The sequence below is a fragment of the Carassius auratus genome, chromosome 28, assembly GCF_003368295.1.
Source record: "Carassius auratus strain Wakin chromosome 28, ASM336829v1, whole genome shotgun sequence".
Lineage (NCBI taxonomy): Eukaryota > Metazoa > Chordata > Actinopteri > Cypriniformes > Cyprinidae > Carassius > Carassius auratus.
The window spans coordinates 17,773,207-17,845,295 of record NC_039270.1 but is presented as its reverse complement, the minus strand read 5'-3'; the positions used below and the strand labels follow the sequence as shown (position 1 = coordinate 17,845,295).

The following is a 72,089-nucleotide window of genomic DNA, read 5'->3' as shown; positions in this document are numbered from 1 at the left end:
TATGAAAACTAGTACAAGTATATAAATAAAAAGAGACTTACTCATGTTTATGATCTCTGTTGAATAAAGTGCTTCATTCTTTTTCTGAGGAAATCCATTTCTCAAATCCTCAACCACATCACATCTTTTTGGGGTGATTTATGTCTTATTCCTCTCATCACGAAGCAAACAGTAAAATAAAAGAACTCGAAGAACAGTCTCGCTGCTTTTTCTTCTGTGTGGGCGTATTCAAGCCGCGCGCTTCAGTTTGAATCTGAATAGCGCAGTCAGCGCGGGGTAGTGGTCACATTAGATATAATGAAGGGAGACGTGAAAAACGGACATCGCGTTGTTTTCATATGGATTACTTTATCACAGAATATCTGTTTTCGGCAGCACTTGTTTAGTTTAAAAGTAGACATGTCAAGCTTTCATGTCTCTTTGTTGAGTATTCACTGAGTTACAGTTCATTTGAATGACGTGTTTGTAAATGAAGATCAGCGCAGACAAAGGCTGCAGACATCTTTATTTAATAAGTGCACAAAGTTTTGTTGTTATTATGTCTGTATCCAAAGAAAAGTAGACCCTTTACAGATTTGATTGATGTATTGCTCTTATCTGTACGATTAAAACTAAAAGTGTAATTTAAGTTCTTTTCGGGGGTTATCTGGAGAAAATGACTCATAGCGCGTATCCGCGTTAATCAACTCCAGAGGGTCAAGTCAAGTCAAGAATTAAGTCAGACATTCGACTAACATAATTACTCATGTTAACACAGAGAAAATGTGTAATCAACACCTTGCAGATATAACCAAATGCATCTTATATCAGGGAAATAATATATCCACAATATTTATACACCAGCTGAAATGTTTTGAAATGACTTGAACCCTACCTATTCAAAAAAATCCAGTATCTGCCTGTGTCAGTTTGAGTCTTGGTAAAGTTTTAAATCCCTGCTCCTCTGTCGATCACGGATTATGGAAAGTGAAACATAAATCTATAGGGGTAGTTGGATTTATGCACGCACTTTAAAATATTAATTTGAAGCTTCTTTCTTTTCAGATTCTTACAGCTTCATCATAATAGGCTGTATATTGACTTATTGGGAGCTCTATGTGAAATCAGACATTTGAGCTCCCCCATATAGTCAAAATGGCATGATCAATAACACCCCAATATTCGAATGTGAGAGTGGTAGTTGAATCAGGCTCCTTGAATCAAAGCATCAATTCGTCGACTATTCGGATCACCCCCAGGGAGGCTGTCTGCTTAATATTTTCTAACAATTTCTTTTTCAACTTATCCAACTAACCCTAAACCTATCTTAGTGGTCTACTCTGAGAGTTAGTAGACATGTAGTTGCAAACTAATGAGAATTGGTTGACATGTAGTTGCAAAGATACTTATAGTTAGTAGAATGTCTAAAGAAGAGGGTGGTCATGATTCTGAAGTTCTAAAAGAGCTCAGAACCGCAAATGTCCTCACGCTCTGTGTGACGAAGGTCACTGTGAGTTTTCTGGGTCAAGTGATGTCCACACTTGTGGTTCAGTAGCATCACCTCTGGCTGTGTCTGGTTGACATGAGGGATGCAGATAAGTCGGTACCTCAAGGTCCCTGTGTCCCAGACTGGCCTCTTCGGTGGCACAGTCGACAACATGGCCCAGCAGTTCTCCGCTGCACAGGAGCAGACTGAGGCACACATCCTGGCCCGATGGGTAGCTGCTGCCTTCACCGGCTGCAACACCCCAGCCTGCTCATTGCCGAGGGCGGCCCATTGCGTCCACCCCCACTCCCGTGCCACAATCGCAGCAGCCTCGAGCAAATAAACTGTTTTTTGGGAGGTGGTGAATGCACCTCTCCCTCCTCAGGAGGAGGGCCGGGTGGAGAATCTGGTTTCCAAAAATCTCATCAAGCATCTCTGATGCTCCTCGTAACAGCCCCTCCTTGTCAGATTCCTCTGAGGAAGGATCTACTGACTCAGAGATGAGGCGCCTTATGGCACCCACGTCTAGACCTCTAAAAATTGCATGTCTGGTACCTGGATGAGGCGCGGAGGTTCTAGGTGACATACCCCAGGAGGTGGCTGACACCGTCACTTGGGCACCAGCACTTGTCTACAAGACATACTTGCACTTTGAAATGGAACCTATTCATCAAATGGTGAAGGCCACCAAGAAGACCTCTGGAAATGCCAGATCAGAGTCAGAGTCAGTCCTTTTTGCAGCAAGGATTGAAGTGAAGGCTGTCTCCCTCCATCCTAAAAGCCTATGTGGCTGCGATTTCTGCCAACCACGACCCCATTGAAGGGAAGTCAGTGGGAGAGTATGACCTGGTCATCAGGTTCCTTTAGGAGGGAGAGAAGGTTAAATCCTCCACGGCCCCCCTCTATAGAGCACTTATTTCTGTCAATGAAAAGTCTGCTCCTGCTTGTAACTGGCCTCCATCAAGAGGGTGAGGGGACTTGCACGGATTTTTGGTCGATGATTCGTGCCAAGAGTTTGGGCTGGCTGACTCCCAGGTAATCCTGAGGCCCTGGTCCAGCTATGTGCCCAAGGTTGCCATTATTCCTTTCCTTTCATGGAACAGGAGGTGAGCCTGCAAGTGCTGCCCTCGGAGAAGGCAGACCCAGCCCTAGCTTTGCTTGTCCTGTCCGAGCGTTACCTGCTCAGCTCCTCAGCTAAAACCTGAATATGCGCTGCAATTTCTGCATACTTATACTCACACTGTGTGTCAATCATCACATGCCAATGTGCATTGGCTTGTTTGAGATCGCAATTCTGACGTGACGTCTATGTTCCCTCCTTCAGGGAACCAGTGTTACATATGTAACCAAGACGATTCAGTGCTTAAAAATATTTCTCTGAATTTCTAGTTGTAACAAGCTGTTTTCAAATTAGTGACAGAGGTTTGGCCACTATTTTTAATGGCATTAAAAGATACTCAGCATGTGGTGTAAGAATAAATTTGTGAAATAATAAGTTTGTGTTTTGGACACTGCAGATATGTAGCAATAACACTGTTGTTTCTGTAATATTGGTTAATGAAACCATTATAAACCCTTAAGAAAATGAACATTAAAATGTCATGTTTAAAACTGTAAACGTGTAAAGGCTCATAGCACATTCTCATGTCTTACCTATTTCAAGTGGTAGGCTCTTGAATGTTTGAATAAACATTGGTAAGTCACGTTTGCATCCTACTATTGCATCAGCACCAAATTCATAATTTTTGAGAAATGTTATGTTTTTTGATCCCCAAACATCAGGTAGTGTCTCTACTACTGTCTTTTGTTTAAAGTTGACATGTGCCAGTTCCTCTTCATCATATCCAATGTAAAACTCTTCTTCCACATCAGAGCAAGCAGCATATAGAAAAGCTTCATGTTCAACTGAAATAAATTCAACATCATTAAACAAATACAATAAGTTTAATTTTTGAGGTTGACAATTCAATTACTTTCTTGCTGATGTCAATCAAAAGAGATTTCCCATAGCATAAAAATTGCAATTGTAAATATTGTCACAGATTTTTAGGGCTGAACTACTAAGATAACATGATGTTTATGACAAGTTAGAGAACATTTATCAATTTTACTTGCATTGTTTATTTATTTATTTTTATTTATTTATTATTTAAATATTGAAACTGGTATGTAAACTGGTGAAATTTCACTGGTAGGCCAGTGAACAACAACAGTAGCCAAAATTATATAAGACTAGTCTTATAAACTATATTTGAGTTACAACTCTTAAAACCCAGCATCTGTGATTTCATTAGATTAGTATCTATTTGAATGACATCTTTGTTTACATGAAAAATTGGCCATTACAGAAAGTCTGCAGTGTTTCAGTGCCTCTAATATTTCATACATTTCTTATAATGACTCAATAAATATTGTCTTACAATTCAAATAATATTATGTATCATTTAAAACTCCTAAATCACCTATTTTTTATTATAACTTTTTTTTTTTGCTGATTTTTATTATATTGAACAAATATTCCCATTATGTCTCTAATGTTAATGTTTGCTAAATGTTTTGCAAAAATCACTACTTGAAAGTCAATAATAACAAAGCATTTAAAAAAAAAAAAAATCAATTCTTCTGATAACCTTACACAATAATCTTATAATGGAAACATTTAATGAAACATTTAACTATATGCACAAAAGCAGCTTTTGAAATGGCTAGGTGTTAAAAGGGATTACTTATAAGTTTGCTATTTTATCATTATCATTTATGAAAATAGTTCCATAAGCAAATTAAAACCTTCAACTTACATTGAGCTCTAGTTGAGAGAACAGCGCTTAGGGTGAGAATGGTTATGTACAACTCCATCTTGATAGATTATAGTTGAACAGTCATTAGGGAAAAATTTAACCGAGGTGATAAAACTGGTGGTGTTGTAAAGTTTTTGCATCATCCACTCAGAGTTGGACACACACAATGACATTGCTGTATCTAAGAAGAATAAAAATGGTTTTCCTCTTTCATATGACATGCAGCTGGCTAATCTTATCTAACATAGATAGGATACCTTGAGTCTGCATGTGCAAACATAAAACTGCAGTAACAAACTATGGATTAGACCCCCCCCTAAAAAAAAAATGTTATTTAAAGTGTAACCTGTTGCATAAAAGGTTTAGACTAGGTTTTTTTTTCTTTAAGACATTATTTGTTAATTTATTTAGCTACGGTTTTGACATCATTGATAATGTTTCTGATCAAATGTGCTATCCAGTCAGCAATTACTTGTCCATGGGCTTTTTTGATTACAGTAAGTTTAAGTGCTGGCGATGCAGTGTTGCCAGATACTGCTATTAAAACAATCAAATAAAAATAAAATTACATTATTTCAAATCTTTTGAATATCGAATATTTCCAACCCTGAATATCTCTGGGCTGGCGGCGTCTGATAGGGGGCCACGGGGTTTATCATCGACCCGAGTTTGAAGTCCCTGGGTCTCGGCCTCGGCGAGATATGGCCGGTCAAATCTTCAACCTTAGGGGGGCGCTATCCCCGGCCCCCGGGGGGCCATCAGCCCGCGGGTGGCGGCGTCTGATAGGGGGCCTCAGGGTCTACCGCGGTCCCGAGTTTGAAGTCCCTGGGTCTCGGCCTCGGCGAGATACGGCCGTTCAAATTTCCACCTTCGGTGGGTGCTATCTCCGGCCCCCTGGGGTGCACCGGCTCTGGGGTGGCGGCGTCCGAGAGGGGCCGACGGGCCCTATCAACGACCCGAGTTTCAAGTCCCTAGGCCCCGGCGTTCCCGAGCGGGCCCCGGTCGAACATCCAACCACCCCCTCTCCGGCGGCCTTGCCCAGGATGGTGCACCTTTCCCGGGTAGAGCTCCGATTTCGCCAGCGACCCCGGAGGTCGGCCCGATAGAGGATGCCGTTTTTACCCGCCATCGGGGTGATGACAAAAGCGCTTCGAAGGCTGAGCTCCAGGGGCTTTTTCGAGCGACCCAGGCCCAGCGTGGCCTCCCCGTCCTGGGCATGAGAGTGAGTTGGCGCTACAGGCAGAGACATCCGTCCAGGTGGCGATCCCAGGAAAATTATTACTTTGGCTTCCCACCAAGGAAGGGCTGCAGTTAGGAAACTTTAACGGAAAGTGAAGTGGGTCTAGCAGTATTGCGATGGATGCAAAAACTAGCAAAAAATTTAAGCTGTACAATACAATTGCAGTGCAAAACTCCAGAGGTAGAAAATATAATTAAAAAAATTAGCAAAAAAGATGGAAGGCAAAATAGAGATTTACAGTATTACATGTGCGGTAAAGCGTTAAAAAGAGAAAAAAGGACACTTGCCAAACATGGTAAGAGTTAAAAGATATCAAATTGGTATTAACGATTTCGAACAAGTGGAAGAAATCCGATTGATGATACCAATAAGTGAAGATGAGGACCGAGATAGTGTTATTACCATTGCTCATCGAAACACCCTTATTCCAGAATAATACGAGCTACAAATAGGCAGAATAAGACTGCTTATTAGAGACAGTTTAATCAAAAGAATTGAAGGAGGCCTAGTAATACTAAATAGAAATAAACAAATAATAACTGGCTCTGGGTCAATTTTCAATAAATTAGGTAAACAGGCATTACAGGATATTGAAAGTATGAGAGCCCAGCTCGGACCGCAACACGCAGCGACAGTGAGAATAACCTCTGGCCGTCCGCAGTGGAATTATGTAGCACATACAGTAATGACTGATTACAGAGATGAATTCTGTAGTGCAGAACGCTCCTGGTTAGAGGCCAGGATAATAACAACGGCAGTAATAAAAGAAACACTATACAGACAAGAAAATTAAATACATATGACTTTAATGGGAACAGGACAATTTAAACACCCAGTTAATTCGGTATTAGAAGGCATACTATCGGGAATCACAGATATGTCACAGGAAGGTCAATTGACCTTAAATTTATTAATGACCAACATAAATCAGCATGAACTTGAAAAAAATCTTGAGAAAAGGGAGGACAACAACCAGCCAGGATCCTCTCAGCCGTCGGGAATTTTCCTGCAGGGGACAGAAAAAAACAACAGCGTGGGGCAGAGTCTGAAGACGAATCCGAGGTGTCGGAGCTGTATATGACTCAGACAGGTCAGATTCTTCACTATATTTTGAAGATAGTGAAAGTAGAGAAACAGAAAATACAGATGGAATAACAAAGAGTTACAAACCAAATAGAGAATGATTGGCCAGAAGTTCAGGTAAAAGGGATTTTATTCAAAAATCCTACCAGTGAGAAAATTAGTAGAACATTAACACGACATTGGGACCAGAATATTGTTAATGATAGAAGTCTGACTTATGGACAGATGAGATCAGCAAGCCGCTCCCCATCTGCCCAGAGAGTCGCTCGGACAGAAGGATGGTCTAACGGGAAAACAAACATTATTTCAAGAAGAATACAAATATAATAGAAAAACAGTTAAAGAACTGGAAAAAGTAGGTCATTCACTAAAATCAGAAATTAAAAATCTGGAAAAAGAAATAAAAATATAAAAACATACGGAAGTAGTAGGACTGGAGGACAGAATTAAGTAGGGTTATGATGGTCAGGTCACAAAGTAAAGAAAAACAGTCAGGATTCGGCCAGCGACTCCTGGATTTACAACTTTTTACAGACAATTGAAGTTGTAACTCCACAAGAAACTGAAGAAAACAGAATAGTGTACATGCGAAATTGCTGGAATTACAATTAACAGAAGCAGTTAGAAAACAGGTAGGAAATAAGAAGTCGCATGAAGACCAGAGTGCATATACAGAACAGAGAATGAAAGCGGCTGAGAATGGGCAGCTGAGCCAAGATGCCGCTACGAGACTAGTGCAGGTCACTCCATATCCTCGGAGGGCAGTGGCGTAGCCACGGGTGTGCCAGGGTGTGCCTGTGCCACCCACAGTGGCAGCTTGCACACCTAAAATTAGATGCAGAATTAAGACTTTTTATAGTCTTAATAAAATATGTTTACTTAACTTGGGCTATTGTTGTTTAATTAGAAAATATATATATTTTTAAATCAACCCTTTCACACGTTAATTACAAATATTTTAACTGACCTCTTGTTTTCATGGCGACGCGTCATGATTGTCACGTGACACACCGCAGCCACAGCACAGCCAACAGATGTATCGGTATTCTTATATTAAAATATATACACAAACTTGTTTAAAAACCTTTATAAATTATCTTGATCTATAACGAGATGAGCGCTGCAGTTCAGAGTCCTGTCAGCCGGATTTAACGTACAGCACTTGAATTCCCCAGTTTCTCTCGAAATACACGAAAGTAAGTGGCTGTTGAACTGGACGAAGAATAGATTAAACTTTATTGTTCTGCTATGTCTGTCTGATATATGAATAAAACACATCTGCAAATTACATTTGATTAGATAGTTTTTGCTGCTTACATAGACATCAGTGTGTATTTTACAAAGTACCAATGCATTGTTTTACTAGTGATGATGTATATTTAAATGTATGAAACTTAAAATAAACATTATGTGGTTGAAAAAACTGCAAATTAATTGTGGTATATGACAAGCGCTGAGCGCGTCCGTCTCTGGCTCAGTGCCAGCCAATGCGGGAAAGCTGTTTGAATCTGGCAGTTCTGTGACGCCACTGAACATTCTAACTCATACTCTCAGGGGCACAGAAATAAGAATACTATGGTGCAATAATGATCAAAATGTTAAAATGTAATTTACATTTCAAATTATTTTTGTTAAAATATATCTGCCGACATTTGGACTGCCAACCTATCAGCAAACAGCAGCTGACTGTGACCCCAGCAGTCTATGATATAAACAGATAATTTTTGATTGCACATTGCTAGCTAGCAATATGTCGCAGAGCTCCTTTCTTAATTTTTTTTTTTAGCAAAAAACCTTGGCTTGATGGACAAGGCCTTAACGTTACACCTGATGAGGATGTTTCTCCCTCCCCGGGCCCAACATCAACAGACAGTGTTGCCAGATTGGAAATGTCCAAGTATCGTACCAGAAGTTAAAAATTATCGTATTTGGAAGAAAATTATTACATTTAACAATTAACTACATTTTGACACGACCTGCAAATTACCACTAGGAGTATGATTGGACGGAAGCAGTGCGACAAAAATACTATCCCATAATTTTGCACAGTAATCTGACAATAAATGTGGCACACCCAGATTTTCATATGCACACCCAGAGTTTCTTCTCTGGCTACGCTACTGTTGGAGGGTTTGGATAAGTCGAGGAATTTGACAGGTATAGACGATAAAATTAAAGAATGGACAAAAACCCTCATTAATGCCCAGAAAAGAGCATATAACTGTCATGATTCTGCCCTCGTGTCCTTGATTTTTCCTAGTCTTGAGGCAGGATCATGACAGACCCGTGTTTTGTGTACAAGCACATGGCCTTGCCTTTGGGCCATGTGCTTGTGTTGTCTCGTTCCCTTGCCCCGCCCCCCTTGTTAACCTAGTCGTGTCTTGATTGTCCCATCTGTGCCACCTGTCGTGTCTTGATTGTTCCCCCTATTTAGCTTTCCTAGTGTGCTCTGTCTTGCGTCGGTTCATTGAGATTTGTTCCCTAAGGATTGTGATTGTGATTGTGATTGTGATTGTGATTGTGATTGTGACTGTGACTGTGATGTGTTCCTCACCTGTGATTGAGATATTGTATCCTGTATAACCGTGAGTGTTATTTGTAGTTAGTGTTCTCCTGTGTTGAGTCTTTGTTTATCTTGATTAATCAGTCCTGTTTAGTTATTGTTGTATCTGCCTTAGTCCTGTTTTCCCCCTCGTGGGTTTTGTTTTCCCCTTTTTGTAAATAAACCTGTTTGTGTTGTAAATCCTGTCTGCACCTGAGTTCCTCCTTGCCAAGACCTTGACAGAATGAACCGACCACCAAGGAACTCAGCAGGCAGGAGGGCCTCTGAGCTTCAGCGTCAGGCGGAGTTCCGGAGGCTGTGCTGGACGTCATCCCCCGCCAACAGGAAGGGGGTCACCCTCCCATACTCGCCTGAGGGGGAATGGGTCCTCCGTAATTATGCCCGGCTGTGGGAAAGCATCTCCCAGGAGGAGCCACAGAGGTCCCCTCCACCTACCCAGCTGCCAACGATCCCTGAGGGTCGTGTCCTGGCCGTGGCAACCCTAGGGGATCAGGCAAGCCCCTCCCAGAGTCCTGAGGTGCCCTCCACAGCCAGCAGTCTCCCCATGAAACGAGGGAGACGGTTTTCATGGGAGTCAACTTCTGAGTCTTCGGCGTCCGGGACTGCCCTGCCCGAGACCAAACTCCCCCAACCCGCCTCTGACCCAGCTGTGGCCTCTGCACCGCGCCCAAGGAGGAAGAGGAGGAAGAGGGGGCCTGCCGGTCCTGTGACCCTGTCTCCTCCCGTGCCAGCAGCGGAGAGCGCTGGCGTGCCCGTGCCAGCAGCGGAGAGCGCTGGCGTGCCCGTGCCAGCAGCGGTGGGTGTGCCCGTGCCAGCAGCGGTGGGCGTGCCCGTGCCAGCAGCGGAGAGCGCTGGCGTGCCTGAGCCAGCAGCGGTGAGCGTGCCCGAGCCAGCAGCGGAGAGAGCTGGCGTGCCCGTGCCAGCAGCGGTGAGAGCTGGCGTGCCCGTGCCAGCAGCGGTGAGAGCTGGCGTGCCCGTGCCAGCAGCGGTGAGAGCTGGCGTGCCAGCAGCGGTGAGCGCTGGCGTGCCAGCAGCGGTGAGCGCTGGCGTGCCCGAGCCAGCAGCGGTGAGCGTGTCCGAGCCAGCAGCGGAGAGCGCTGGCGTGCCCGAGCCAGCAGCGGTGAGCGCTGGCGTGCCCGAGCCAGCAAAGAAGAGGGCAGTATGCAAGTCGGCAGTCGTGAGTGCGCAGGAGAGTGCCGCGGCCGACTCTGCAGCAAAGACTTTAGTACAGTGTGTCTCATCTCGTAAGGAGATGCCAATTGTCTTAGCGGCTAAAGCCTTTTCAGATTATTTGTCTAGTCTTGTCCGTATCCTAGAAGTCCCCGTCAGTCCTGTCTTGTCCTCAGACCCTGTCCCCAGAAATCCCGAGTGTCCTGATGTCGTCTCCCCGTGTCCCGTAGATGTCGTCTCCCCGTGTCCCGTGAGTGTTGCCCCGTGTCCTGCTGATGTAGTCATGTATCCTGTTGATGATGTCCCGTGTCCAGTAGATGTTGTCGTCCCGTGTCCAGTAGATGTCGTCTCCCCGCGTCCCGTAAGTGTTGCCCCGCGTCCCTTGTCTGCTCCTATCATGTCCCCTGTCAGTTGTCCCGAGACCCCTCCCCGCCCCTCACCACCCAGACCTGCCCGTACCCCCCGTCGTCAGCCTTCGTCCTGTCCTCCTAAGATTCCTGCACCACCCACCCACCCTGGTCTGTCCCCCATGAACTTTGTGGTCCCGCCTCCTCCCTTCCCTGTTTGTTTTTTTTGATTTGTCACCCTAACCCTGCCGTCGTGTATTCATGTCTGCCTTTGTTATTATTTGTCATGTCTTGTTGGTTTGTGTCGGTGTCCCAGTCCGTCATGTCAGTCATGTCTCGTGTTTGATGTTCCCTTGAGGAGCGTCTGGAAGCCGCTCCTTAAGGGAGGGGTTCTGTCATGATTCTGCCCTCGTGTCCTTGATTTTTCCTAGTCTTGAGGCAGGATCATGACAGACCCGTGTTTTGTGTACAAGCACATGGCCTTGCCTTTGGGCCATGTGCTTGTGTTGTCTCGTTCCCTTGCCCCGCCCCCCTTGTTAACCTAGTCGTGTCTTGATTGTCCCATCTGTGCCACCTGTCGTGTCTTGATTGTTCCCCCTATTTAGCTTTCCTAGTGTGCTCTGTCTTGCGTCGGTTGATTGAGATTTGTTCCCTAAGGATTGTGATTGTGATGTGTGTTCCTCACCTGTGATTGAGATATTGTATCCTGTATAACCGTGAGTGTTATTTGTAGTTAGTGTTCTCCTGTGTTGAGTCTTTGTTTATCTTGATTAATCAGTCCTGTTTAGTTATTGTTGTATCTGCCTTAGTCCTGTTTTCCCCCTCGTGGGTTTTGTTTTCCCCTTTTTGTAAATAAACCTGTTTGTGTTGTAAATCCTGTCTGCACCTGAGTTCCTCCTTGCCAAGACCCTGACAATAACCTTATTAGAAATTTGGCTTTCTATAGAACAGGAGATCCCTAATGCTGACAAAGTTCCGTTGCTGAGGCATGTAGGCATAATTTAGTTACTCTGCTGAATAATGCGACTAGAGAAAAATAGAAGAAAACTAGCGGAGTATGATCTTGGTACAAAACATGTTAAAACCATGAGAAAATTTACTCCGCAAAATAAACAAGCTCAAGGGCTACAGTTTAAAAATAATTTTAATACCAATAAATTCCAAAGGCCAGAAAGATGAAAATAAATAAATAAAATACATAAATATGAAGCGGGATATTACGGTGAAACAAGGAAGGTTAGCCAGTTCACTGGAAATAGACAGACGTCTCAGACAGAAAAAAAAGGAAACCTGGATGCACAGGGAGGGAGAAAACTTCCACAAAAGTGAAAAATGGGAAAATATGACCCCCGCAGAACGAACTAAAATAATTGAAGACCTTAATAACAAAAATCAAAACGGAAAAAAGATTAGGAGGACATAAGGTAAATAAAAAATGGAAAAACGTTCTAAATTAAACGACGAGGAAAACATGCAAAACTAAGAAGAAGGAGCGAGTCAACTCTGATACAGAATGAAGGTTAGCTGGCCAGTTGAAACAGAGACAGGTTAGCTGGCCAGTTGAAACAGAGACTGTGTGACCCAAAAGTTAAACAAGAAAATGAAAATGTATATATTAATATTCATGGAACAAAGTATTTGATTGACACATGCATGAATGTCTGTCTCAACTGAGCCTTTAGAGAAAATTGGACGATACAGATACAAACAAATGACGGACAAGTTAAAATGGAAAAAACAGGCGAACGATATGGAATTATTATGATTAGAGGTTCTGAAAATGTATTAGCAGCAAAAGATCTGAAAAAGGTTTTAAGATTAAAGCCGGTTAATTATGAGCAAGAATTAAGAAGAATCTGAAATGAAATTAAAGGTTCACAATGGGCTAAGGACCAGTTAATGTCACAGCTACGTAAAACTTCATAAGTACAGAGCAAAAATGACTGCGGCAAAGTAGATGATAGGTTTGCATGTTATCGAGGGTGGAATTCATAAACCACAAAGGCAATACCCAAATAATAAAAATGGAATGGCAGAACTAACTTTAACTATAAAAGAGCTTGAAGAACAGGGAGTTATAAATCGAGGTAAAGGAGCTATTACTAACTCGCCGATCTAATTAGTTGTGAAACCGAACAGGACGTATATATTTCTTATAAACTTTGAGGATTTGAATCATTTAACAAGCCCGGATAAACGTTATGTATTTAACGCGAAAGATACAGTTGAACAAAATACGAGATGGACAAATTGATTTTGCTAGTGGATAGTCGATTCCTCTAGCCGAAGAAAGTCAGGAAAAGACTGCTTTTACTGTAAACAACAAAAGTTATGTTTACCGACGTTTGTTGTTGGGTTATTAAAACTCGCCTATAACTTTTCAACTGGTAAGGTGTGAAATGTTGAAAGATTTAGACGTTGAACTTTATATAGACAACATATTAATCTTGTCAAATGGAGACATTGTAACAGAATTGTTGAAACGACCCTCTGTTGCATGAAATATTACTTAAATAGACTGTAATTTACTTTTGTGTAATGTTCTTTTGTGAAAAGATGTGCAACAACTAGGGGTGCAAACAAAAAAGTTTTGTTCCTATCATGCATCTTGAATGTTAAAGGGGGGGGGGGTGAAATGCTCATTTTCACTCTATCTCCTGTTAATCTTGAGTACCTATTGAGTAGTACGGCATCCTTCATATCTCCAAAAAGTCTTTAGTTTTATTGTATTTATAAGAGAAAGATAGTCTGTACTGTTTTTTTTTTCAGAAAAATACGAGCAGCTGGAGGCGTGACATGTGGGCGGAGCTAAAGAATCACGAGCGCGCGTAAGCTTTTGCGTTGAGCAGCAACAACGACTACAGCAGGACGTCTCTATGTGGTATGTATTGAAATTGTATATATTTGCTTAGCAGTTTTGGAAAATGACTAAGTTCCACTTTATGTTGTCTTTTTTTTCTTTAAAGGTGTACATGTGGGAAGTGCAGTTTGATGCCAACATCGCATGTTGTTTACTTGATGTGCTTACGCGCCGATAGTTAAGTTAACAACACAGAGATATTTGAAGTAGTTTTACTCACCACCTGCGGTTCCAAAACACGATCGTTACCCTTGTTCGTTGGGACTGCATCATCCTTAAGAAATAAACGATATGCAAATCCGGCGTCAAACTGGGCCTTGTTGGTAAAACAAAAAACTATGTCGGTGCTCTGTAAAAATAAACTCCATCCACTGGTCCATTAATATGTTTTTTTTTGTTTTTTTTTTTGGTAATCTGTGCAGGGTTGTCTTGCCCTGGCAACCAAAAACAAACTTCTTTGATGACATTTCGCTCTCTCGCTCTAGTCAGTGAATGTCTCTGCTCTGCTCTATGGACGCGCGCATGCTCTTCCCTTCCCTATGTGCCCTTATAAGGAAATTCCTCTCCATCTAATGTCACACAGACCCATACTCGAAAAAAAACTTTCTGAAACTTGTGACAAAGTATGCATGAAATAGCATTTCACCCCCCCTTTAAATATGAACATTTGTGGAGTCAATTATTAATAATAGTGTGCTAGTGTGACGAGTGGGGCGGGGCCGAGAGACGCAGGAACAGGAGCAGTGGGTCCAATGCCACCACCCGGCGTCGCTGGATCTGGCCATCCGACTGGCGGAGGATCAGCTGGCGGCGTGTTCCAGGGTTGGCGAGCCCCTACCATCTTTCCCTCTCTCTTCCCCTGCCCCGAAACCCGTCCCTCTCCCTAGGTCCCATTGGGCTGGGCCACCGAGGGCCGCTCCCCGCTGGAGGTCGGGGACGGAGCCAGCAGCTGGGGCGCGAGGCCCGACCCGGGGAATGGGATCGCCACACCGAAAGGGATCTGAGGAGCCTCCTGCTGCTTCCCCATGCCAATTGCCTGACCCACTTTCGGCCACTTGGGAGGCAGGGAGGCCTGGGCTGGTCTGCTGGCATTGCGGGGATCTGGGCCATTTCGTGGATTGGTGCCTGGTAATGGAGGTGGGGACATTGGTCCGGATCCTGGACGACCTGCAGGCTGCCCTCGATCAGGTCGGGTTGTACCACATACCCGTGAGTATTAAGGGGGTACCTATCAGGCCTTGGTGGATTCAGGTTGTAACCAGACCTCCATCAATCAAAACCTGATACAAACTGGGGCATTGGATATGGGCCGCATGGTTTAGGTGAGGTGTGTGCACAAGGCTGCCATACAATTTAGGGGCCAAAAGCATAATGTGGAGGTGGCCGTTAGTCCGCGCCTCCGGCATCCGCTAATTTTGGGAACTAATTGGCCAGCGCTTGAGCAGTTATTGGGGTGTTTAACAGTGGATGCCTCGTGTGAAGAGAGACGGCTGGAGGGGGGTGCAAGTGTGCAGGTGTAATAATCTGTGCCAGGACCTAGCGGGGCGGTCTCAGGAGAACCGAGCGGCCTGGCGAGGCTAAACCTTTCCAGCTGTGATGACTTTCCCCTGGAACAGTCCCTGGATGAGACCCTCAAACATGCTTTCAAGCAGGTCCGTGCCATCGATGGGCAGGTTCTCCACCCTGACTAAGCACTCTCCCATTCGTATTTTGCCATTATTAAGGACCGGTTGTATTGAGTGACCCGCGACGCTCAGACTAAGGAAGATACAACCCAATTGTTAGTACCTCGGAGTACCACATTGTAATCCAATGGCAGGGCACTTCTCATTGGGAATATCAGTTGGTAAACCCACCAGCCACCCCAAAAGTGCCATTGCGCCCTATTCCTCTAGTGCAGGGCCCCTTTGAACGAATTGGTATGGACCTCATTGGGCCATTAGAGCGATCGGCACGGGGACATCGCTTTGCGTAAGTCATAGTCGATTACGCAATCCGATATCCTGAGGCGGTGGTGCTCCGCAACATCTCGCCAAAGAGTGTGGCGGACGCCCTGTTTTGTTTAATCTCCCATGTGGGAATCCCAAAAGAGATTCTCAAGGACCACGGCACCGCATTTGTGTCACGCAAGTTAAGCGAACTGTACGAATTGTTGAGCATTAAAGCAGTATGTACCAACGTCTATCACAAACGGACAGACTGGTCGAACGGATAAATCGAACATTGAAAACCATGATTCGTAAGGTCGTACAAGAAGATGCAAAAAATTGGGACAGATGGCTAGAAACCCTCTTATTCCCCCAAGCCTCCACGGGGCTTTCCCCCTTCGAGCTTCTTTATGGACGCCAGCCCTGGGGGGTGCTCGACATCCTTAAGGAAACTTGGGAGGACGGACGTTCGGATAGTAAGAACGAAATTCAATATGTCCTGGACCTGCGATCAAAACTCCATACACTGGGGTGGCCCTCTATGGAAAATTTGCTCAAGGCCCAGGACAAGCAAAGTCAGCTATATAACCAGGGGGCTTAGTTACGAGAATTTGCACCGGGAGATAAAGTGCTCGTGTTACTCCCAACCTCTAGCTCCAAATTATTAGCAAAGTGGCAAGGACCCTTTGAAGTCACACGGCGGATAGGAAAACTCAATTATGAAGTAGTATGAACAGATAGAGGAGACTCACAGCAAATCTACTACCTTAACCTCTTTAAAAAAATGGAGCGCAGAGGGGTCGGTGTTACTAGCGACGGCAGTGAGTGAGGAGGAGGATCTTCTGGGAGGGGATCACCTCTCGCCCTCACAGCTCACTGATATTGGGCGGTTACAGGTAGAGTTTGCAGACGTGTTTTCGCCCCTTCCTAGTCATATTGATCTGATTCAGCACCATATTGAGACAAAGACGAGCGTGGTGGTTCGCAGCCGGCCATATGGATTACCTGAACACAAAAAAAGGTGGTTCAGACTGAATCAGAGGCAATGCTGGGGATGGGAGTAATCGAGGTGTCCCACAGTGATTGGGCAAGCCCGATAGTTTTGGTGCCCAAAACGGACGGCTCGGTGTGGTTTTGTGTGGATTATCGCCGGGTGAACGCAGTATCAAAATTTGATGCTTATCCAATGCTGCGGATTGACGAGTTGCTCAATCGGTTAGGCATGGCTCGCTTTTACTCAACATTGGACTTAACAAAGGGATATTGGCAGATCCCCTTATCTCCCACTTCCAAAGAAAAAAACAGCCTTCACCACGCTGTTTGGATTACACCAATTTGTGATGCTTCCTTTTGTAATTGCATGCACTTTTAAGAATGTTTACATGAGGTAAAAATAAACCAATTTATTTACATTGTGCTGGATTTATTTGCTACTAAAGATAGGCCTATGCCATAATTTTAAAAAAAATTTAGCAAAACAGATTGACAGAAAATGTCCTGGTAATTTTCTGCCAGTACATTATCTAGTTTTTTTTTTTTTTAAGAGTATGGATTATCTTTGCTAATTTTGTTAAAGGAATTCTACTACTGGAACCTGCTGTTTATACATCTTGTAGAATAAATTAATGTTTAGAAATTCTTGATCTTATGTTTTAGAAAACAGAATAGGAGCAATTTTCTGGAAACATAAGCATTTTTCCATACTGGGCTTTATTGCCTTAACATATTACTGGGTCTGGTTTGAAATGTTAGATTAAGTCCGACACCGACCAATGAAATCAGTGAAAAATAACTGTTTTGTCTGGCATTCAAACAAGCAGTCAGCAGTTATCTAATACCCAAAACCTCTTAACAGCAAACCTTGTTCCAAAACGGTTTTGGTTTTAACAGTCTTTATCTGTCAGAAAGTTGACTGTGAAGAGGCAGACAAGTGCAGAATCAGGTGAAGAAGTAATGATGATAAAAAAATGACCAGCAAAAATCCATCAAGTGTTATTATTATACCACAAGCAGTAGCAAAGGAAAATTACTGCTTCACAACATGAGCATTAGCAGTGACGATAAAGGGGTCAAATGATCCGATTTAAAATGTTCCATTCTCTTTGGAGTGTTACAAGCTCTTGGTTCAAAAAGAAGATCTTTAAAAACACAAAAACTTAAGTATCAAATCCAAAGAGATATTCTTTATAAAAGTTAAGACTTGTCCACACCACCCTAAAGCAACTCATTCTAACACGCCCCACATTAGAGCTGTGGATCTTAACATCTCAGCATTCTAGACATAGGCTCATTTAGCCAATAAATAGACCAACACACTAATAAAAACGAGTCTTTTTTAACAAATTAAATTGAGATAAATTTTAAATTAAGATGGGTATTTGGCAATAACGAAATTAAGATAAAGGCTCCGGATTTGCCTCGCCACTAGCAGCTGACATTTAATAAAAGAATAATTACAACATTAGCGTATATATACTCTGTCCATATTATGCATTTAAGACGTATTTAGTTTTCATTTAAACAGCGATTAGGCTAAGCCTACATGTTTTTGGAAAATGATTGAATCCACTGTAGATGGCTTCAGCGTGTTCCTGCACTCACTGATGGTGCGTCATCATTATTCACTCATTATTCTCATTATAAACATGGTCAAAACTTTTCCACACCTCAGACTTTGCTTTAGTTGCTGGTGCAACCAAAACGTAATCGAGAGAGGCAAGCCTCCGTTACACCTACTCAGCATTCATTTTCACATATTTCTCGCGCTAATCGAAACACATCACATGACCGCTCGTTTACCTTGCAAACCGGAGCGCAAGCCTGAGCCCGACCCGAGACCACGAAAGATGATATAAATTAAGGCCGAACCCGTCTGGTCCCATCGGGTTCGGGCAAAGATCTTAAGCTCTACCTCACATCTCTACGTCACTGTAGGGGAAGATTAGCATAACACCAACCAAATGTTTGCAATCAAGTCAATGATATCGCTGTAGATGAAGTGACCCCAACTAAGCAAGCCAGAGGCGACAGCGGCAAGGAACCGAAACTCCATCGGTGACAGAATGGAGAAAAAAACCTTGGGAGAAACCAGGCTCAGTTGGGGTCAGTTCTCCTCTGACCAGACGAAACCAGTAGTTCAATTCCAGGCTGCAGCAAAGTCAGATTGTGCAGAAGAATCATCTGTTTCCTGTGGTCTTGTCCTGGTGGTCCTCTGAGACAAGGTCTTTACAGGGATCTGTATCTGGGGCACTAGTTGTCCTGGTCTCCGCTGTCTTTCTGAGCAGTAGAGGTCCTTTCTAGGTGCTGATCCACCATCTGGTTCAATTCAATTCAAGTTTATTTGTATAGCGCTTTTTACAAAACAAATCGTTACAAAGCAACTTTACAGAAAATTATGTTTCTACAATATTTAGTAGTAGCTAGTAGTTTGTGCACATTTGACAGGATTTTAGAAAAAATTAAAATAATAATAATAATAATAATACAAGACGTAGTCAGCTAGACGATGAACTATCAATATTATTAAATTATTATATGATTCAGTCACACATTTAGCAATAATTGTTAGTTCTGTTTGTTGATTCAGGGTCAGCATCATCTGAGGTCCTCTGAGGGTCAGCATCATCTCTTCTCAGGTGTTCTGGATCCAGACTGGAGCTTGTGTAAATCCTAGTTACCACGGGATGTAAATCCCGTGGCGAAATATAGAAACAAAATACAGACATCATTAGCATAGCTGCTGATCCAACAAAGTAAAATTAGTTTAACCCAAGCTAATGAATAAAAAAAGCACCTTTGATCAGATGCAACTACACTCACAATTTAAAAGATACATTATTCGAATGCTTGGCGAAAGAGATGTGTTTTTAATCTAGATTTAAACAGAGAGAGTGTGTCTGAACCCCGAACATTATCAATGTGAGAAAGCTCTACCTCCTTTAGAGGACTTTGCTATCCTAGGAACGACCAAAAGTCCAGCGTTTTGTGACCTTAGGGTGCGTGATGGGTTGTAACGTGGTAGAAGGCTAGTTAGGTACGCTGGAGCTAAACCATTTAGGGCCTTATAGGTAAGTAATGATAATTTGTAACTGATACGGAACTTAATAGGTAGCCAGTGCAGAGACTGTAAAATTGGGGTAATATGATCATATTTTCTTGACCTGGTAAGGACTCTAGCTGCTGCATTTTGGACTACCTGTAGCTTGTTTATTGACGAAGCAGGACAACCACCTAGAAGAGCATTACAATAGTCCAGTCTAGAGGTCATGAATGCATGAACTAACTTTTCTGCATCAGAAACAGATAACATGTTTCGTAGCTTGGCAATGTTTCTAAGATGGAAGAATGCAGTTTTTGTAACATTGGAAATATGATTTTCAAAAGACAAATTGGTCTGGATACGTACTGGATCCGGGTGACTGCAGTGACCCTCTGATCTGGACACAGACTGGATCTGGTGGCTACGGTGACCTCAGAACAAGAGAGAAACAGACAAATATTAGCGTAGATGCCATTCTTCTAATGATGTAGCAAGTACATAGGGTGTTATGTGAAGTGTTTCCGGTTCCGGTTTACCTAATTAATGCAGCCTAAAATCCTTTAACAGATTTGGATATTAAAAGCATATTAGTATGTTATGTGTATGCCAGGTTAAAGGGATGGGTCTTTAATCTAGATTTAAACTGCAAGAGTGTGTCTGCCTCCCGAACAATGTTAGGTAGGTTATTCCAGAGTTTAGGCGCCAAATAGGAAAAGGATCTGCCGCCCGCAGTTTTGAGAACGTAGTGGACGTAGTATAATGTAAAAGGAGTTAATTCAAATACTGAGGTGCTAAACCAATCAGGGCTTTATAAGTAATAAGCAATATTTTAAAATCTATACGATGTTTGATAGGGAGCCAGTGCAGTGTGGACAGGACCGGGCTAATATGGGCATACTTCCTGGTTCTAGTAAGAACTCTTGCTGCTGCATTTTGGACTAGCTGTAGTTTGTTTACTAAGCGTGCAGAACAACCACCCAATAAAGCATTACAATAGTCTAACCTTGAAGTCATAAATGCATGGATTAACATTTCTGCATTTGACATTGAGAGCATAGGCCGTAATTTAGATATATTTTTGAGATGGAAAAATGCAGTTTTACAAATACTAGAAACGTGGCTTTCTAAGGAAAGATTGCGATCAAGTAGCACACCTAGGTTCCTAACTGATGACGAAGAATTGACAGAGCAACCATCAAGTCTTAGACAGTGTTCTAGGTTATTACAAGCAGAGTTTTAAGGCCCTATAATTAACACCTCTGTTTTTTCTGAATTTAGCAGTAAGAAATTACTCGTCATCCAATTTTTTATATTGACTATGCATTCCATTAGTTTTTCAAATTGGTGTGTTTCACCGGGCTGCGAGGAAATATAGAGCTGAGTATCATCAGCATAACAGTGAAAGCTAACACCATGTTTCCTGGTGATATCTCCCAAGGGTAACATATAAAGCGTGAAGAGTAGCGGCCCTAGTACTGAGCCTTGAGGTACTCCATACTGCACTTGTGATAGATATGATACATCTTCATTCACTGCTACGAACTGATGGCGGTCATATACGTACAATTTAAACCATGCTAATGCACTTCCACTGATGCCAACAAAGTGTTCAAGTCTATGCAAAAGAATGCTGTGGTAAATTGTGTCAAACGCAGCAATAAGATCCAATAAAACTAATAGAGAGATACACCCACGATCAGATGATAAGAGCAGATCATTTGTAACTCTGAGTAGAGCACTCTCAGTACTATGATACGGTCTAAATCCTGACTGGACATCCTAACATATACCATTTTTCTCTAAGAAGGAATATAATTGTGAGGATACCACCTTTTCTAGTATCTTGGACAGAAAAGGGAGATTCAAGATTGGTCTATAATTAACAAGTTCTTTGGGGTCAAGTTGTGGGTTTTTTATGAGAGGCTTAATAACAGCCAGTTTGAAGGTTTTGGGGACATATCCTAATGACAATGAGGAATTAATAATAGTCAGATAAGGACCTATGACTTCTGGAAGCACCTCTTTTAGGAGCTTAGATGGTATAGTGTCTAACATACATGTTGTTGGTTTAGATGGTTTAACAAGTTTATACAATTCTTCCTCTCCTATAGTAGAGAATGAGTGGAACTGTTCCTCAGGGGGTCTATAGTGCACTGTCTGATGTGATACTGTAGCTGACGGCTGAATGGTTGCAATTTTATCTCTAATAGTATCGATTTTAGAAGTAAAGTAGTTCATAAAGTCATTACTGTTGTGGTGTTGGGAAATGTCAACACTTGTTGAGGCTTTATTCTTCATTAATTTAGCCACTGTATTTAATAAATACCTGGGGTTATGTTTGTTTTCTTCTAAAAGAGAAGAAAAATAATCAGATCTAGCAGTTTTTAATGCTTTTCTGTAGGATATGCTACTTTCCCGCCAAGCAATACGAAATACCTCTAGTTTTGTTTTCCTCCAGCTGCGCTCCATTTTTCGGGCTGCTCTCTTTAGGGTGCGAGTATGCTCATTATACCATGGTGTCAAACTGTTGTTTTCCTTGACCTTCCTTAAGCGTAAAGGAGCAACTGTATTTAAAGTGCTAGAAAAGTCCATAGTTTCTGTTACATCATCAAGTTGTTCTGAGGTTTTGGACATGCTAAGGAATTTGGATACATCAGGAAGATAACTTAAAAAGCTGTCTTTTGTGGTAGAAGTGATGGTTCTTCCATACTTGTAACAAGAAGTAGAATTTACAATTTTGGCTATATGAAGTTTGCACAGAACTAAATAATGATCTGAGATATCATCACTTGGCTGAATAATTTCAACACTATCAACATCAATTCCATGTGACAGTATTAAATCTAGAGTATGATTTCGACAATGAGTAGGTCCTGAAACATGTTGTCTAACACCAAGAGATCAGAATGTCTATAAATGCAGATCCCAATGCATCTTTTTCATTATCGACATGGATATTAAAATCACCAACTATTAAAACTTTATGTGCAGCCAGAACTAACTCGGATGTAAAATCACCAAACTCTTTAATAAAGTCTGTATGGTGCCCTGGTGTCCTGTATACAGTAGCCAGTACAAACATAACAGGGGTTTTATCATTAACATTTGTTTCTCTGTATAATGTTATATGTAGCACCATTACTTCAAACGAGTTATACTTGAAGCCTGCCCTCTGAGAAATCCTGAAAACGTTGTTATAAATTGAAGCAACACCTCCCCCTTTGCCTTTTTGTAGACGCGGTTCATGTTTATAACAGTAATCTTGGGGGGTGGACTCATTTAAAATAATGTAATCATCAGGTTTTAGCCAAGTTTCTGTCAAACAGAGCACATCTATATTATGATCAGTTATCATATTATTTACAAAAAGTGTTTTCGTAGAAATGGATCTGATATTCAATAAGCCAAGCTTTATCATTTGTTTATCCATATTGCATTTGTTTTTTATTTGTTGAACCTCAATTAAATTGTTAGCCTTAACTTGGTTTGGACGGTTTTTTGTATTTTTTGTATTTTCTAATTCGGGGAACAGACACAGTCTTCATAGTAATCTATTATAATCATCATACAAGGCAGAAATATTTATAAGCAATGCAAAAGAATGTGCACGCTAGGAATTAAAGTCACTATAGTAAACATGGTAAATATGACTGCTTGAAGAAATCAGACGTCAGCTTCTTATTCTCTATCAAAATCATGTATTCATCATATTTTAGCTGTCATAAGTATCGTCTCATTTAGTTTTTGTTCAGGAGCTTTTATAAAAATATAGAAATTATCGTTCTTTCCAAATGTGATAGGTTACTGTGACTTCAAATAAACAGACACAGACTTGACTGAAGAGCAGACTATCTTCATAATGCTTTATTTCTGTGTGACTAATTTTCAATCCTGATGCTTCGTCATGACTAGAGCTTATCGTAACATTTCATAATTATAAAATATACAACCACCAAAAATGACAAAAATGCATGAATATATAGGAAAGAAAATAAAACTATACAAAGGTAGGGTTGCTCTCCTGAAGCCATGCGCACACACACACAGGTTGCTACAAAGACTCCTGAGAGCACCAGATCTGAACATGTTTTATTCGTATGACTGAGTAGAGAAGATAATTGGATGAAACTCTTCACAGGACTAGCAGTGATAGGGCTTCTAGCTAGTGTGAACACTCTCGTGTCTTTTCAGGTATCCTAAAATACTGAATCTCTTGTCACAGTGTGAACACTGGTAAGGTTTTTCTCTGATGTGAACGATCTGGTGCCGTTTCAGTGCATAAAGGTTAAAATAAGTCTTTCCGCACTCAGAGCAAGTATGATCCTTCACACCGCTGTGTCTTTTCTGGTGTGTTTTTAAACAATTCAGATGTCTAAAGCTCTTTGCACACAAATAACACACGTAAGGCCTCTCCTCTGAATGTGTTTTCATGTGCTCCCTCAGGTTATCTGGCCTAAAAAACCTTTTACTGCACTGGTCACAGTTATAGATCCGGTCTCTAGAATGATGGAGCAGATGTACTTTGAAAACACTTAACTTCCTGTAACTCTTCCCGCACTGTTCACAGGTGTGCAGGTTTTGTCCCGTGTGGATCTTTATGTGATCATTTAGTAGCTGTTTTCGTGTAAAACTCTGCCCGCAGTGATCACACGAGTGCGGTTTCTCTCCAGTGTGGATTCTCATGTGTTGATTGAGGCGGTGTTTTTGTCTGAATCTCTTTCCACACTGACTGCATGTGTGCGGTTTATCTTCACCCTCTCCAGCGTGGATTCTCATGTGTTGATCGACGAGGTGTTTTTGTGTGAATCTCTTTCCACATTGACTGCATGCGTGCGGTTTTTCTTCAGTGGTTTCACTCTCTCCAGCGTGGATTCTCATGTGTATATTGAGGCTTTCTTTATGTCTGAACTTCCTCCCGCAGTGATCACACATGTACGGCATCTCTCCGGTGTGGATTTTCATGTGTCGATCGAGGTGGTGTTTGTGTCTGAATCTCTTTCCACATTGACTGCATGTGTGTGGTTTATCTTCAGTGGTTTCACTCTCTCCAGCGTGGATTCTCATGTGTGCATTGAGGCTTCCTTTATGTCTGAACTTCTTCCCGCACTGATCACATGTGAACGGCATCTCTCCGGTGTGGATTTTCATGTGTTCATTTAGGTTTCCTTTACTTCTGAACTTCTTCCCACACTGATCACATGAGTATGGCTTCTCTCCAGTGTGGATTTTCTTGTGTCTGGCAAGGTTTGCTTTTTGACTGAAAGTCTTCTCGCAGAGATCACATGCGTACGGCTTCATTCCACTTTCACATTTTATGTGAAGATTAAGACTTTCTTTGGATGTGAAAATCTCTTTACACTGAGGGCAAATGAAACATATTTCGGGTCTCTTTTGCCACGAGGTTTCATCAGTTTCGATGTCATGATGTTTCTTCCCCACTTCAATCACTTCTTCTATCTCATTGATCGCTTCCATCAGGTCTAAATGAAAACAACAATAATTTAAATTTTTCATTAAATCATTCAAAATTCAAAAAAAAAAAAAATATATATATATATATATAAAGGGACAATGGGAACACTGACACATTAGCAATAAGTATGATCAATTTGATGGATTCATTTGAACGCTGTATGTTGATCATTGGATTATTATTTTTAATAACATTACAAAACCGATTCCAAAAAAGTTGGGACACTGTACAAATTGTGAGTAAAAAAGGAATGGAATAATTTACAAATTCCAAAAGCTAATATTTAATTCACAATAGAATATAGATAACATATCAAATGTTGAAAGTGAGACATTTTGAAATGTCATGTCAAATATTGGCTCATTTTGGATTTAATGAGAGCTACACATTCCAAAAAATTTGGGACAGATAACAATAAAAGGCCAGAAAAGTTAAATGTACATATTATACCAATATACATAGGACCAATTTGCAACTTATTAGGTCAATTGGCAACATGATTGGGTAGAAAAAGAGCTTCTCAGAGGGGCAGTGTCTCTCAGAAGTCAAGATGGGCAGAGGATCACCAATTCCCCCAATACTGCGGCAAAAAATAGTGGAGCAATATCAGAAAGAAGTTTCTCAGAGAAAAACTGAAAAGAGTTTGAAGTTATCATCATCTACAGTGCATAATATAATCCAAAGATTCTGAGAATCTGGAACAGTCTCTGTGTGTAAGGGTCAAGGCCAGAAAACCATACTGGATGCCCGTGATCTTCGGGCCCTTAGCACTGCATCACATACAGGAATGATACTGTAATGGAAATCACAACATGGGCTCAGGAATACTTCCAGAAAACATTGTCGGTGAACACAATCCACTGTGCCATTGGCCATTGCCGGCAAAACTCTATAGGTAAAAAAAAAAGCCATATTTACTCAGTTCAGAAGCCTGCATCTCTGATGGTATGGGGTTGCATGAGTGTGTGTGGCATGGGCAGCTTACACATCTGGAAATGCCCCATCAATGCTGAAAGATATATCCAAGTTCTAGATCAACATATGCTCCCATCCAGACGTCGTCTCTTTCAGGGAAGACCTTGCATTTTCTAACATAACAATGCCAGACCACATACTGCATCAATTACAACATCAAGGCTGCGTAGAAGAAGGATCTGGGTACTGAAATGACCAGCCTGCAGTCCAGATCTTTCACCCATAGAAAACATTTGGTGCATCATAAAGAGGAAGATGTGACAAAGAAGACCTAAGACAGTTGAGCAACTAAAAGCCTGTATTAGACAAGAATGGGACAACACTTCTATTCCTAAACTTGAGCAACTCGCTCCTCAGTCCCCAGACGTTTGCAGACTGTTATAAAAAGAAGAGGGGATGCCACACAATGGTAAACATGGCCTTGTCCCAACTTTTTTGAGATGTCTTATCTTATTTCCCCAATAAAAATTGAGTTGTATTCTAAACAAAATATAAAAATTTTAAAATTCCACATCAGTGCATTGTTTTTATTCACAATTTGTAGTGTCCCAACTTGCACACTTTGACTCCATATTGCTTTGAGCACATCATTCTGCACCCGCGATGTGCATACGCGCTTTGTGCGCTCTGTTTTGAAGCGTTTCATATTAACATGGTTTTGCGCACTGAAAGATTATTGTTACATACCCCTTTAAAAACAGATCTAGGGGTGAAAAGGGGGGGTAACAAATAAACGGTGGAGAGAGACTGAGAGAACTGCCGTCTCCAAGTTCCAGGGCTGACACACAAGAAAGCTCAGTAACAACAGTTTGAGCAAACAACCAGAGGTATTTTATTTAACAGAATGGAAAAATATATAAGGCTTCAGGAGGGGAAAGGCCAAAACAATAAACAAAAAGTTTCCTCTGACTAAGGTTTTCAGTGTTAACTTACCTACCAAACAAAAAGAGAAAGAAAAAGCACAGAGATACTTCCTTGACTTCCTCTCTAACTCAAACACAGGAGAAAAAGGGTAGTTTCTAAAATAAATGACATCCACCTCCCTACAAGAAAAATATTCCACTTCCACTTAAGCAGTTACACTAAAAATGACAGACACTCTGCAACTCTCAATAACTTCACTTTAACACTATAGGTGAAGCTATCAACAAACACTTAAGTAGACAAGAGTTTAAACAAGAGCTTAAAATCCCAACACTGGAACTAGAAGATGGCAGTTGCAAGGATGGAACGCCTCAGCCTCTCACACTGGACTGTAGCTCTTGGAGGTTCCTTTATACTCCAGCTAATGAGCTAAACAGGAGACAGGTGGCACTCATTAGCCTGCCAAGCAGAGAGAGGAAGGAGGAGTGAAAGAAACAACATCACAAACTACACACATACACACACAGTAAATCCAATGGTTAATGTAATCAAAAGACAAAATAAATTATGTCCCTATGGACGTAACACCACCACCACTAAGTTTTTTTCTTTTATCCCCCGACTTGGAGAAAAAGAAAAAAAAAAAAGTGCATCACTTAAATTTCAGTCCCACCGGTCCTGGACAGCGCATCGGCAATCACATTTTCAGAGCCCTTCATATGACGAATGTCGAGATTATACTCCTGAACAAATAACGCCCACCGCATCAAGCGTTGATTCGAGTTAGACATCTGGGCTAGGAAAGTTAAGGGGTTGTGATCGGTGTACACAAGAAGAGGGATTGAACTACCTCCTATGTAAACATCAAAGTGCTGAAGTGCCAGTAAAAGAGCAAGAGCTTCTTTCTCGATGGTGCTATATTGCTTCTGATAGGACCCAAACTTCTTTGAGAAATAGGACACCGGATGATCAATACCATGTTCATCTTCCTGTAATAACACTGCACCTGCCCCTGTGGCACTGGCATCCACTTGCAATTTGAATGACTTTTCAAAGTTGGGGGCTAGAAGTACAGGTGCGTTACACAACAGGTCTTTCACTGCACTAAAAGCTAGCGAACATTCACAATCCCAGATGAACTTTCGGCTACTACTCAAGAGATCAGTGAGTGGAGAAACTACTGCAGAGAAGTTTCTGCAAAACCCTCGATAGTACCCAGCCATTCCGAGAAATCGACGCAACTCACGCTTATTGCTGGGGGTAGGGAACTGTAAGATAGCCTCCACTTTGGCAACCACAGGTCTCACACATCCCTGACCCACTTGTTTTCCCAGATAAGTGACCACTGCTTTTCCAAATTCACACTTGGCAGCATTTAAAGTTAGTGACGCTATTGCCAACTTATTGAATACACTTTCAAGTGTTTTAACATGCTCTTCCCATGTGCTTGAATAAACAACAACATCGTCGATATAGACCTCACAATGCGTGACACCTGCCAGGACCCTCTGCATCAGGCGTTGAAAGGTAGCGGGGGCATTTCGCATCCCAAACGCCAAAACATTGTACTGCATGAAATGATCTGGTGTCACAAATGCGGAAATTTCAGAAGCACGGGGAGTTAGGGGGACTTGCCAGTAGCCCTTAAGGAGGTCTAATTTTGATACAAAGTTAGCGGAGCCCACCCGGTCTACACAATCCTCCATTCGAGGCAACGGGAATGAGTCCGCCTTGGTGATTTTGTTCACCTTGCGATAGTCTGTGCAGAATCGAAAAGATGAGTCTGGCTTTGGTACCAGTAAACAGGGGGAACTCCAGGGGCTCTGACTGGGCATGGCAATATCATGACGTATCATGTACTCCACCTCCTCCTTCATTATTGCACGTTTATTTGGGTTCACTCTGTAGGCATGCTGTTTTACTGGCAAGGAATCACCCACATCAATATCATGGGTCAGCACTGAAGTTCTGCCTGGTACATCAGCAAACAGTGAAGGGTATCTGGATATTAGCTGAAGAAGTTCTTTACGTTGGTAGACTGTAAGATAGGGAAGAGTATTAGGCAAATTTTTCAGAATCACTGAATTTTTAAGTTTTCCACATGAGCTGACAGGAACTTTATCTACCAAGCCATCTTCGGCAAGACAATAACTGGCAGTTGAGACCGCAGCTACAGGGGTAACACTTGGAGTAGCGTCGTAGGTTCCCTCATCACGTTTCAGATATCTTTTCAACATATTTATGTGACAGACGCGTTTACGTCTTTTCCGGTCTGGGGTGGCAATCACATAATCAGTGTCACTCAATTTTCGTTCAATAGTATATGGGCCTGAAAACTTTGCTGCAAACACAGAATCTGGAATGGGTAAAAGGACCAGGACAAGATCACCAGGTTTGAACTTACGGTTAACACTTTTCTTGTCATAGCGGGACTTCATTTTTACTTGGGTAACACTTAAATGCCTTTTTGCAATGCCCCAGGCACAATGCAGGCGCTCTTTGAAAGAACTGACATATTCTGACACGGACACAGGCGAATGATTCTCAGAAAGCAGCTGTTCACTCAGCATTTTCATCGGGCCACGAACCGTATGGCCAAACACAAGGTCGGCAGGACTAAACCCAGTTGACTCTTGTACAGACTCACGAGTGGCAAACAGAAGGAAAGGAAGCCCCTCATCCCACTCTCTTCCAGTTTCAACACAATATGCTCGAATCATGGCTTTTAAGGTCTGATGATATCGCTCCAGGGCCCCCTGTGACTCAGGATGATATGCAGTTGACATGCGGTGCGACACTCCCATTTCAACTAACATCTGCTTGAATTTCTTTGAGGTAAAGTTTGATCCTTGATCTGTTTGGATCTCTTTGGGTAACCCAAATATAGTACAAAACTTCACAAGAGCCTTAATCACAGCAGGGGATTTAATTGTGCGCAAGGGAACTGCTTCAGGGAACCTGGTTGCGGTGCACATGATGGTTAACACATATTGGTAACCACTTTTGGTTTTTGGCAGTGGACCAACACAATCTAGTATCAACCGTTCAAACAGTTCAGCCATCACTGGCACTGGGTGCAGAGGAGCAACGGGGACCTTCTGATTTGGTTTGCCAGACCTCTGACATATCTCACAAGTTCTGCAAAACTCCGCTATTGAGGACTTGCACTTTGGCCAAAAGAAGTACTTGGTTATACGGTGAAAGGTTTTATTGACACCTAAATGCCCTGCAAGTACATTTTCGTGGGCAAGCTTCAGCACCTGTGGACGATAAGCAGCAGGAAGGACGATTTGATGAACTTCATGGTAATCAGAATCACTATCCTCTGGCTTCCACTTCCTCATTAACACCCCGTTATCACAGTAGTAGGCAATTCTAGCTTCGGGCACTTTCTTACAGGCAAGGGCAGCATCAAAACATGAAGTAATAGATGGATCTGCCTTCTGTGCAGCAATTAGCTGAGCTCGGTCAACACCAAGAGCTTCATGTGGGTTAATTACATCAACACCTTCCCCAAACTTAGGCTTTATCATTAACTCACATTTTAGAGGTTCAACGGGCACTTGTAAGAATGAGTCAGTAAGATTTACAACGTCTTCAATTTTTTTTTATTGTGCTCTGGTCACTGCACACACAGAAAATGTAGAGGGGAACTCTTGGGAAAGACTAGAAGTATCATCAGCTTTGCCTTCGTTCCCTACGATAGGTCTGGGAAACACTTGACCACCTGCCAGGTCATTTCCTAGTAGGAGACCCACCCCTTCAAATGGCAACCGCTCCCGCACTCCAAGATTAACTAATCCACTCACAAGATCAGATTTTAAGTGTACTTTATGGAGAGGAACACTATCACACCCCATTTCAATACCACGAATTAACACATCCGTGCCAGTGTACGAGCTTTGCGAGAAGGGCAGTAATTCTTTTAAGACAAAGGACTGTGCTGAGCCAGTGTCACGCAAAATCACAACAGATTGATGCGCAGTGTCAGACAAGGAAACAGAGCCAGTAAGAAGAAAAGGTTGAATGGATTCATCCTTAATTTCAGAGATGGTTTGCACTAATGCCACCTTTTTGGATTTAGTCTCAGTGTTTTTCCTTTTCCAAGCCTGACACTCAGCAATTAGATGCCCTTCATCAAGGCAATAAAAACAGGAACGTTTGTCTCTTCCACCTGAAGAAGCAGGCCTGTCCCTATTTCCGTTACTTTTTGCCATATTGGGGGATATACGTGGCAAATCTCGCAGAGTGTTTTTATTAGTAAACGGCATGTTTGAGAATCGGGTAGACGGAAACACATTGCGGTGCGTCAAAACAAACTCATCTGCTAATACAGCAGCATTCAACAACGAATTTACTTTTTGTTCATTTAAATGAACGACAACACTTTCGGGAAGACAAGTTTTAAAGTCCTCCAGTAAGATCAATTCTTGCAATTGCTCAAAAGTAGTGGCCTTACTGGAGAGACACCATTTTTCAAACATTACTCTTTTCTCTCTCGCAAATTCTACATGGGTCTGTCTCTCTGACTTTGCATGGACTCTAAACTTTTGGCGATATGCTTCAGGAACTAGTTCATAGCCTCTGAGAACAGCAGTTTTAAGGATATTATAATCAAGAGACTGCTCAATTGGCAACGACGCGCAGATCTCTTGAGCTTTACCTGTTAAGCTACACTGCAGCAATAATGCCCACATATCACTCGGCCATTTAAGTTTTCCTGCGATGCGTTCAAAAGCGACAAAGTAGGCATCAACCTCTGACTCGCGGAAGGGAGGCACAAGCTTGATGTATTTGCTGACATCAAATTCCTGAGCACTCCTTGTGTGTGCGATTACAGGTGTAGGAGGAGAAGAAACAGAGGGAGATCTCGAGCGCGGAGCTGGAATAGGTTTCCTGCTCACCTCCGCTGACCGTAATGCTATAGTACGGAATTTAACCTCTCTATCAGTTTCTGCCTCTACCACTCTGAGTTTTAACCGTAAATTCTCATTCTCCTGCTTTTTAACTTCAAGGTCTAATTCCTTTAGACGAATCGATAAGGCCGGATCAAAGCTTGCACTTTCAGTAGGATTTACACCAGAAGCAAACCCTTCAGCCACCGCATTCGTAACAACCGCAGGGTGTTCGTCAGCTTCTGGTAAAATACCATTGTATACGAGCTGCTTAAACAAATAATCCTTAATGACTTGCTTTTTCTCTTCTTTTACTATCTCGATGTTAAAGAATTCTGCAATCAAAATTAGATCTTTTTTTCTACATTTCTGAAAGATCTCTGTGGAGGGAGACAGAGTAAACGCCAACAAATCAAACTCCATTTCTACGTCCACAGAGACTCTCTCTCCCACTCTAAAGCAAAGACAGCGAGAACTAGATGTTTAAGAGAAAAGAGTAATTGTACTCACCGAATCAACGCAGTCATAAAAATAAAATAACGGGCGGACGAGCCCCCACTTGTTACGTACCCCTTTAAAAACAGATCTAGGGGTGAAAAGGGGGGGTAACAAATAAACGGTGGAGAGAGACTGAGAGAACTGCCGTCTCCAAGTTCCAGGGCTGACACACAAGAAAGCTCAGTAACAACAGTTTGAGCAAACAACCAGAGGTATTTTATTTAACAGAATGGAAAAATATATAAGGCTTCAGGAGGGGAAAGGCCAAAACAATAAACAAAAAGTTTCCTCTGACTAAGGTTTTCAGTGTTAACTTACCTACCAAACAAAAAGAGAAAGAAAAAGCACAGAGATACTTCCCTGACTTCCTCTCTAACTCAAACACAGGAGAAAAAGGGTAGTTTCTAAAATAAATGACATCCACCTCCCTACAAGAAAAATATTCCACTTCCACTTAAGCAGTTACACTAAAAATGACAGACACTCTGCAACTCTCAATAACTTCACTTTAACACTATAGGTGAAGCTATCAACAAACACTTAAGTAGACAAGAGTTTAAACAAGAGCTTAAAATCCCAACACTGGAACTAGAAGATGGCAGTTGCAAGGATGGAACGCCTCAGCCTCTCACACTGGACTGTAGCTCTTGGAGGTTCCTTTATACTCCAGCTAATGAGCTAAACAGGAGACAGGTGGCACTCATTAGCCTGCCAAGCAGAGAGAGGAAGGAGGAGTGAAAGAAACAACATCACAAACTACACACATACACACACAGTAAATCCAATGGTTAATGTAATCAAAAGACAAAATAAATTATGTCCCTATGGACGTAACATTATTAAAAGCCTATATTTTTATACCTAGCCTACACCATACATTTAAAATGAGCATAATTGAATTGTATATTATTTGTGTGTAGTGTAGGCTATATAAATACATACACTGTTTAGCTCTTGACATTCATATATAAATATTAAATTGTGATATTTGCTGCGGGGTGAGGGCTTCGATAACTCTCTCTTTTTTTTTAACCATACATGTGTTTGGATCCCTGAATGTTTGTGTCCCTTTTATTAGACAGGGTGGTATGATGTGTGTGTTTACAAATAATATGCATCTTGTTGCACTGGCAGAAAAGTTGAAGCACAAGTTGTAGAGCATAAGTATGTGTTCCTCAATAGCTTATATTTTGGGCACGTTGTTCATTGCACTTTAGCAATTTCTCAAATAAAGCCACAATTGCCAAAATAAGAATGTTTTTATTCCTGGCTTTTTTGGAGTAAAACAGTGATTCCACTGTTACCACTTTATCTGTGTGTAATGTTGTAGTAGCTCAAAGTTTTTTGCTGTTTAAACTTTAAACCATTCCTTTATAACTGTGATTACTGGTGAAAATAGGCAATGTGCTGAAATTTCAGAAGAGCATCAATTCATGGAAAAAATATAACTTGAAATATGTGGATAAAAGGTTTCTGCCCAATGCGATCATGAAGTACAGCTTGCAGCTTTGCATCTCCATCAATGAGAAAGTCTAGTTTATTATGCAAAGCTTTTAAGGTTAACTGTTGTTTTATGAATTGCAACACTCATTACAACCTTTCAAACCTAAGTCCATTTCCAATACTTTTTAACCCAAATTAATTTGTTAAAGACTACTTTTTAGTTTTTTACTAAAATTGACTAAAACCTTTTTGCGTTTTCGTCGACTAAAACTTGACTAAAACTATTAAGTTTATAAGTGACTAAACCTAAAAAGCATTTTCGTTCAAAAGACTAAGACTAAAACTAAAAGGGCTGCCAAAAACAACACTGATCTGTATGACCAAAAATGAGGGAGTATTTTGAGATCAAGTGAGTGCAATGGCGCCTCCATCTGTCCTGCGGTTCAGCTTCCACGCACACTTCAATAGCGCACATTTCTGTAGCTTAAAGGCCATCTTTCAATTTAATTGTATAACTTAATTTATACAGAATCTTGTATGAAAACGTTAATTTAAAAAGACATAAGAATACATATTTTACAACACCCACGGGCAGAAATTAAGAAAAAAAGTGTACCTATTCTAAGCTATGCTCCAAGAAACCACCTTTTCCCAGAGAAACATAGGTGCTGCCGCCCTGGTTCTCAGTGTGGGTTTAGGTCATGGGTGCCCAACTCTGCTCCTGGTGAACGACTGTCCTTCAAAGTTTAGCTCCAATCCTAATCAAACACACCTGCCTTTAATTTTTAAATGAGCCTGAAGACTTTAATTAGTTGCTTCAGGTGTTTGATTAGGATTGGAGCTGAACTTTGCAGGAAGACTAACTGCTTTCATACACGTCCTCCGCAGTACATGTGAGCTCATTTACATAATGTCCATCGGAAATACTAAGGCCGGTTATACACTGTGCGATTTTCATCCGATTTTGAGCCGAATTCTGACTCGTGCGACTTTTTTTGGGGTCGGGCCGAATTTCAGCATTTTCGTGCGTCATTTGTCGTGCAGTGTTCGTGCAGTGTACAAGGGGAAACGAGAGGCGATAAGTCTCTCCCGACCGGCAATTGGTTGGACGGATGGATTTCTGACATGTCAGAAATTTTGGTCGCCTCTCGTGAGGTATCGTACTATTGAAGCAGGGCTACGAACCGATTTTCCGCGTTTCCCTCACTGCGCGTGCGTGAAACCGTAAACCAAACCATGGTGACACCTGACACTGCATGTAGTGTTGACTGAAGTGATGGAGTGATAACTTGTGGAGTTATGGCAAAGAAAAATAAAAATAAAAGAGGGGAAAAAACACCTGCTTCCCTCAAGTTCGCGTTGCAAAATGGATTGACCATATTGGCCATGTCTTCCCAGCCACCTGCGCGTCTAGATACACAGACGCATTTTTTTTTTTTGGACGTTTCAGCACACATAATTGCGCTTTGCGCATATCACCAAAGCAGTGCGTTTATCCTGGGAAAGCATGTTTATTCTGAAACAGCCACAAACATCCGGGTTCTGAGGGATCCTACGTGTTGATTCGGTTGATTCCCCACGTATAGTGTGAGCAGTCAAATCGCAACTCGGCAATCGGACCGTACAGTGAGCGCACAAAAATCGTGAGCTTTGGCTTTACATTGCATGCAATCTACCCATACAGTGTGAGTTGGTACCTTGCCGAAATCGCACAGTGTATGCCCGCCTCAAGAGGGGAGTAGTATAACAGCCGGCTAAGTTCAGAATTCCAGCTGGCCACTTATGTTGTTCAGATATAAGGCCCAAACGCTTGACATCTGCAGAAGCAGAACATCCGGACATCTAGGTCCGAAAGCAGTCACTGATTAAAATCAGCTAGCAATTTCTACAAAATTTCAAGATAAACTATGTTGTGTAGAAATGCACAGCATTTCCATCCCTGTCCAAACTAGCTGACCATCACAGACGTAAGCTATAGCCTACAGCATTCATTTAAAATCTGGGATCTAAATGAAACATTTTAAGACACATTGCTGGCATAGATGGTGATGATCAACATGGACAGTCAACAGCAATATTGCTAAATATGATTTATTAAAGATACTCCAATGTGATAAACATGGAGACAACGTTAGCCACATAGCCTGTGACCACTACACCGATTCTCCTCACACCACAACTCTATCTCTCTCCTCTGTCCATTTGCCCTTCCCCTTAACTCTGCCTGACCCCTCTCTCGCCTAGGCGGCTCATAATTATATGGCAATGGTCCATCGTAAGAGTTGACATTAACCCCTACTGCAGCCTCTTCACTGTCTGACTCCATTACAAAGAGGTGAGATTTACCGGCCGTTGCGTCACTTCCGATCAGAGCATTTTTGACAGTGGAAGTAATTTTACTCAATTTTATTTAAAAAAAAAAAGTGTTTTTATTGCACATTTATGATTAGATTCTTCACGCAAATCGAGTTCCTACACTATTTATCTACACGTTCATTCACAGAGATTTAACATTAGATTGTTAGATTGTTACTATATACATCTTTTAGATGAAAAGCTATATTTGCGCAGAGCTGTCCACAATTGCAATGTGTTCAAATAAAACTATAGTATTAAAAATAAAATGATCCCCAACGTAACTGCGACGCTTGTGACAGTTGGTGAACTGCTTCCATCCAGGGATGGGAAGTTCGGATTATTTTACCGACACAGACTTTTGATTCTCGTTCAGCAAAATTAATGAATCTATTTTCTAGTAAGTTTGTTCATTTTAGCAAAATGTAATTAAAATGTTACCTGTTACTTCCCCAACACATCTAGTACGCACAGCTTCAATGGAGGGACTGAAAGCTCTCTAAATCTAAAATATCTTAAACTGTGTTCCAAAGATAAACGGAGGTCTCACGGGTTTGGAACGACATGAGGGTGAGTTATTAATGATATAATTTTGATTTTTGGGTGAACTATCCCTTTAACGTATAACACACACTATGTGGTGATGACCTAGAAGGACTTGAGAATCACTATGCATGATAAGTTCGCTCTGTCGCCTTGTTATTATATTCATGAACACCCCACTATAATGTGATGCATGCAAAATACAGAGTTTTGGCCGTTACAAAGTCTCCATCCACAAACAGACGTACATCGTCTGCAGATATAATGTATTTCACCAAACTTTAACAAGTAATGTGAACGGCCTATATATGTGCAGTATTTTAAAGAGCCCTCACTAACTGAGTTTAATGTCACAGTCTTGTTAGAAAGCATCTCATTCTTGTTTCTGTGGCGGTGCGTCGGTCTCGTCATGAGGCGCACGGTCCAGAGCGATGTATGACTGATGCATCAGTTCAATTCAACTTTACTCCAAATATATCAACTTACATGTTTTGAATACTTTATATTTAATGTGTTTGTTTATGTCCAATATTAGTGTTAAACTGGACTTTAAATGAAATCTACCATCTCTTCCTCGTACCTGCATGGTTTAAAACACCAAATAGTCATACTATGACAAGAACAAAGAGTCAATTATATAATAATACAAGCCTACAATACAAAGTACTTATAGCCTAGTTTTTTTATTTTTAAAAATGTAAAATAAAATTTATTAAATTAAAATGGCTTTTCCTAGGCAGACATGACAAATTGGTCTAATATATGTATAAGATGATTGCTCAAAAAGGACATAATGACATTATTTAAAAGCAAATAACATTTTGAATCCTAAACCAGTAACAATACAGTTCTGTAGTCTAATCTGAAGGGTGAACTCAAAATACATAAATCATACAACAAGGTCATTTTTGAAGATTAGAATCCAATGTAAAAAAAAATAAAAACAAACAAACAAAAGTGATTTCGCCATCATATGGGCAAAATTTAAAGCATAACCAACTCTTTATTACCACATTCAGTGTTATGGAAAAGTATCATGACAGAAATTAAAAGCAACAATTTGAAACCAGAAATGCATCACATAACTTTAAGAGTAAATAATAATTATAATAAAAAATAAAAATAATAAGTACTATGCACCCATTTGTAAGGAAGGTTGTAAATTAACTAATTACTCTAGCCAATGCTGTCACGTCACCGTCACGGGACAAAAGAACGAACAACCCGAAAGATGAACTAATCATTTCTCTTTCCGGCTCAGACTGACACAGGTGAATTACTACTAGCAGAACAGAACATATACTGCGCATGCGCGACTGAACGAATCACTCCCCGAGACGATTCATTCATCCCGAGTCACATTAAAGATTCTAAATGAACGAATCGTTCAAGGACGACACATAACTACTTCCATCAGCGCTGCTGCAGCAAAACATTTTTATCAGAGTATTAAGACCAGCACTCAATTTGATACTGTTCTGGAAAAGGTTTGAGTTTGAATTTTTGCATCCCGGTAGATTGTTTTGAAACATCTGGCATGTACAGGGCATTAGATTAGAACAGTGAGCACTGTAAGGGTCATTAAAAACAACATTAATGTGCTTGTGCGGTGTCTTTTGCGACGGCGTCGAAAGCGTCTTCTTATATCATTATATTGCAGCTCTATCATATAATCTGACTCCTCACTCCTTCAGTATATAACTGTGTTTGACACACACACATCTGATGAACTGTTTGAGGAAACACAAACACAAACCTATCTTTTCTTCTTTGACCTCCTCCTTGATCCTGCAGGACTCTGCTTCTGCTTCATTCATGATCTTTGTGTGATCTTCAGGAGATGAAAACACTCCAGCGTTCATTCATTCATCAGTCAGAGACTGAGAAGCACACACACACCGAGGGATACACACCTGTCAGAGGGAATCATTTACACCTGTTTTAACTCACATGTCGCGCATTACACGGCACTTAGACAGCATTACTTCTCCTCACAGATCACTCTTTCGATCAAGAGACACACACACACGAACACATCTCAGAAGTCTGACTGAATGTAACAGTGTTCCTCACATCGCTGCTAAACGATTATTCCGGTCAGCACACACACACACACACACACACACACATTTAGCAGTGCAGCACACGAACGACCCCGTGAAGAACTGATTTAACGAGCGAACTCTATAACTGTATGAAGTGTGTTTACTATCAACCGCTTCTCACCTCAGAAGTAAGCCGAGGCGCGCGTGTTGACGTCACCTGTGAGCGACGTGAAGTCCTTCTTCTTCTTCTTCGTGGTTATTGCCGCTTCGCATTCTTTTTCAGAGCATTAACGCCATCTACTGTAGGCAATGGATCAGACACCAATTCCTTTCCACGGTAATTAATAATAAAATAATAATAATAATAATAATAATAATAATAATAAAACCCTTACCTATATATTATGTATTAACTTGGTTGTCTTCAGAAATGTTAATAATATACTATATCATCCTACCGGATTCAGAATATCCTCTAATGTTACCCGTTGATCTCCTTTCTTCAGCATTTCTCCCATTAATGTCTTTCTTTCTTCTACATATTTAGTAGAGTCTATAATTAGATGTTGCACTTTTTCTCTTACTCCACACCTGTCACACATACCATTAGGATGTTTTCCTGTTAAATGCATTATTGAGTTAAGACCTGTATGCCCTAATCTCAATCTTGATATAATACAATCCTCTTTCCTTTTCACACTTGAACTCCTTCCCCTTCCTACCAATGGTTGAATTGAATGAAGCACTTTCCATTTACTTTCATTGTCCCAGTAATTTTGCCATTTTTTATTTATCTCCCTTTTAATGATTGATTTTATTTATTCTTTACTATGCTTAATGTCCATATCTATATTTTCTTTTACCATGGCTTGCTTTGCTAATTTGTCAGCTTCTTCATTCCCTAACACTCCAGTGTGTGCTGGAACCCACAAAAACTGAACCCTCTTATTTGTCTCTCGCATCGTTAATAAAACCTTTAGGATTTCTAACACCAGATCTTGTCTTCTTTCTGACTTTTGTGCCTCCAAACATATCAGCGCAGAACTTGAATCAGAACATTTTAGGGATTTATTTATTCCCATTTCGCTTACTTTATTGATTAATATCATGATTGGTGTTAATTCTCCTGTAAACAGTGACACGTGATTAGTTATTCTTTCACATCTTTCCACTTCCATACCTGGGATGACATATGCAACCCCCACTTGGCCACTTTGCGGGTCTTTGGACGCATCTGTGTAAACCTGTACATACTGATCATATTTACTCCTTATATACTCTTTTATAAATTCTGCTTTTGATTTTTTTCTGACATTTCTCTTTTCTTTGTTCCAGGAAAGAACAGATCTATGGTTGCGGTAATATCCAGATCGGACTCACTCCTAATTTTACCACTGGGATCACACTATACCCATTTCATTGCATATCTTCTACCAACTCATTCATGACCCACTCAAAACTATTACATTTCCTTTTCCCATGTTGCCAGATGACTCGAGTATACTTTTTGTCAGGTGGTCCTCCTTCTGACCCTTTAAATTTGCACTATATGTCAAAATCAGTTGTCGTCTCCTCATCTCCAGCTGTAACACTGGGACTGGAGAGGACGGGTAAGCCCCACAACATATTCTCAGAGCTTGAGCCTGTACTCTTTCTAGCCTTTCCAGCTGTGACTTGGCCGCAGACCCATATACCTGTCATCCATAATCAATTATTGCTCTTATCATTGTTGTATAGATCGTTTTAATGCCAGTCAATCCGCCCCCCATTCCCGTCCTGATATACATCTCATTACATTTATAATTCTCTTGCATTTTTCCTCCATTTTACTTGAATGTGTTCTCCATGCAACTTTAATATCAAACCACATTCCTAAGAATTTTCTCTATTGAGAATTTAAAACCCCATTTATATGACAACCTTTCAACCTCGTTCAATGCCAACTGCATTTTATTAAAGATAAAATCCACGTTTCTACCTCTAATCCACAGAGCTCTGTCATCTGCAAACAATGATTTATTTATATTTCTATCTATAGACACAAAGACATCATTAATCATAATAATAAATAGCAAAGGACTTATAACACTTGCCTGAGGAGTGCCATTTTAAATTTTTCCTTCTCGATACACAATCCCCAATCCTAACTTTAAAGTCTGGTGCTGCTTCTTCTATGGCGGTTGAAAAGCCGACTTATGGTGTATTACTGCCACCAACTGGAGTGGAGCATATTATATATATATATTAGGGGTGTAACGATACGCGTATTTGTATTGAACCGTTCGGTACGACGCTTTCGGTTCGGTACGCGGTACGCATTATGTATACCGAACGGTTCGTTGGAGTAATTAATTATATTTGAAAAAAAAAAAAAAGAGAGAGAAAGAAATATAATGATATGCGTTCAACAAGGTAGCCCAATAACCCAAACAACGTAACAGGCAACGCCCCTGACACTCCCGAAGAAGAAAAAAACACCATCTTATATGTTTATGTTAGGCTACTCAGCAGGCGCTCGCTCACTCAGTACACGCTGAAGGCTCGTTGCAAAATAGCCAATGCGTTTAACAGACTAGAAATGAGAAGATCCTCCAATAACCAACAGGTCTGGTGTTTGGGTGCACTTTGGATTCCCTTTAAGCTATAATGGTGATGGCAAGAGAGTGGTGGATAAATAAACAACGGTATGTCGCATCTGCAACATGACAGGGTACACCAGCGGGATTACAAAAAAAAAACAAAAAAAAAAACAGCGGGAATATCTGGGATATATGCGTCAGTACTATCTGGGAAAAGACGGAAAAAAAGGAGAAACATGCACGCAGCAAACTATCCCTGCAGCATTTAGACACTATAGCTTACAGGGAATCCAACCCAAACACCAGACCTGTTGGTTATTTTAGGATCTTATATTTCTGGTCTGTTAAATGCATTAGACATTTTGCAACGAGCCTTCAGCGCGTGCTGAGTGAGCGAGCGCCTTAGGGGCCGTTCACATATCGTGCCTAAAAACGCATGGAAAACGCTAAGCGCGTCTTTCTCCTGAGGCGTCTGTCTTTGCTAAGCAACAATGACGTGCTCTCTCCATGAGACGCGGAAATTTCAGCGAAGGATAAATGGATTTGCAGCTCTAAAAATCGCTTGCAGTAGCTCTGCTACTGAATTTATTTCAAAATTGCAATCCATATACAACTATGATCAGCTGTTCCTTCATCTTGGCTGAGCTCTCAACGTTGTTACGGGAAAGGATGAAGCTGATTGGTTGGTTCTTGTCACATGACCCGCGGTGCGCTTGCGGCATTCTGAAAAGTTGAGATGTTTTTACATTTTGCTGTATCTAAAACGTATCGAACCGAACCGAACCGTGACATCAGTGTATCGTATCGAACCGAACCGTGAATTTTGTGAACCGTTACACCCCTAATATATATATATATATATATATATATATATATATATATATATATATATATATATATATATACACACACAACATATACTACTCACAAATCAGGCAACCTATTGGACCTTAATTATACACAACACTGCTCTACTGATCATGTTCTGGTTACTCCACTGCACACGTCAGATCACTTCCTCCTCACTCTTAACCTCAACATGATCCCTGAAACATCACTTACCCCTCCACATGTCATCTTTCGACGTAACCTACACACACTTTCACCCTCCCGGCTATCTGCAATGGTTTCATCTTCACTTCCTTCCCCTAAATGTTTGCATCTTTGGACGCGAACAATGTTACTGATACTTTCTGCTCCACTCTTACATCTTGTTTAGACACTGTTTGCCCCTTATCTTCCAGGCCAGCCCGTAACACCCCTTCTGCCCCTTGGTTATCTGATGTTCTACGCGAACACCGTTCTAAGCTTAGAGCTGCTGAAAGGGTGTGGTGCAAGTCCAAAAACACTACTGACCTTATTGTGTATCAGTCACTCCTATCTTCTTTCTCTGCTAATGTCTCCAATGCTAAAATGACATACTACCATAACAAAATTAACAATTCATCTAACTCTCACATGCTTTTTAAAACATTTTCCTCACTTCTTTGTCCTCCTCCTCCCCTTCCTGCTTCATCTCTAATAGCTGACGAATTTGCCACGTTTTTCATTAATAAAATTAAACACATTAGTGCACAATTTTCCACACCACAATCAGTCAAGCTCATATCACCAGCAAACTTACACTCATTTACATCCTTCTCTTCACTCTCTGAGGCAGAAGTGTCAAAACTCATCCTTTCTAATCACCCTATACTTGCCCGCTTGATCCTATTCCATCTCATCTCCTTCAAACCATTTCTCCTACAGTTGTACCTGCACTCACTCACATCATCAACACTTCCCTCCACACTGGTGTTTTTCCCTCATCATGTAGACAGGCTCGTATAACTCCACTGCTTAAAGATGCCAACTGTCATGTCTGGCAAAAAAAATCAAGTCATACTCCACATTCCATACCAGATGGGGGCAGTATGCCTCAATAAAGTGAATTGGTCTACTCTAGAATAACAAACGAGTAACGGCATAGTCTCTATGCTCTGCCCCTACCTTCACAACAACCCTACAGCCATAGCCGAAGCCTAAGAGGACGTTTTGCCTCCATAGGAACGTTGGGTGATGTCAAGTGATATTGAAACATGACATCTTCAAGCTACTCCCCTTCACCTTTATCAGTGAATATGTTCCTAATCGTTTTGTTCATATTACATTTTGAGTTGTATATACACATTATTTGAATTAAATTAATTTGACAGACAGCATTCTGTCAACATCATTGGTAAACATCAGACAGCTGATGTTTTACATCAGACAGCATTAACCATGAGACACACGCAATTGACTCTTTTCACACGCTTTCACGCCACACTTCAATTTTCTGGCGCACAGACAAACCACGAAGCAAAGAGGACACGGAGACCAACAGACTAGACAGAGCAGGTTAGTTATGATATTAAAAAATGGGTAACTTATAGCTAGCTAATTATCATACGCAGCTATGGTTAGCCATCGCTAACATTAGCACGTTTATCGAACAGCCTTCGATACATTTCTATGTTATAACTTCCCAATAAAAAAAATACACAAACATTTAAAACAAACTTCTAGCGAAATACTAACAGCATCTAACTTACCAATCCAAAAGAAATGTTGCAAGTTCGGAGCCGAACCTCATTTCTTTCAAGTCCATCAATTGTCTCCAGCGATTGAAAGATCCTGTGCCGATGTTTACTCTGGTTCGGCTCCTTTTCTTATCAGATTTGATTTGTGATTCCGAGCACGGTTGTTTCCCTGTAGCGGGTGGTGGTCTCTTGCCAAGGGTTTGAGCCATCCTTCCTCTCTCTTCCCTGAACTGAAATGAAGTATGCCAGCACGGTTCAGGTACGCCCACAAGCCGTGCGAGTTATTCGTGTATTGCAGGTTGGCTGGTGGTTATGTTGCCCACATACCGCCGCCCATGGACGAAACTGGTATTACGACACCTGTCGGGCTGGGGCTAGTAATGTTAATGCTAATTAAGGTTGATATCTCTGCAGCACTGTAACTTGACATTTTTTTAATTACATCATCACCCTTATTTCTTCTCATTCTTTTTATGTGTGTAGGTAATTTTTGGGAAATTTTTACCTCAATCTTTGCATATGGCACCTTTAAGAAACCCTTAATCCATCTCTTTTAGATGACACTCAACTCTACCTGCCATTCCATCCTGATGATCCGACGGTAGCTATTCACATCTCAGCTTGTGTAACAGACATTTCTTGCTGGATGATGGACCTTCACCTTCACCTTCAACTCAACCTTGCCAAGACAGAACTGCTTGTGATTCCAGCAAACCCATCGTTCCATCACAATTTCACCATCAAGTTAGGCCCTTCAACCATAGCTCCTTCAACAGCTAGAAGCCTTGGAGTTATGATTGATGATCAGCTGACTTTCTCAGACCACATTGCTAAAACTGTTCGATCCTGCAGATTTGCTTTATTTAACATCAAGAAGATCAAGCCCTTTCTTTCGGAACATGCTACCCAACTCCTTGTTCAAGCTCTTGTTCTGTCCAGGCTGGACTATTGCAATGCCCTCTTGGCAATTCTTCCAGCCAGCTCTATCAAACCTTTACAATTAACCCAGAATGCAGCAGCAAGATTAATTTTTAATGAGCCAATAAGAATACATGTCACACCACTGTTTATCAATTTGCACTGGCTTCCAATAGCTGCTCGCATAAAATTCAAGGCATAGATGTTTGCCTGCAAAACTACCACTCGCTCTGCACCCGTTCACCTACATTTGTAACTTCAGACTTATGTGCCCTCTTAGATTAGGTTTTTATTTACTTTTTTACCTACTTTTGCTTTCTCTTTCTACACACATAACCTCTGCACTGATCATTTACGACAAAGAAACACTTTTGGACATTGGACACCACTTCATTGACCTGATTCAGGACACTTTAGCCTCCATCCCATCGTGGCCATCTGAGATTTTCCGGAACGGCGAGATAAAAAATGGCCACCTGAATAACCACCCGAGGCAACGGATTAAGAAACACTGGGATTCCCAACAGACTGAGGAAAAGAGCACACAGCACTCCTCTACCGAGCATTCTGCTTGCCAATGTCCAGTCTCTGGAGAATAAGATGGACGATCCAGAATAAGTTTCCAACGGGATATTAGGGACTGTAACATCCTTTGTTTGTCTAAAACATGGCTCACGCCCTTGGTCCCAGATGCTGCTGTAATGCCGTCTGAAAACCTCTCTGTTTTACGGATGGACAGGACAGCCGAGGCCGGCAAATGCAAAGGCGGAGGAGTGTGTTTCATGATTAACAAGAAATGGTGTGATCCCATGAATATCTCCACTCTGTCGCGCTCCTGTTCGCCTCATCTGGAACATTTATCCATTATTTGCCGCCCATTCTATCTGCCACAGGAGTTTTCATCGATCATCATAACTGCGGTTTACATCCCACCACAAGCTTCACGATGTGCTCAGCGGCAACATCAACAAACATCCTGATGCCACTATTATCATCGCTGGGGAGTTTAATAAAGACAAACTCAGGAAAGTTATGCATAATTTTTATCAACATATATCCTGTCCAACCAGAGGACCGAATACACTGGATCATTGCTACACTCAGTTTAAAAATGCCTACAAAGCTCACTCACTATCGGCCTTCGGCAAAACGAACCATGCCGCCATTTTCCTCACACCAGAATATAAACAACGGCTCGCGAGTTCACAGATGTAGCATTAAGCTTTGTAAACACGTTAGCCAAACAAATCAGAAACCATGGGTGGACAGATCAATCCATGCAGCAGTAAACAAACGGACTGCTGCTTACAACGCCGGTCTTCGGTCAGGAAACATGAGCGAGTACAAAGCATTGTGCTATGCTCTCCAGCATGCAGTAAGAGCCGCCAAACACAGATACAGGGAACGCATAGAGTCACATTTCCAGCTAAATGACTCCCGACGCATGTGGCAAGAACTAAGGACCATCTGGGCCTTTGGAAATAAATCTTCCACAGAGATGAGAGCATATCCGACGTTGGCTGACGAACTAAACACTTTCTAGGGCTGCTTTGAAAGAAATCTAAGCAGTGCGAGTCTGTCGATCAGCGCGTCAGGAAGCAGCAGTCAGAGCAGCGATCATCATGTGATCACCGTGTCAGAGGACGAGGTTCGGAGGGCACAAAAGCGAGTGAATGTAAGGAAAGCAGCTGGATCTGATGGGATTTCTGACTGGGTTCTGCGGTCCTGCACTGATCAGATCGCTGGTATGTTTACATCCATTTTTAATGAGTCTCTTGCTACATCGGTGGTTCCCACCTCATTCAAAAAATCTGTCATCATCCCTGTGCCTAAGAACAATAAACCCTCTTGTCTGAATGACCATAGTCCAGTTGCCCTCACATCAATAGTCATGAAGGTCTTTGAGGGACTGGTTAAAAACGTCATCTGCTCCTCCATCCCGGATACTTTGGACCCTCTTCAGTTTGCCTATCGCCCAAACAGATCAACAGATGATTGCATCTCGCACATCCTGCACTCTTCTCTCATACACATTGACAGTAATAACAGGAACTATGTAAGGCTGCTATTTATTGACTATAATTTAGCTTTAATACTATAGTCCCCTTAAAGCTTGCTTCTTAACTCATAGACCTCGGCCTGAATTCTTCACTATGCAACTGGATTCTTGATTTCCTCACTGGAAGACCTCAGGTGGTGAAACTAGGCCAGTTTCTGTGCTCTACTCTCTACACAGATGATTGTGTGTCTTCGCACAGCTCCACATCTATAATCAAATTTGCTGATGATACTGTGGTTCTGGGCCTCATTCACAACAATAATGTGACCGCATACTTGTATGAGGTAGAGAAATGAACATCATGGTGCCAGGACAACTGTCTCTCTCTGAATGTGAGCAAAACTAAAGAACTGATTGTGGACTTCAGGAAGAGACAGCAGCAGCCCTATAAACCTCTTATGTTCAGCGGGACCCCTGTGGAGAGGGTGAGCAGCTTCAAGTACCTTGACGTAAACATCTCTGAGGAGCTGACTTGGACTACTTACATTCAAACACGAAATTCAGGGTCTCACCAGCAATCCTGAAAACGTTCTATTCAGGGGCTATAGAAAGTGTATTGACTCAGTGTATCTCAGTGCGGTATGGGAACAGCTCCAGTCAAGACTGCAAAGCCCTGCTGAGAGTTGTGCGCTTAGCTGAGCGCATCTCCGGGTCTGCTTTCTCCTCTCTGCAGGACATCTTCTTCAAACGCTGCAGAAGCAGAGCTGCTAAAATCATCAGACTCCAACCACCCTAGTAACCATCTTTTCACTTTGCTGCCATCTGGTAAGCGCTTCCATAGCCTGATGGCAAAAACAGAGAGACTCAGAAGGAGTTTCTTCCCCCAGCCCATCAGGCTCCTAAACTCAAAACCAGCCTCTTAACATCTTCATGTCTCCACTTAATGTTCACTTATTAGTAAGATATTTATTATTCACTAGCTCACACTGACACACTGACAGTGTCACCCTGTTTGCACATTTGCCTCTTTTACATTCCTGTGTATCTTAATATTTCAGACTACAGTATAATGCACATTGTACATCTCTGAGTATCTTAATATTTAAGACTACAGTTTACTTTCATGCACATTATTTTGCGTTCTATATTTAACTATACAATATACAGCTTTTTTATATTTTATTATTTGTATTGTTTATTTTTATTTGATTCTTACATAGTGTTATGGATCACTCAGGAGACAGAGGAGTAACAGATGAAGACGTTTATTAAAGACACATGCAGAGGAGCAGGTAGTGAGGAGTGGATGGGCGTTGGGATCCGTGCCGGGAAGGTAGTGACTCCTTGAAGGGTAGGTGAACAACACACACGCACTTAAGGGAATAGGTATCTTCGGAGATAATGCTTGGAGAGAGAGTTGAAGAGGAGTTAGTCCTAATAGTAAGCATACAGGAATGATCTTGTCACGAACGTGACCGAGTGCGTGTGTGGCTTTTGTGGTGCAGCGCTGATGAGTGGATGATGAGGAGCAGGTGGTGATGACTAGTATTCAGGTGAGGGTGTGCGCTGTGATTGTGTGGAGGTGGAACCTGGCGTGTTTGTAACACATAGCTATATTTATGTATATTGTCATCTGTTTTTTTCTTTAATAATTGCACTGTCCATGGAGCGGACCTGACTCACATTTCACTGCTTGTTATATATGCTATATATAATTTTGTATGTGACGAATGCAAGTCTTGAATCTTGAACTTTAACACTCACTATTCTAATTCTATTCTTAAAAAAACTAACTACCTTTCTAATATTCATGTATTCGATTTTCTTTTCATTTATAATACAATTGTGTATGAGTGTGTGTGTGTGTGTATGTAAAGACCTCTAACACTAGCTTGCTCTTTTCTTTTTTTATTCTGTTTTCTTTTTATTTATTATATTATATAAACGCCCATGTTACGTGTACTGTGTTAACCTAACTGAAACTTGTTATAGCACTTATATATCATTGCTCTTTTGGTTGTTTTTGATTGCTTCCACTGTGCTTATTTGTAAGTCGCTTTGGATAAAATGTAAATGTAAATATTCTGAATAGCGAAAACAAACCTTTTAGCTATGTTCTGGGAATGGTCCGACAAAATTAACATTCCTGGTAGGAACCAAGAATTTAATGTTGGGATTTGGTTATAGCCTGTACTACTGCTTAGTGAATAAATGTAAACATAAAAAAGTCAAACCTGGCTGACGATTTCTGTATCGTAGTTGTCTTGTTTCCTTGAATATCTTGGCTGTATTCTTTTGTCAGTGCACTGACCGTTTATAAAGAATGATACAAGACTCATGTAAACCAGTCAGAATGGATCAGAAGGTTACAGTGACGTCAGTGTGTGATATTCTGTACGCAGTTGGGTGGTTCGAACTCAGCTGGCCTATTTCTTCTGTTAGAAAGAACTGCAGCTACTCCAGAGTGAACATGTGAAAGGACGAATGTTTATTTGTGTGAATATGCACAAAATGTGGTTTCTGTCAGAAAACAAATTAAGATGATAAATATACATGTTATAATATGAAATGAGAAATGACAGATGCAAAGATAAATTGTAATAACTATTAAAATGCTGGTGAGAGACTAAATAAATATTAACATTGACACATATGACAAGCAATGCTCTTTTACAAATAAATAAGCATCTTTGATTGCAAATAAACAAATAAATTCGTCATATACGTGAGGATTACATCTATGGTACTTATATCGATGCAATTATTTTCCTGAGGTAAAATAAACTGAATTACGCTATGACACACTCTGAAACACATCTACTCTGATGATAAATATTATTACTTACGGAGTTATAAACGCACAGCAATACCACACAAAAGAAAAACAGACTTTAAAGGAATAAAGCCAGGGAAACTCCGTATCAAACTATTATGCTGGACAGTAGCGTCTAACTGAAAACTTTTGCGCATGCACCAGACAAGTCTGGACAAGTTCGGCTCGCGCATGCGTGAGGCAGGGAATTTTGTACAGCCGCCCCACAAATTTACACAGGAAATTTGTAACTCCACAAAATGTCCAGCTTATCGACTGGTGCTACAAGCTAATCTTCAGGCATTTCTGGTAGCACAATCATTTTGGCCACAGGGCGGATGTATGTGTTGCCTTTAATGTCCACTTCAGCAGCTCTGATTGCACCATCATCACTTGGTAGGACTCTGGTTATCTTTCCGACAGGCCACTGGGCTCTGGGAAGTTGGGAATCTGCAATCAATACAACCTGATCGACTGCTAGATTTGGTGTGATGTTCTGCCACTTCTGTCGAAGTTGAAGACTTGGTAGATAGTTTCTGAGGAACTGGGTCCAGAAGTGATCGGCGATCACTTGGCTGTGTCTATAGCGACGCCGTCCAAGCAGATTACTGGGTCCATAGACCGCCTGAGGTAGGGAAGCATCTTGCCGCCCCATAAGCAGCAAATTGGGGGTAATCAGGTCTGGATCCGCTATATCAGACGATACATACACCAGGGGCTTTGAATTTAAGATACCCTCCACCTCGATCAACACTGTACTCAGGACTTCCTCTGAGAAGGTATGATCTTTCAGGACAACTTGGAGGGAAGCCTTGACAGATTTAATTTCCCTCTCCCATACTCCTCCAAAGTGAGGCGCGTGCGGTGGGTTGAATCTGAAGGAAATTTTTTGGTTGGCTAGCTGCTCTCGGAGGGATGGTTCCATTTCTGCGAAAGCTTCAGAGAGCTCATGCTCTCCCCCTCTGAAGTGTGTGCCCCTGTCGCAGATAAGTTCAAAGGGCTTTCCTCTTCTTGCTATGAAGCGTCTGAGGGCTAATAAAAAGGAATCTGCATCCATGCTGCATAACAAGTCGAGATGTACAAACCTTGTAGTGAGACATTTAAATATTATGCCCCATCTCTTTTCCTGCCGTCTGCCAATTTTGATCATGTAGGGACCAAAACAGTCCATCCCTGTCGACCAGAATGGAGGCTAATTAATCCTCAGACAAGAAACTGGTTTGTCTGCCATTTTAGGTATAACAGGCTTGCCACACCATTTCCTACATTCAGCACATTGTCTCTGGTGCTTTTTGACCATCTGACGGCCTCTGAGAACCCAATAGGTTCGTCTTAACTCAGCGAAGACTCTTTCAGGACCTGCATGCATCAGGCGGTTATAAAAATCTAGGATTAACAGTTTGGTTATGGGGTGTTCTGGTGCCAGCACAATAGGGTGAAGTGCATCCTCTGGTAGTGTTGCAGCTTTCCGCAATCTACCACCAACTCTAATCAGTCCTAGATCAGGGTCTAATGCTGGAGCAAGGGAACTTAGTCGACTGTTTGAATGCACAGGTTTGTTGGCTTGAAGGGCATGCACTTCATCAGGAAAGCTTTCAGTCTGTGCACGTTTGAGTACAGCCATTTCAGTCTCTATGCGTTCCGTGGCAGACATAGGGGGTGCTGCAGCACCATGCAGAAACTCATATGTGGTCATGATAAGGTCGTCCCATGATTTGCAGTTATCTACATTAGGTAAAGAGGTATGATTGATTGAGACATTACCGCAGAATTTGGATTTGCGGAGTTCATCTGAGTCTTCCACTGGCACTGAGGGGTGGATAGGCCAGTGGTCTGGAGACTGATGCAAAAATTCTATATCGTCAGCAGGGTTGTTGTCTGAATCTACATAGTTCCAGTTTTCACATCCAACGAGGTCTTGAATCTCTGCAATTCGTGTGCCTACGAAAACTTTGTAGGTGCATGACTCAGACTTTATCCAGTGTAACACGGTGGTTGAGTCTGACCACATGACTGTCTGTCTGATGTTGAGAGTAAGTTCGGAGTTCAGTGTTTTGGCAAGCTGAGCCCCAGACAATGCTGCATAGAGTTCAAGGCGTGGCACAGAGAGTTGCTTCTTAGGTGCCACGCGTGACCTCGCCATGATAAACACAACTTGGATAGAGTCATCCATTTCTGCCCGTAAATATGCCACAGAGCCATATGCTTTCTCTGAAGCATCACAGAAGACGTGTATATCGAGAGTTGAGGAGGTGTTGTTGCATGTGTAACACCTAGGTATTGTTATTCTTTGTAGGTCTGGAAGCTCTTCTTCCCATGCCTGCCATTCTGAAAGGAGATCAGCTGGTAGAGGTTCATCCCAGCTTTCAACCCTCTTCCATAACGTTTGAACCAGAATTTTGGCCCTTGTAATAAAGGGTATGATGTATCCGAGTGGATCATACTGGCTTGCCAGGATGCGATAAACAGTTCTCATTGAGGTTTCACCATTCGTAGAGACAGGTCTGTGTTTGTAACTGAAAGTGTCTTGTGAACAGTGCCACATCAATCCAAGTGCTGACTCTTGCAGATCAGTTTTATTAGCTGACAACCACAGTTCACAGCCCTCTGATTTTGCTTCGGAGGGTAGGTGAGCAATCACATCAGGAACATTGCTAGCCTTATGTCAAACCCACCAGTATTCAACAATGTTCTCATTTTGTCAATGAGTTTCTTAGCCTGATGCTGACACTGAAGTGACTGTAAGCAGTTGTCCACATAGAAAGACTGCTGGATAGACTCAACTACCTCTTCATTGCCCTCAGTGTTGTCTCTGATATAGCTTGTATGTCTCCACTTATGGCAACAGCATACTCTCTGAATCTAAGCAGGACTCCAAGCAGTGGTGGACCAAGGGTGGGACCAGGCAGTAGATTGTCATTTAGGTTTGTCTGCAGATGGCTGAAAGAGCAATTAAACACCACACGGTCTTTGCCATTGTGGTGCACAATGTGGTGAGGAACAAACCATGACTCAGTGGAATTGGCTGCTTCTGCACTGGTTATTCGGACTGCATAGCCAGCCTCTTCAAGTTTGTGAATCTCCTTGTTATACACATTTGCCAGGTTAGTGTCCTTAATCAAGCGGCGTTCTGTGGCTCTTAAAAGAGCCATGACAGCATTTGGTCATGCCTGAAATTTGTGTGCATCCACTTTTCGCAGCAGTGGAGTAGCGTAGCGATTAACACCATCAACTGTTACTTGTACCGTTTTCTGTTCCAACATGGCAAGTGCAGCTTTATCTTGTTTGGAACGGACTACTTCTTTTTTCGTTTCTTGATGGCAGTATTTCAAGCTGCCACAATCGCTCCACATGTTGACGTAACTCTTGTGTAGGTGAAAGGAATGTGGTGTGAAGGCATGAGCTTATGTTTGAGGGTTGCTGGAAAAAGGTTGTTGGTCCTTGCACTGTCCAGCCAAGCTGCGTGTGTACTGCTATAGGGCTACCAAGCGGACCCATACGAATTGGGCAGTTTGGTGTAATCAGCTGCGGATAATCTGATCCTATGAGCAGCAGAGGCTGTACTTTGGTGGAGCGTTGTAAAGGAATGTCCCTGAGGTGTCCATATCTCCTCTTCAGCGTGTCTACTGGAAAAGACTGCTCAGCAAGATTAAGATCTGCAGCTGTGAAAGCCTTATGAATCTGGTGTTTTACATTCAGGTGTGAAAGAGCTGATACCTCAAAGGAGACAGTGGTACCTCTCAGGTGAACAAGGTCGTGTCTTATTGTTCTAAGAGCCAGCACTTCCTCAGGTCCTTCTAAATGCAGATGTTTGGCTGCTGCAGGTAGTATGATTGTTTTTTCAGACCCGTCGTCCAGCACTGCATGAGTGTCCAGAAACCTTTTGCCGCTGCGAAGTCTCACTGGAACTACTTTCAGCATGACTCTGCCTGAGTGACTGGTTTGATCCAAGTAAACTTGAGAATTAGTTGTGCTCACCGTTAGTATGCTCTGATTCTCCACAGCAACTGCAACTTCATGTAGAACGGGCAGGTGGAGTCCCCCACATGTAAAACACGCTCTCTTAAGAGTACAGCTGTCTGGTTTGTGACCTCGTCCACACCTCCAGCATTTATTGTGGTCCTTTACCCAGCTTCCCCTTTTGAGTGTGGTTCAACCTGCAAAAAGCTGCACAAGCATTGAGGTAATGTTCATGGTTGTTGCATAAGGGACAAAAGGGCTTAAAGCGATCCTGCTTTTTAGCTGTAGCTGCCATTTTAGATCATGTGGATGAGCTAGAGGGCAAATTAATGGCTTGAGGTTGTTCACTGCCTGTGAGAATTGTGGCTGACTTGGCTTTAGAGTGAGGAATGAATTTCTGTTCTCGCCGAAAGGGTTCTGGTTGAACTGGCCCTGTTACCCGCCGAGATATCTGAATGGCCTGGGACTTCCTTTCCAGCCACTCAGAAAATTCTGACAATGTATAAGTTCTAGAACTGCCACTCACGATGATGTGATGGTTGAGACAGTATTCTATGAATGAGTCTCTGTAACTGACAGGAAGTTTGGTCAGTAAAGTGTCAACGTGGGAACCACACTGCAGCTCGTATCTAGATGGCCCTTCCATAGTGTTCAACATGCCCACAAGTGTGTTAACAGCTGCTGCAAAGTCCTCAAAACCCTGTGCACCACCTGATCGAATAGCTGGAGCATTAAGGATTGCTCTAAGCTCGCTCTGAATTAACTGTCTTGGTTGACCGTATCTCTGTTCAAGAGCCTGCATGGCACTGGTGTAAGGATATGGGCTGTTGACATACCAAAATCACTTGATACTTCTGGTCCTCTGTTAAATGTCTGTGTGGGCCAAGGACGCTGTCCAACCCTTTCTTGAGCATCAGGAAATCACTTTCTTTCCCTGAGGAAAATACTGCCAGCCTATAGTGAAAGTGAAGTGACATTCAGCCAAGTATGGTGACCCATACTCAGAATTTGTGCTCTGCATTTAACCCATCCGAAATGCACACACACAGAGCAGTGAACACACACACACACACTGTGAGCACACACCCGGAGCAGTGGGCAGCCATTTATGCTGCGGCGCCCGGGGAGCAGTTGGGGGTTCGATGCCTTGCTCAAGGGCACCTAAGTCGTGGTATTGAAGGTGGAGAGAGAACTGTACATGCATTCCCCCCACCCACAATTCCGTCCGGCCCGAGACTAGAACTCACAACCCTTCGATTGGGAGTCCAACCCTCTAACCATTAGGCCACGACTTACCCCTATACGTTATAATATGAAATGAGAAATGACAGATGCAAAGATAAAACAATATACTGTATGATATAGGAACTCTACATAGAGCTAATTGTCTGATGAAATAGTAAACAAAATAAACAAGAGCTTATTTTCACATTTGAACACTTGATGCAGCTTTATTATCAGACCGGGACTGCTGCTGCTTACAAGTGGTGTCAAATTACACTGTGTGTGCGCCCGCTGTTCTAGCGCTCCGCTGTGCTCATTGTAATAATTATTAAAATGCTGGTCAGAGACTAAATAAATATTTACATTGACACATATGACAAGCAATGCTCTTATACAAATAAATAAGCATCTTTGATTTCAAATAAACAAATGAATTTGTCATATACGTGAGGATTACATCTATGGTACTTATATCGATGCAATTATTTTCCTGAGGTAAAATAAACTGAATTATGCTATGACACACTCTGAAACACATCTACTCTGATAATAAATATTATTACTTACGGAGTTATAAACGCTCAGCAATACCACACAAAGGAAAAACAGACTTTAAAGGAATAAAGCCAGGGAAACTCCGTATCAAACTATTATGCTGGACAGTAGCGTCTAACTGAAAACTTTTGCGCATGCACCAGACAAGTCTGGACAAGTTCGGCTCACGCATGCGTGAGGCAGGGAATTTTGTACAGTCAGATTGCGGTTCTTTTAAGGATATCATATGATCTTAAACCTGCAGTCCTGCATAGTCATGGCTCAGATAAACGGGGGTGGAAAAGGGCTTTCAAGCTAATGACACACAGGAGAGATCCACTGAGCCTCACGGTAATATAATACCCATACGCTCTCTGTCTTCAGTAGTTATAAATGCATTTATCAAATACTAGGAAATAATTATAGGAAATCAAAATATATAGTATAGAATTATAGCTGAATATAAAAATTGAAACACTGAACAGTTACATCCTACACTGTTTAAAATAAGAAACGTCTTTTTACAGAGAAATTGCAGTATAATGTTACAGTAATTTCAAAATTTTCTTTAGAAGTGTGAATTTCCATAAAAGTACATACATTCGCACCAAATGTAAATAATTGTTAATTATTTAACGGATTGTGTGAGTCACTGAAAAAAGGTGACATTTTCCTTATTAATATAACATAATGAATAATAAAAATTATATAAAGAGCACTGTGTTAGCAGTGCAAGGTTGTGGGTTCGATTCTCAGGGAACACGTTAGGTAACATCAACATCAACATCCATTTCTAAAGAATGCTTTCAGCACCTTGTTGAATCAATGCCACGTAGAATTAAGGCAGTTCTGAAGGCGAAAGGGGGTCAAACACAGTATTAGTATGGTGTTCCTAATAATCCTTTAGGTGAGTGTACTATATTAATGATAATAAATTCACAATAATGTTCTTTTTTCTTCAGAATATTGACAATAACGTAAGTGTGAACATAGAAGCCATGCGTTAGATTTTAATTTCTTAAATTCCTAATATGCATCAAAAAGTCAGATGGAATAAGATGAAAATGCATCATGAGACAAAATTCCACATGAGATCAGTAAGGCAATGCAACAAACATTTTTTCGCTAAAACTTTACAATAAGTTTCCATTTTTAAACATCAGTTAAATGAGTTCGCTAACATGAACAGTACTTGTAAAGCATTTATTATTCTTAGTTAACATTAATTTCAAAACAATTTTTACTTTAATGTATTAGTAATCTTTAATAGAACTGAGCTAACTTGAACTAACAAGAGTTGTACTTTTATTAACAAATGTTAACAAAGATTAGTAAATATTTTAACAAATGTATTGCTTATTGTTAGATAATACATTAAGTAATTGTTAACTAATGAACCTTATTACAAAGTGTTGCCGTTTTTTCAGATAATTTTAGGAATCCTTAGATGTTACTTCAACCCTGAACCCTTAAAGATGGGAACGTAGTGATGATATGCTTTGCTAAAGCAAGCTTTTCGGCACTTGATGGGTAAAAGGGGCGACAGAGAAGAGCAAAATCCACATAAATTGAACTACAACCAGGCTTGAAATTTAACTGCCATGTCAACGCTGCCATCAGACAGGGCAAAGACCAGGTCAGAGTTTATTTCTGTGTTTTCCATTATTAGGTCACTGATGCATACTTTGACAATAAGACTCCTTGACTCTAATTTAATTGTTCCAGTTTTTTGTGTTCTTCGAGTATCCCTGGTGCCTTGCTTTGAAGCAGAGAGAGAAGGCCCCCCTTTTCGTTTTGCACTGAAACATTCTACATTAATAGATCTTGGGAGACATAAAAGGTGTGATACCTTACTCCAGTTTATCGGTGATTTTATTTTGTGCCATTTTAATTTGGAGTGTAAAGCAACTAATCACATTTGAAAGACAATCTGTTACCTGTGCGATGGAGTTTGAAAATGAATCACCATTTAATTTATTGTTACCTGGCACATGTGGCAATATGGATTTCAGGTGATGTTTTTCAGTCTTAACAAATCATTAGAATAGACTAGGATACATACATAGTACAAAAACAAAATACCTGGATTTGATGGGTCTCTTGATAATGTATGTGGTGTAGGGCTTCTGTGGCTGACATGTAGATCTAAAATCTGTCAAAGTTCTTCATTTCTACATTCCTTTAAATATCTATAAAAAATGGCAAGCCATGGCAAGAACTTTGACAGATTCTGTTTTTTTTTCTTCTGGTTCCTGGAGAAAAAAGAAGAAGAGAGAAATGCTATTTACACTCTATACTTGGAATGCATTTCCAAATAAATCTCAATCCAAACACCATGAAATCAAAATGTAAAATTCTTATATTTTTTAATGGAATGCTGCCAGTCTTTATAATAAATAATTTATCTGTGAACTTTTTTTGTGCCCTCGTAATGTTTAATCAAAACGTTAACCCCCTCAAAACAACTCATTCTCTCTTCCGGTCAAATGCTATGGCACAAGGGTGGAGCTAGTGATGTGACGGCTAAACGCTGGGGAAAATCTTAAGCTAGTGCTTTACTTTATTGAAATCAACGCATTGACCAGTGCTGATGCAAGCCACGGGGTGTACACTACCATTAAAAGTTGAGAGGATATTCCAAAAGGCTTTGACTTCGTTAGATAAACATGAGCACTGCATGTTTAAAAATCAAAAACCGGTGTGGGTGTTTTTACATCGTTTTAACAAAACACACATCTTTGAACGCTGATGAAGCATATATGTATAACCGTATTTCATACAGTTTTTTTTTTTTACCGAAATACCATAACTTCACAAACAAGTAAGTGTTCCTGTGGCTCAATTGGTAGAGCTATCAAGTGCAAGGTTGGGGGTTCGATTCCCCAGGAACACATGATAGGTAAAACTTGATAGCCTGAATGCACTGTAAGTCGCTTTGGATAAAAGCGTCTGCTAAATGCATACATTTTATTTAATTTAATTTAAATAATTACCCTAAAATCAAAGGTACATTTTGTTGATAAAAAATATCCAATGTGTTTGTTAAAGTAGTAAATTTTTCAGGTAAAAATGTTTAAATAGACTGTAATTTACTTTTGTGTTATGTGTAATTTACTTTTGTGTTATGTGTTATGATTAACACCTGGCTCTCTTTGCAGTGATTGGCATGGGGAACCGGTATTTAGGCCAGCTCAGGACCGGCGAGTTGAGAGAGAGCTGGAGAATCGTGGGAGTAAGAAACTGCCGAGCTGCAAACCCAGAGACGAAGACTACAGTAGTGCGAATTACAGATATATTGCCACGTGCATGCAAATGTGGCGCAATTGTTTATTTTTTATTTATTTTGTGAATAAAGTTTCTCATGAGTCTCAGCACGCCGACCTCAGTCTCCTTCCTCTCCACATGAACGAATTTGGTTACACTGGTGCCGAAACCCGGGAGGAAGTAGAACAATTCCGCCATGCAAACTCCGTCAGGACCATTGGGATCGCCATTTGCAGAGGTCATAACATTGCTCGCGGGCCTGCATCAGGAACAACACCAAGCCCTGCTCGACTTATGGGCCAACCAAGAACACTGGTTTCTGGCCATGATGCAGGTGGACCGCGAGCTGTTCCGGAGCTTGCTGAACCGGGAGGGTTGGACGGGGTCGGCCTCCCACAGCGCTAGCCCGGCCCCCCACATACCTCTCATGAAGATGGGGCCAACAGATGATCCAGAAGCGTTCCTTGATCTGTTTCGAAAAACAGCCGAGGAATACGGGTGGCCGACAGACAACTGGTCCGTGCCATCCCACTGCTGTTGGGGAGGCCCAAAAGGCTGCCCAACATCTGCCTGTCCCGAACCTCCTGGTGTATGCCGATTTAAAATAAGCCATTCTTCAGAGGGTCGGCCTCTGCCTCTAACAACACCGTCAGCGCTTCCGGTCGCTGGAACTGACCGAAGTGGGCCGACCCTTTGTCTCGGCACAGCAGCTCCGGAACTCGTGCCACAACTGGCTGTTGGCCGGAGGAAGCGATGCTGATACCATCATCAGCAAGGTGGTACTGGAGCAGTTCATCACCTGTCTCCCAAAGAGGACCGCCCAGTGGGTCCAGTGCCACCGCCCAGCGTCACTGGATCTGGCCATCCAACTGGCGGCGTGTTCCCGGGTCGGCGAGCCCCTACCATCTTTCTCTCTCTCTCTCTCTCTTCCCCTGCCCCGAAACCCATCCCTCTCCCTAGGTCCTGTTGGGCTGGGTCACCGAGGGCCGCCCCCCCGCTGGAGGTCGGGGATGGAGCCAGCAGCTGGGGCGCGAGACCCGACCTGGAGAATGGGATCGCCGTGCTGAGAGGGGTCCTAGGAGACTCCTGCTGCTACCCCATGCCAATCGCCTGACCCACTTCCGGTCACTATGGAGGCGGGGAGGCCTGGGCCGGCCTGCTGCCATTGCAGGGATCTGGGCCATTTCGTGGATCGGTGCCTGGTAATTGAGGTGGGGGCATTGGTCCGGATCCTGGAAGACCCACAGGCTGCCCACGATCAAGCCGGGTTGTACCAAATACCTGTGCGTATTAAGAGGGGTACCTATCAGGTCTTGGTGGATTCATCAGCCTCCATCCATCAAAGCCTCATACAAACTGGGGCATTGGATACGGGCCGCATGGTTAAGGGAAGGTGTGTGCACGGGGATATAGTGGAATACCCCGTAAAGGCCACAGCCATCCAATTTAGAGGCCAAAAGCATAATGTGGAGGTGGCTGTTAGTCCGAGCTTCCAGCATCCGCTAATTTTGGGAACTAATTGGCCATCATTTGAGCAGTTATTGGGGTGTTTAACAGTGGATGCCTTGTGTGAAGAGAGACGGCTGGAGGGGGGTGCGAGCGTGCAGGTGGGTGAATCTGTGCCAGGACCCAGCAGGGCGGTCTCAGGGGAACCGAGTGGCCAGGCAAGGCTAAACTTTTCCAGCCGTGATTACTTTCCTCTGGAACAGTCCCAGGATGAGACCCTCAAACATGCTTTTGAGCAGGTCCGTGCCATCGATGGGCAGATTGTCCACCCTGACCATGCGCTCTCCCATCCATATTTTGCCATAATTAAGGACCGGTTGTATCGAGTGACCTGCGACGCTAAGAAAAAAGCTTTTCAAATGCTTTTCCAATGCTTTTCCAGATGGCACATTGTAATCCTATGGCAGGGCACTTAGGAGTGACAGAGACACTAAATCGTCTAATGACCCGATTCTTTTGGCCGGGCATTCACGAGAACGTGCGCAGGTGGTGCGTGTCTTGTAGAGAATGTCAGTTGGTAAACCCACCGGCCACCCCAAAAGCGCCATTGCGGCCTATTCCTCTAGTGCAGGCCCCCTTCGAACGAATTGGTATGAACCTCATCGGGCCATTAGAGTGATCGGCATGGGGACATCAATTTGCGTTATTCATAGTGGATTACGCAACCCGATATCCTGAGGCGGTGGCGCTCCGCAACATCTCGGCAAAGAGTGTGGCGGATGCCCTGTTTCATTTAATATCCTGCGTGGGAATCCCAAAAGAGATTCTCACGGACCAGGGCACCGCATTTGTGTCATTTACGTTAAGCAAACTGTACGAATTGTTGGGCATTAAAGCGGTACGTACCAGTGTCTATCACACACAAACAAACGGACTGGTCAAACAATTTATTCGCACATTGAAAACCATGATTCGTAAGTTCGTACAAGAAGCCGCGGAAAATTGGGTCTGATGGTTAGAATCCCTCTTATTCGCTTTGCGCGAGGTCCCCCAAGCCACCACGTGGTTTTGCCCCTTCGAGCTTCTTAAATGGACACCAGCCGTGGGGGGTGATCGACGTCCTGAAGGAAAATTCGGAGGACGGAAATTCGGAAAGTAAGAACGAAATACAATATGTCCTGGACCTGCGAGCAAAACTCCATACACTGGGGCGGCTCTCTATGGAAAATTTGCTCCAGGCCCAGGACAAGCAAAGCCAGCTATAAAACCGGGGGGCTCAGTTACGAGAATTTGCACCGGGAGATAAAGTGCTTGTGTTACTCCCAACCTCTAGCTCCAAATTATTAGCAAAGTGGCAAGGACCCTTTGAGGTCACATGGTGGATAGGAGATCTCAATCATGTAGTAGTACAAACAGATAGAGGAGACTCACAGCAAATCTACCACCTCAATCTGACATTGGGCGGTTATAGGTAGAGTTTGCAGACGTGTTTTCGCCCCTACCTGGTCGTACTGATCTGATTCAGCACCATATTGAGACAAAGCCGGGCGTGGTGGTTCGCAGCCGGATATAGAGATTACCTGATCACAAAAAAAGCTGGTTCAGACTGAATAAGAGGCAATGCTGGGGATGGGAGTAATCGAGGAGTCCCACAGTGATTGGGCGAGCCCGATAGTTTTGGTGCCCAAAACGGACGGCTCGGTGCGGTTTTGTGTGGATTATCGCAGGGTGAATGCAGTATAAAAATTTGATGCTTATCCAATGCCGCGGATTGACGAGTTGCTCGATCGGTTAGGCACGGCTCGCTTTTACTCGACTTTGGACTTAACAAAGGGATATTGGCAGATCCCCTTATCTCCCACTTCCAAAGAAAAAACAGCTTTCACCACGCCGTTTGGATTAAACCAATTTGTGACACTTCCCTTCGGCTTGTTTGGGGCCCCAGCTACGTTTCAGCGCCTCATGGATCGAGTGCTGCGACCCCATGCTGCATATGCTGCTGCCTACTTGGATGATATCATCATCTATAGTGGGGATTGGCAGCGGCATATGGAGCATGTGAGGGCTGTCCTCGGGGCACTGAGACGGGCGGGGCGAATGGCCAACCCTAAGAAGTGCGCAGTTGGGCGGGTGGAGGTAAGATATATGGGCTTCCACTTGGGCCACGGGCAGGAGCTTCCCCAAATTGATAAGACGGCAGCTATTGCGACCTGCCCCAGGCCCAAGACCAAAAAGGAGGAGAGGCAGTTCATTACAGGAGGTTTATTCCTCGTTATTCGGACCTCACCAGTCCGCTGACTGACCTCACTAAAAAGGATGTACCGGATGCAGTCCAGTGGACGGAGCAGTGCCAAACAGGCCTTTAATCGGGTTAAGGCTGCCCTGTGTGGCGGACCTCTCCAGCACTCTCCTAACTTTTCTCTCCCATTTTTGTTGCAGACTGACGTGTCCGACAGGGGGCTGGGCACGGTCCTGTCCCAGGAGGTGGAGAGGGGAGGACCGGCCGGTGCTGTACATTAGTCGGAAGCTTTTGAAGAGAGAGACTAGGTACAGCACCATAGAGAAGGAGTGTTTGTCCATCAGGTGGGCGGTCCTCAACCTTCGCTATTACCTGCTGGGCCGCTAGTACACCTTCTGCTTGGACTACGCGCCCCTCCAGTGGCTCCATCGCATGAAGGACACCAACGCGCGAATCACCCGTTGGTATCTAGTATTCACAGGCCGGGGGCGCAGATGGCTGTGGCCGACTTCCTCTCCAGGAATGGGGGGGGTGCATGCGGGCGGTGAGTGAGGAGACGAGCTGTGGTAAGTGGGGCAAGTGAAAAACAATTAACACCTGGCTCTCGTTGCAGTGATTGGCGTGGGGAACCGGTATTTAGGCTGGCTCAGGAACAGCGAGTTGAGAGAGAGCTGGAGACTCGTGGGAGTAAGAAGCTGCCAAGCTGCAAACCCAGAGACGAAGACTACAGTAGTGTGGAGTAGAGAAATATTGCAAAGCGCATGCGCATGAGGCGCGATTGTTTATTTGTTTTTATTTTGTGAATAAAGTTTCCCATGAGTCTCAGCACACCGACCTCGGTCTCCTTCCTCTCCACACGAATGAACTTGGTTACACACATGTACTGTGCCGATTTATGCAGAGACATTAAAGGTACAATTTGTAAGATATTTGCAGTAAAATATCCAAAAACCACTAGGCTAGTGTTATATAATTTGTCCACTTTATTACTAACAATATCTCTAATGTTTATGATGTAAATCATGAGAAAATTCCAATTCTAAACGGTGACACGGGGCAGTGCAGTCGCCTGTCAATGACGTTGGTTACCCTTTGTTACTGCCTTTACTGACGTAGAAATCACATGACAACAGTGTCGTGGACAAATGCGAAAGTAGTGTCTGGTGTCCAGCAAACCACTAGCTTGCTTCAAGCAGTTCCTTATTTACTTCTTCTTGCACATTTTATGGTGGATTGTGTTACTTATTTATGGAACATAATTACTGTTTACCATCTGCCGCTGGTTCTATCGATAAGGACAGCTCCTGCAAATGTAAGTGTATGAGCCAACCAAATGACCCAAGAAGAGTTTGGGACAAGAGGAGAGAAAAAGTGAGGTCTCTAGACCTGCGTGAGGATGCGTCTGATCCATAGTCTGATCGCGTCTTTGCATTGACTTTGTCTGTAATCTACTCACACAAATTGTTGAACTTGCGTTTGCCATGTATGCCCAATTATTGTGTTTAAATGTACACGAGTGTATATATTTTTATATTTGTTGAACAAATGGTCATTTTTTTCATATTATCTGACTATACAAGGGGTAGGCAAGTTCGGTCCTAGAGAGCCGCAGACCTGCAGAGTTCAGCTTCAACCCTAATCAAACACACCTGAACAAACTAATCAATCCATTCAGGATTACTAAGGTACACGCAGGTGAGGTTTTTTTTTCAGGGTTGGAGCTGAACTGTGCAGGACTGCAGCTATCTAGGACCAAACTTTGTAGTGTAGCCATCAGTCTCCTAGCTTATGATGAGCATTCCAGCTTATCTCCAGTTCAAACACATATGGCTTAAATCAAACCAGTATTTCCACTTACCATTGTATGGGGTTTACTAGAGTTCAGTGGATCAGAAGGTGCTGGCTCGTGACTGGCTAATTTGCGTATTCTTAGATCCACAAATGGGTCAGTAAGGCAATGGTGTAGAGCTGCATTCAAGCTATTTAAAGGCATGAGAAAATTATTTTCACAAGAAGAAACATTTAAATGTCATTTTGATGATCAAAGATGAGTTTTAAAGGGTAACATTTTTGACTACAGGGAATCTTTAAAACTAAGAAGTGTTCCACAATACAAGTATTTTAAATGATACTTTACACATAAAATTATTTTTTTACGGTTTTAACAGTCTTTATCTGTCAGAAAGTTGACTGTGAAGAGGCAGACAAGGGCAGAATCGGGTGAAGAAGTAATAATGATAAAAATGACCAGCAAAAATCCCAAAAGTGTTATTATACCACAAGCAGTAGCAAAGGAAAATTACTGCTTCACAACATGAGCTTTAACAGTGACGATAAAGGGGTCATATGATCCGATTTCAAGTTTTCCTTTCTCTTTGGAGTGTTACAAGCTCTTGGTTCAAAAAGAAGATCTTTAAAAACACAAAATACTAAAGTATCAAATCCAAAGAGATATTCTTTATAAAAGTTAAGACTTGTCAACACCCCCCTAAAACTACTTGTTCTAACACGCCCCACAACTCTACGTCACTGTGTGGGAAGATTAGCATAACACCGCCCAAATGTTCACGCAAAGAAATAAGGCGTAACTTTCTCGTTGTAGTATTGTTGTAACCGCTGCCATGTCATATAGACGCGGTGTGTTTCACTGTGAACGGTACTGCCAACTTCTTTCAGTAGCCGTGTTTCCACTGTTGGGCTAAAAGCAGTCGTGTGGAGGGGTTCTGAACAAAGGCGGAGTTTCTCCGCGTCTGGAGAGCATCAGCTTGGGATCAATTCAGAAAGCTACAGCTATAACACCAGCTTTAAAAACTTTTTCAAACCTCACAGCGAGTGTTTGAAATAACTTGGTCTGATGTGGATTATAAATCACCACACAAGGCAGAAATATTTATAAGCGATGCAAAAGAATGTGCATGCTAGGAATTAAAGTTACTATAGTAAACATGGTAAATATCACCGCTTGAAGAAATCAGACGTCAGCTTCTTATTCTCTATCAAAATCGTGTATTCATCATATTTTAGCTGTCATAAGTATCGTTTCGTTTGTTTCTGTTCAGGAGCTTTTATAAAAATATTGAAATTATCATTCTTTCTAAATGTGATAGGTTACTGTGACTTCAAATAAACAGAAACAGATTCGACTCAAGAGCAGACTATCTTCATAACGCTTTATTTCTGTGTGACAAATTTTCAATCCTGATGCTTCGTCATGACTAGAGGTTATCGTAACATTTCCGTCACACGCTTGAGGTATTCAGCCAATCACAATGCACTGGACAGCAGGCCAATAAGAGCACACCTCAATTTTCAGACCGATGAGCTTGTAAAAATCAGCACGGTTCAGGAGACAGGGCATAGAGGACCTACAACAAGCTACAGTATGTGGAAAATATTTATTTTTTTATATTTTATATATTTTTTTTAACCCCAATAATTTTTGTAAAATAATTATAAAATATACAAACACCAAAAATGACAAATGCATGAATATACAAGAAAGAAAATAAAACTACACAAAGGTAGGGTTGCTCTCCTGAAGCCATGCGCACACACACACAGGTTGGTACAAAGACTCCTCAGAGCACCAGATCTGAACATGTTCTGTTCGTATGACTAAGTAGAGAAGATAATCAGATGAAACTCTTCACAGGACTAGCAGTGATAGGGCTTCTAGCTAGTGTGAACACTCTCATGTCTTTTCAGGTTTCCTAAAATACTGAATCTCTTGTCACAGTGTGAACACTGGTAAGGTTTTTCTCTGGTGTGAACGGTCTGGTGCTGTTTCAGAGCATAACGGTTAAAAAAACTCTTTCCGCACTCAGAGCAAGTATGATCCTTCACACCGCTGTGTCTTTTCAGGTGTTTTTTTAAACAATTCAGATGTCTAAAGCTCTTTGCACACAAATAACACACGTAAGGCCTCTCCTCTGAATGGGTTTTCATGTGCTCCTTCAGGTTATCTGGCCTAAAAAACCTTTTACTGCACTGGTCACAGTTATAGATCCTGTCTCTAGAATGATGGAGCAGATGTACTTTGAAAACACTTAACTTCCTGTAACTCTTCCCGCACTGTTCACAGGTGTGCAGGTTTTGTCCCGTGTGGATCTTTATATGATCATTAAGTTGCTGTTTTCGTGTAAAACTCTGCCCGCAGTGATCACACGAGTGCGGTTTCTCTCCGGTGTGGATTCTCATGTGTTGATCGACAAGGTGTTTTTGTCTGAATCTCTTTCCACATTGACTGCATGTGTGCGGTTTATCTTCACCCTCTCCAGCGTGGATTCTCATGTGTATATTGAGGCTTGCTTTATGTCTGAATTTCCTCTTGCACTGATCACACATGTACGGCATCTCTCCGGTGTGGATTTTCATGTGAATATTCAGGTTCCCTGTATCTCTGAACTTCTTCCCACAGTGATCACACGAGTGCGGTTTCTCTCCAGTGTGGATTTTTGTGTGTCGATCGAGGTGTTGTTTTTGTCTGAATCTCTTTCCACACTGACTGCATGTGTGTTGTTTTTCTTCAGTGGTTTCACTCACTCCAGCGTGGATTCTCATGTGTGTATTGAGGTTTCCTTTATGTCTGAACTTCCTCCCGCACTGATCACACATGTACGGCATCTCTCCGGTGTGGATTTTCATGTGAATATTCAGATTTCCATTACTTCTGAACTTCTTCCCACACTGATCACATGAGTGTGGCTTCTCATCAGTGTGGATTTTCTTGTGTTTGGCAAGGTTTGCTTTTTGACTGAAAGTCTTCTCGCAGAGATCACATGCGTACGGCTTAATTCCTCTTTCACATTTTATGTGAAGATTGAGACTTTCTTTGGATGTGAAAATCTCTCGACACTGAGGGCAAATGAAACATATTTCGGGTCTCGTTTCCCACAAGGGTCTCAAGGAGGTTTCATCAGTTTCGATGTCATGATGTTTCTTCCCCGCTTCAATCACTTGTTCCATCTCATTGATCGCTTCCATCAGGTCTAAATGAAAACAGTAATAATTTTCATTTTCATTAAATCATTCAAAATGCCAAAAAGACCAAATATAAAGGGACAATGGGAACACTGACACATTAGCAAGAAGTATGCTCATTTTGATGGATTCATTTGAACGCTGTATGCTGATCATTGGATTATAATTTTTAATAACATTACAAACCCGATTCCAAAAAAGTTGGGACACTGTACAAATTGTGAGTAAAAAAAGAATGGAATAATTTACAAATCTCATAAACTTATATTTTATTCACAATAGAATATAGATAACATATCAAATGTTTAAAGTGAGACATTTTGAAATGTCATGCCAAATATCTCTAATGTTTTCAACTACTTGTAAATCATGAGCTCGTTTTGGATTTAATGAGAGATACACATTCCAAAATATTTGGGACAGGTAACAATAAGAGGCCAGAAAAGTTAAATGTACATATTAAGGAACAGCTGGAGGACCAATTTGCAACTTATTAGGTCAATTGGTAACTTGACTGGGTAGAAAAAGACCCTCTCAGAGTGGCAGGGTCTCTCAGAAGTCAAGATGGGCAGAGGATCACCAATTCCCCCAATGCTGTGGTGAAAAATAATGGAGCAATATCAGAAAGAAGTTTCTCAGAGGAAAATTGAAAAGAGTTTGAAGTTATCATCATCTACAGTGCATAATATAATAAAAAGATTCAGAGAATCTGGAACAATCTCAGTGCGTAAGGGTACATACTGGATGCCCATGATATTCGGGCCCTTAGCACTGCATCACATAGAGGAATGCTACTGTGATGGAAATCACAAAATGGGCTCAGGAATACTTCCAGAAAACATTGTCGGTGAACACAATCCACCGTGCCATTCGCCATTGCCGGCAAAACTCTATAGGTAAAAAAAAAAAAGAAGCCATATCTAAACTTGATTCAAAACCAGAGGCGTTTTCTCTGGGCCAAGGCTCATTTAAAATGGACTGTGGAAAAGTGGAAAACTGTTCTGTGGTCAGACAAATTAAAATTTGAAGTTCTTTTTGGAAAACTGGGACACCATGTCATCCGGACTAAAGAGGACAAGGACAACCCAACCCATGTTGTTATCAGCGCTCAGTTCAGAAGCTTGCATCTCTGATGGTACGGGGTTGCATGAATATGTGTGGCATGGGCAGCTTACACACCTGGAAAGGCACCATCAATGCTGAAACACCATCAGCTGGGACTCAACATTCCTAATGAAAGTTGTTCAGTTGCTTTGACGCAATGTATTTTGTTTAAAGCGCTATATAAATAAAGGTGACTTGACTTGACACTGCAAGTAATCGAAAAACTGTTCAGATTTCAATTTCCAACGATTATGAAAATACAATAATTGAGATAAAACAATAATGAATTAGAATTTTTAAGGGTGGGATTCGTGGGATATGTCAGTCTCATGACATTCATCTTTATATGATGGAATCACATTCATGAAGACCAAAAGAATAAAGCTTTTCAGAGATTCTCAACAGGCTTAAACTGTAAAAGATGCAAGATATGTAGTCCAGATGTCACAGGGAGGAAAATTTCACAGTAAATAATAAAAACCTTATTGCTAACACGGTAAGGGGTGGAAATTCAAAAGATTGATTACTTTTATCTGTATTTATCTGTACTTTTTTTTTTATGTATGTCTGACAAGTCTTCGGGTTCAAGTCATTCCTTAATCATGTGACAGCCCCATACGCTAAACCAGAATATGGCTCTGCACTAAACCAATGCAGTCCAAGCTAGGTTTATGCCAATAGATGATAGTTTCCTTTCGAAAGCTTCAGTCGATGCTGCGCTGCTCAGGGAATTGGGATACGTCTTATTCTTGACCAGCTGTAAATAATGTGTCTAACACATTGATAGAATTGACCCGGTGGTGATATAGCCTCGGTTGATGAAGTCATCCGAGCGTGCGCACACAACACGGGGCTATAAATAGATACACCACAGGTGCATCAACAGGTCTTTTGAGTGCGTCAACGAAACAGTAAGTATGCGGTAAGTATTGTTTCTTCGTAGGATGAGCCAACGAAATGGTAAGTATTGTGTTCCTCAATACTCTTGTATTATGTATAAGCTGGATACACATGATTACTGTTTCGCTTGTTTGGGGGAAGAACACATGGTTCTGGCTTGAGAGAGGTGCGAGGGCGAGCATTGTGCACTGCTCTCAGTGAAGATGATTCGTGCTCATCTGAGCTATTTTCAGACCGCACCCACCTTTTCATTGAAGGGCTCTTGTGCAGATCTGCGTGACGAGGGAGCGACGGGCTCATCCCTTTCGCTTGCGGTATCAACGGATCTACGCATCCTCTCTCATGATCTTGAAGCGCGCTCGGAGCATGAGCAGCCCGCCTATGAGCGTTCCTCTTGCAAGAGATTACTCGCGCAGTGGACAGGTTGCAGCTTGATTGGCCACGCAAACTAGAGACCCCCAAACGTAGTAAGGTGCAGGATAGATTTCTGACCTCCATGATGAGCTGACAAAGTCATGGAGCAAAACGTATACTTCCCGCATCTTTGGGCCCTCGACGTTGACTTTTTCAACTATCGTGGATACAAAGTCGCGGGGGTATTCGGAGATGCCTCGGGCTGAAGAGACGCTTGCGAGCTATTTCTCACCCGAATCTGCATCCTCGGCTAAGAAACCTACTCTCCCCAGTTACAGGGAATCTCCAGCGAGCGATTCTCTCAGTTACCGCCTGGAAACTAGCGGTGCTGAGAGGCTCGCTACCTCTACGGAGGTCTCTAGAGTGGCTAGTACAGTCGTCCCCTGCCGGTCCACCGCTTCAGGGCACTGAGCTAGTGGCTCTGGGCACACAAGGAAGCGGTCGCTGCCTCTACGGAGGTCTCCAGAGCAGCTAGTATGGTCGTCCCCTGTTAGTCTGCCGCTTCAAGGCACCGAACTAGTGGCTCTATATGCACTATGCTTCGTCAAGCCATTATCTCTGATAAGCGATTCTCTCAGTTACCGCCTGGAAACTAGCAGTGCTGGGAGGCTCGCTACCTCTACAGAGTTCTCTAGAGCAGCTAGTACAGTCATCCCCTGCCGGTCCGCCGCTTCAGGGCACTGAGCAAATGGCTCTAGGCGCACAAGGGAGCGTTCGCCCCTTCCCGTTACCCTCACAAAACCCCTCCATCCCCGCACCACTTCTTGTGCTTCAGGGGGAGGTGGTTTTCCAGCAAGATGTTAGATGTTCCCATTTTTCCTGCTGTTGTTCAGGACATGGAACATCTAATATCCCCTTAGAAGGAAGTGTTAAAATTGTTTCCACTCTCAGAGAGCATTCCTGCGGGGGTATTGAGCACAGTACGGATAGGATACAGGATCCAATTTATTCGTCAGCCTCCACGTTTCAATGGTGTGGTCTCCACTTCCTTGAAACCCAAGCTGATGCAGGTACTGTCTCGAGAGCTACAGACTCTTTTGGGAAAAGAGGCCATAGAACATGTTCCTCGTCCAAGGAGACAGTCGGGCTATTAAAGCAGATACTTCCTGGTTCCCAAAAAGGGGTGGGAGAGTGCGCCCAATCTTGGGGACACTACCGATGGGGGAATTGAAACTCCTTCCAGAGGTAGTGAAACAGATTTGGAAAAAAATTACGGAGCAGAGGTGGACTTCTTCACCCCCCCATCAGACAGCGCAATGTCCCCTGTACTTCTCTCTGAGTCACCCAGCCCCCCCGGGTCTGGATGCGATGATGCACACATGGCCGAAAAAATAAGCCTGTATGCGTTTTCCTCCAGTCTCTCTGCTCCTGGGAGTCCTAGCCAGAGTTCGCCAACAAAAGTCTTGTCTCATGCCCCATGCACCACGTTGGACAGACAAAGTATGGTTCTCGGGCATAATATCTCTCCACGATGGCTCGCCATGGCGATTCCGGAGAGGAGGGACCTTCTGTCCCAGGCAGGAGGCAAGATATTCCATCCCAGGCCCCACCTGTGGAATCTTTATGTTTGGCCCCCCTTACAACAGGTTTGCGATGCAGCAGGTTGGTTCTCTCCGCACACATTCATAAGATTTTATAGTTTGAATGTCCATGATACTCCGGGCTCTCGTGCACTTTGGTCAACATCACAAGCTAATGTCTGAGGCCTTCTTGTGGTTTGAAAGCACACCTGCACAACCTTAGGGGTCCAGACATCTTTCCAAGTGTGGTGATGACGTAGAAGGACTTGAGAATCACTATGCATGATAAGTTTGCTCTGTCACCTTGTTATTATATTCATGACCACCCCATTATAATGTGATGCATGCAAAATACAGAGTTTTGGCTGAAACAGAGTCTCCATCCACAAACAGACGTACATTGTCTGCAGATATAAGTAGTGTTGTCACGGTGCCAAAACTTCAGTATTCGGTACCGATACCAGTGAAGATCCACGGTTCTCGGTACCAATTTCGGTACCAAAAGCAAAACACAAAAATATGCTAATAAATTTTTTTTAATTAAAATAAAAAAACTTTTTATCACTTAAAATAAAACCAATGCCATTCTTTATACTTATTTACAATTGTGTTTAAAGTTTTTCTACAAGTTATATAATTATTAAAAACAGTAAACAAGTTTCACCCAAATTTGATTTGTCTTTTAATTTATGAAATTTAAACATTTTATTTTTGGTAAATAAAGGGATTTGCTATTAAAATTAAAACATGGAAGAAATATTTTGTGATTTATTTCTTTAAAAAAAATAAAGTTTTATAAATTTTTTCAACAGTAGTAGCAGTATCACATACATTTTACTAAATAATAGTATTATTTAGTAGCACAATACCTTTATGTAAAAATGAACTTTTAATGAATGCATATTTGTCATTTTAACTGAACGTAAGACTGGTGGTGATGCTTAAGATATTTTTGATCATTGAGGGTTTCTGTAAAAAAAAAATAATAATAATAGATCATATGATTTATTATTAAAAGATAATACTGCTACTAATTCTACTACCATACTAA

The 72,089-nt window shown here is 42.1% G+C and overlaps 3 protein-coding genes across 6 annotated transcripts in view; all 3 read right to left on the bottom strand.

Moving 5' to 3' along the window:
* The window catches only part of LOC113047083 (HLA class II histocompatibility antigen, DP alpha 1 chain), a 10,329-nt gene extending 5,940 nt beyond the window's left edge, over nucleotides 1-4,389 (bottom strand). The window contains exons 1-2 of the mRNA XM_026208347.1: nucleotides 4,264-4,389; nucleotides 3,119-3,370 (exon numbers count right to left, since the gene is read on the bottom strand). Coding sequence (XP_026064132.1) covers nucleotides 3,119-3,370; nucleotides 4,264-4,321 — 310 coding nt within the window. The 5' untranslated portion in view covers nucleotides 4,322-4,389. The remainder of the gene's footprint in view (nucleotides 1-3,118; nucleotides 3,371-4,263) is intronic.
* An 18,605-nt stretch (nucleotides 4,390-22,994) lies between these two features.
* Nucleotides 22,995-40,773, bottom strand: LOC113047065 (zinc finger protein 501-like). Of its 3 annotated transcripts, XM_026208316.1 has the most exons (4): nucleotides 38,980-40,773; nucleotides 38,766-38,884; nucleotides 38,296-38,452; nucleotides 27,415-32,906 (listed from the first exon to the last, which is right to left on the bottom strand). In XM_026208316.1, exon 4 carries the CDS (start codon nucleotides 30,336-30,338, stop codon nucleotides 27,462-27,464), a length of 2,877 nt encoding a protein of 958 aa, XP_026064101.1. In that variant the 5' UTR covers nucleotides 30,339-32,906; nucleotides 38,296-38,452; nucleotides 38,766-38,884; nucleotides 38,980-40,773; the 3' UTR covers nucleotides 27,415-27,461. The 3 variants fall into 3 exon arrangements, with proteins under 3 accessions (XP_026064103.1, XP_026064101.1, XP_026064102.1); XM_026208317.1 differs by lacking the exons at nucleotides 38,766-38,884; nucleotides 38,980-40,773 and adding an exon at nucleotides 38,613-38,757; XM_026208318.1 differs by lacking the exons at nucleotides 27,415-32,906; nucleotides 38,766-38,884; nucleotides 38,980-40,773 and adding an exon at nucleotides 22,995-24,973 and having other exon boundaries at nucleotides 38,296-38,757.
* A 24,327-nt stretch (nucleotides 40,774-65,100) lies between these two features.
* LOC113047069 (zinc finger protein 664-like) overlaps nucleotides 65,101-72,089 on the bottom strand; it is a 10,106-nt gene continuing 3,117 nt past the window's right edge. Inside the window, exon 2 of one of the 2 annotated variants that reach the window (XM_026208327.1) lies at nucleotides 65,101-67,108. In XM_026208327.1, the coding sequence (XP_026064112.1) occupies nucleotides 65,793-67,103 (1,311 nt within the window). In that variant the 5' untranslated portion in view covers nucleotides 67,104-67,108 and the 3' untranslated portion in view covers nucleotides 65,101-65,792. The remainder of the gene's footprint in view (nucleotides 67,109-72,089) is intronic. The other variant, XM_026208325.1, reaches the window with a different exon arrangement.

Bases quoted from the DNA above. Each gene is read 5' to 3' on its own strand.
- LOC113047065 (XM_026208316.1), bottom strand. From the start codon at position 30,338: ATGATAAAGCCTAAGTTTGGGGAAGGTGTTGATGTAATTAACCCACAT.